At 48.7% G+C, this 72,089-nt stretch overlaps 1 protein-coding gene across 1 annotated transcript; it reads right to left on the reverse strand.

The window, feature by feature from the left end:
• Positions 1–18,919: 18,919 nt before the first annotated feature.
• Positions 18,920–50,059, reverse strand: LOC127331982 (zealexin A1 synthase-like). Its single transcript, XM_051358223.2, has 2 exons — positions 49,122–50,059; positions 18,920–19,705 (listed from the first exon to the last, which is right to left on the reverse strand). Exons 1-2 carry the CDS (start codon positions 50,016–50,018, stop codon positions 19,073–19,075), a joined length of 1,530 nt encoding a protein of 509 aa, XP_051214183.1. The 5' UTR covers positions 50,019–50,059; the 3' UTR covers positions 18,920–19,072.
• Between the last annotated feature and the right edge of the window lie 22,030 nt (positions 50,060–72,089).

Consider the following 72,089-nt stretch of genomic DNA (forward strand, 5'->3'; position numbering starts at 1 on the left):
CAAGATCTTCAGCGACATGTCGTTTGAGTCATCTGCGGACTCATATATAAGCGATGGCTCAAGCAGTGTCGACAGCTACAACTTCATCGACAAATCCACTACAGTGGGCAAGGTCTTCGCCAATCTTAATGATGGTGTCACCAAACCCAATATAGATCTGAATACTAAGTATCACCAGATTTATGTCATCGAAGGGCCAAGTCATGATCAGGAAGAAACATCTGAGGCTTTCGACGATTTGGGAAATCCATACGTCGATCCCTCTGATTTGCGACGAGGCCTTGGCAATAAATATATCGGGCCACATCCGCGAGACAGAGTTCGACTCCCGCAAGCAGCATGGGATAGAGCCGCAAGAGCTATGGATGGCTCAGAACCAATGGCCACCACAGCCACGCCTGAAGAATTACAAGCATATCAATATAGGCTCGCACGAGCGGCAAGGGAATTTGAAAAACAGACAGCTGAGTTAACCAGAAGAAAGGAGGCAGCCTCTGCATCAAGTAGGCGAAGGGCAGAACTGAGTCGACAATCTAGAACTTCGGGTGATAGCCACCGGGAGGCTCGAAACAGAGCAAGATCAAGGTTACAACACATACCTGAAGGAGAAAGAGAGCACTTGGTTCAAAACCTCGACATGTCTTTTATGTCGATAGACACGAGAGGGAATATCATCCCCAAGACACCAGAAGCTGGGTATATGGCGACACAAGCTTTCATTCTTGCATCCAAGCCACCCCCAGGAGATCCAAGGGAAGCACTGTACAACATGGCGATGGCAGGAGTTGGAGCCATGGGGACGGCGTTTGTGTCAACACCTCCCGAAGGAACAACAAGGCAAAATAGTCCACGACCTGCGGCAGCAACAGCAGCAGCTCCCGAAGGACCAAGTGGAGCAAGGGTCACGGTAGCACAAGCAAGGGTCGACAGAGCGCGACAAAGCAGAAGGGAACATCGGCAGTCCCCAGAGTTAAACGACGAGGATATGTGTGGCTTGCCGTGTTTCACGAGGAGAGTTTGAAAAACTCGAGTCCCTATAGGATTCAAGTTACCTGATAACTTCAAGAAATTCGACGGCCTTCAAGATCCAGAGGATTGGCTGGTGGATTATCTCGAGACAGTGAAGCTCACAGGAGGAACCAGAGCAACAGCTATGCAAAGCATCCAGGTACATTTGAGTGGAGCCGCACGATCGTGGATAAAGAAACTTCCTCCAGGATCTATCGACAGCTGGGAAAGCTTCGAGGACGTGTTCGTCAAGAACTTCCGGTCCACGTGCAAGAAACCTGCGTCATTAGAGGAGTTGAGAGCGTGCCGACAAAAGCCAGACGAGCCAATGAGAAAATATATCCAAAGGTGGAACATCATCAAAAACTCGGCAGAAAATATATCTGACGAGAGAGCGATAGATGCGTTTGTCGCAGGAATCAGGCGTGGAGATTTTGTCGAGGATTTAGGGAGGACCAATCCAAAGACAGTATCTGCTTTAATGGAAATAGCAAACAGATGGGCAGATGGAGAAGATGATGTTCACAAGAAACGGCATAGGTCGCCAGAGGAAGACCGCGGTCGAAACTATCAACCAAGGCGACGATTTCCTCGGCAGTACCTGAGCAATGACGCTCCAGGTCAAATTTCGGTAGGCTTCCGAGCAAACACCGGAGGAAACAACAGAGATGATTATCAGAGAAGCAATGAGCAACGAGGCGACAATAGAGATGACTCTCGAAACAATAGGCAAAATAGTGGGCCAAGGTTCCAGAGGCCTTTCGTGTCTCCCGAAGAAATGATGAACGGGCCGTGTCAGATGCATTTTTTCCTCGACAGCAACGGAAAAAGACAGTCAGGACATCTGCAGAAATATTGTCGCAATTTCCAGGCAATGTTAAGGTGGGCAGGGCATGCTAATGCTCAGGCAGCACAAAAAAATCCTCGAGAACCCAGGAGTGAGATTCACTTGCCACCTCCTCCCGCGATTACGGACGACAATCGACATCAGCTCAGAATAGCGGCAGCACCTCCACCACCGCCCTACGTTGATCCTAACTCTAACGGAGCGGTCTCGATGATTCAGAAGGGAAGGCCATCCAATAGAACTCAGAAAGTAATCTCGCGACAGGTGTTTATGGCAGAAAAAATGCCTCCACCAACAGTCGAGTACCTTAACTGGTCCGGGGAAGACATTGGCTTCACTATAGCGGACCATCCACAACAAGTTCCTCGACCAGGGCAGTCAGCACTCATACTACCAGCGGTTATCGCAGGATTTGACGTATCTCGCGTGTTTATAGATGGTGGTAGCAGTTTAAACCTTATGTACGCAGATACATTAAGGAAGATGAACATATCCCTAGCAAACCTGAAGCCAACAGACACAAGATTCCACGGTATCACACCAGAGAAGCCAAGTTATCCGCTGGGGAAGATCAATCTCGACGTTCAGTTTGGGACCCGAGAAAATTACAGAATCGAGAAGCTGGAGTTCGAAGTCGTAGATTTTCCGTCACAGTACCACGCTCTGTTGGGTCGACCAGCATATGCTAGATTTATGGCGGTACCACATTACACGTACCTGTTGTGGAGGATGCCTGGACCTAAAGGACCAATCACAGTCAAAGGAAGCTTCGCCCTAGCCGATAAATGTGATAAGGATTTTCATCGAATATCAGAAACTTTCGGGATGCAAGCTGAGTATTTGGCGTCAAGGCTCATGACTGACTATGACGTACTGCCAGACGTTGGAAGGCCAAATAAAGAATCAACTTTCAATACTGAGGAAAATTCTAAGGAGGTGCAGATTCACCCGACAGACCCGAAAAAGACGACATCCATCGCAAACGACATGGACCTCGCATAGGAAAGCGCGCTCGTCGAGTTCCTCCGTGAGAACTGGAAAATCTTCGCATGGTGTCCAGCTGACATGCCAGGAGTACCCAGGGAACTTGCCGAGCACCACCTAAACTTGGATCCACTAGCGAGACCAATCAAACAACCCTTGCGATGTTTTTCGGAACCAAACCGCAAGGCCATGCTGTCAGAAATTGATCGACTAAGAGAAGCTGGTTTTATCAAGGAGCTGCATACAGAGGCCACATGGGTAGCTAATCTAGTGTTGGTGCCGAAGAAAAACACTAAGGTCCTTCGCATGTGCGTCGACTTTACGTGTCTCAATAAACATTGTCCAAAGGATCACTTTCCCCCCCGAGGATCGACCAAATTATCGACTCCACGGCAGGATGTGAACGTCTTTCCTTTTTGGACGCATATTCTGGTTATAACCAGATCAGGTTAAAAGAAGAAGATGAAGTAAAAACAGTGTTCATCACACCTTACTGCGTGTTTTGCTACAGAACAATGCCCTTTGGTCTGAAAAACGCGGGAGCAACATATCAGAGGATGATGCAGAAGTGTTTGGCGACACAGATTGGGAAAAATGTGCAAGTATACATCGACGATATCGTCATAACATCAAAAAAGGGGGCGACGCTGATCGAGGATCTCAAGGAAACCTTTGACAACCTCGACAAATTCTGCCTCAAGCTGAACCCGACGAAGTGCTCCTTCGGCGTCCCAGCAGGAGAACTTCTCGGGTTCCTAGTTTCAGCAAGAGGGATTGAAGCAAATCCCGACAAAATACAAGCTATCGTAACAATGAGGAAGCCAACAAAGTTGAAAGAAATACAGCAGTTAACTGGGCGAGTCGTAGCTTTAAGCAGATTCGTCGCCAGGCTGGGAGAAAAAGCATTACCGTTCTACGCCTTAATAAAGCAAGGAGAGAAATTCCAGTGGAATGAAGAAGCCGACAGAGCTTTCGAGGATTTGAAACGTACAATCTTGACACCACCAATCTTGGTGGCACCGAAGGAAAAGGAACCTCTCCTGCTGTACATTGCAGCCACACCCCAGGTGGTTAGCACGGTGTTAGTCGTTGAAAGAGAAGAGGAAGGAAAACTCTATGGAGTGCAAAGGCCGGTATATTTCATCAGTGAAGTTTTATCGCCTTCTAAACAACGGTACCCGCAGTACCAGAAGCTAGCATATGGGGTAATTACAACGGCAAGAAAGTTGCGCCACTATTTTTCGGCACACCCGATAATAGTAGTCAATGAAGCACCTCTTTCAAATATACTGAACAACCCAGAAGGTACAGGGCGTGTCTCCCTTTGGGGAATAGAACTTTCCCCTCGGGACATCACGTATGAAAAAAGAAAGGCAATCAAGTCGCAAGTTTTGCCAGATTTCATTGTAGAGTGGATGGAGCTGCAAAACACGGGACCTCCAGATTTGTCGAGAACTTGGACTATGAACTTTGATGGATCCAAGAGAGTAGAAGGAGCTGGCGCAGGAGTGATACTTATATCACCTGAAGGCGACAAGTTAAAGTACGTCCTACGGATGACGTTCCCAAACGCATCCAACAATGAAGCGGAATACGAAGCCCTCATACACGGGATGAAGATGGCGAAAGCTTGCGGCGCAACTCGACTAAAAATCTTTGGCGACTCACAATTGGTAGCTCACCAAGTTATGAACCAATGTGATGCAGTCAATGATAGCATGTTAGCATACAAAGAGGTGTCCAATGAGCTTGAGAAGCTGTTTGATGGATGCGAGGTAAATCATATCAGTAGGTTGAGCAATGATGAAGCCGACGTTCTCGCAAACATCGGGTCGCAGTGCCTCCCAATCCCGCCAGGTGTATTTTGGGAAGAAATAGCGGAGAGATCCACAAAGCCGAAGAAGGCGCAGAAAAAAGCATAAGAAGAAAAAACTTCGGCGCCCCTCAAAGAGGCCGTGGAGGACGAAGAAGACCAGAAGCTTGTGATGATGATAGAAGTCCCTTGGATGCAAGCCTACATATCGTATATCCTCAGGAAAGAAATACCCGACGATCCAGTTGTGGCAAGGCGAATTATTCGACGGTCCAAAGCTTTCACAGTGATTAAAGGGGAGTTATACAAGCGAAGTATTTCAGGCGTCCTGCAAAGGTGTGTCACACCCAAAGAAGGAAGGATAATCCTAAAAGATGTGCATGAAGGAATATGTGGTCACCATGCGAGCAGTCGAGCTATTGCAGCCAAGGTTTTTCGGGCAGGATTTTACTGGTTGACAGCAATCGAGGATGCGAAAGAGATAGTAAGAACCTGCGACGCGTGCCAGAGATTCGCCTCAAAACCTCACTCTCCGGCGGCAGAGCTGATGCCAATACCATTGTCGTGGCCTTTTACCCAATGGGGACTCGATATGGTGGGCAAGTTGCACAAAGCTTCGCCAGGAGGATATGAGTACCTGTTGGTTGCTGTCGACAAATTCACAAAGTGGGTAGAAGCGAAGCCAATAAATTCACCAGATGCAGCATCAGCAATAAAGTTTGTGAAAGGCCTCGTTTTTCGGTTCGGAGTGCCTCATAGCATCATCACAGACAACGGTACAAACTTTACGTCCAAGGAATTCAAGGAGTACTGCGCAGAAGTAGGCATTAAATTGCACTTTGCGTCAGTTGGACACCCGCAAACCAATGGCCAAGTCGAGAAAGCCAATGGCATCATCTGCAACGGTATCAAAAAGCGCTTGCTAGGACCGCTTGAAAAGGCTCGGCATACCTGGCCAGAAGAACTGCCAAGTGTTTTATGGAGCATCCGAACAACACCAAATACGGCGACACAAGAAACTCCTTTCTTCCTCGTCCACGGAGCTGAGGCAGTACTACCAATTGAGATAGAACATGATTCTCCAAGAGTAACAGAGTATGACGAGGAAACATCACGAAAAGCTCGGGAGGATGATATGGACGCACTCGATGAAGCTCGAGATGAAGTACTTTCACGAGTCACCAAATACCAGCAGGACCTCAAAAACTACCACAGTCGACGGTTAAGGCCAAGATCTTTTCAGGTCGGAGATTTGGTCTTACGGTTGAATCAAAAAAGTACTGAAAAGCTCGAATCGCCATGGCTAGGCCCTTACATCGTCACAGAAGTAATCGAAGGAGGTGCATACAGGATCAAGGACAAGAAGACAGGGGTTCCCGAGAAAAACCCCTGGAACGTGGCGCAGCTCAGGCGGTTCTATGCCTAGAGTCGAAATATAGTTCTCCTCTGTAAAATACAATGTACTGAAACGCCCGCGAGTTTTCAGACGCACTCTTTTCCTTTTCGGGGCACCGAGTGGGGCCGGAAAGGTTTTTAATGAGGCGGGCTCGCGGTGCTGCAATATAATAAAGATAGTGGAGATATACTTCTTATTCTTCGATACGCTCGGGGGCTCAACGCCTTCAAGTTACAAAATATATACAATATAGATAAACTAGACTTACCGAAATATTTCGCCTTGGTACAATAATACCTCGCCAAATAGAACATCGGAAGCTAACAACTATAAATATAGCATACTCGTCAAAATCTTATTGCTTTGGTCTGAAAACCTCGCAACAAAAATACAGAACTTCGACACCAAGACGCTCGGGGGCTCGTAACCCATCGATGGAAAAATATATCTTCTTGCAACAGGAAGAAGAATCTTCGAGATAGCAAAACAGTATAAACTCTAGCCAGAGGCTCGGGGGCTCTAACAATATAAGCTGCTTTACAATATAGACAAATTCTTCGGAACCAAAGAGATCGACAAGATATAGACATAATTTCTCGCAATATAGTACAGTTCAGTTCAGGCCTAATATACTATCTATGGATAAACCTCTGGTTTTTTTGTGCTCAGCATAGGTTCCCTTGATGAAGAATTCTGAATCCATCCGAAGAAGTTCATCCATCATCGCCTCAGCCACAGGAGTAACCATCTCATTGATTGAGTCAATGTTATTTTTCCGCCGCGATTTCTTGGCCAAGCAATCAGCAACAATCTTCGTCAGGTCCAATTTGGGATGGCAAATGTGTATCATAATCATGGCAAACCTTGCGCCAGCAGTCAATTGAGCTCGCACAAAGTTATGAATACGAGGAGCATCTCTATATTTCTCCATCAGTCCAAGAAGAGTTTCGGGAGCCTCATCTCGAGGAAATAAAGTCTTGTAAACAAGGGTTAAGGTTCTCGTGCAGAAATTGAGAAATTCGTGCACCTGACAAGCGCGATCTTCGAACCTGACAATTTGCTGGGTTCGCTCAGGAGTGGCCCAGAAAAGACAGCCATGGTTAAGAGAAAGATTGACGAGGAGATTCGTCCTGACATTCACTCTTTCGTCTTCAGCAGCAGCGTCGAGAACCGAGCCTATTAAGCGACAAAGCAAGAAATCTAAGGGGAGGCACAGTAACAAAAAGAAAGAAGCAGTGTAAGGTTGGAAAAACATACCTAGCATATCCGCGCTAGCTTCAATCATTAGCTCGAGCATGCTATTTTCTCGAGTAGTGGCTTTCTCAGCTTCCGACACAGCAGCATCCTTGGCAGCTATGGCTTCTTTGGCTTGTTGAAGAGCGATTTTCTCTCTCTCGGATGCTTTTCGAGATTGTTCCATCATCGCCAGAGATTGTTCCAAAGCTAATATGGCGACAATAGCTAAAGAAACAGAAAAAAAAAGAAGAGGCATTCAACTAGACCTCCGGCCTTGATGAGCTAGGAGTTGCAGATGGCTTGATCCCGAGATAGGCCAAGATTTTCTTCGTGTTGGGCTTGGCTGCCTTGATCAAAGATCGCCATTTGTTTGCTCTATCTGGTCTGTGTCGCCTACTTTCGCCCAGTCGATAGTTTGTTGGCTATCAGCGACCAAGGCAACAGTGCTTTCGACAGCAATCTTCATGTTCTCCTGGCGCATCTTCAGTTCAAGATCTTCTGGTGGATTGAAGTCCTTGGCAAGAGCAAGAAAAGTCTTGGGCTCCTCTTTCTTCGGGAAGAAGTAAGGAAACAGCCTTGATAATCCTGTGTCAGCATGCTCCATGCCTTCGCGAACTTCGGTTCCATGAAACTCCAGGAAAGATAGTGCGTCAAGGAGAGGATCATTGTCGGGATCTTCAAGTTCAAATTCTTGGTTTGTTTTACCTGCCGCAGAAAATATATGTTGGTCGACAGCAGGCAAGGAAAAGCAAGTCTAAGAAAGATAGAAGGGATCGACAAAATTACCGAGGAAGCGCCGATTCTGCGTGTTCAAGCGCTTGGTGATCGCCTGTTCACGAGTAGCCTGGGCGGCCTTGTGCTCATTCAAAGCAGTTTCGGCGTCATCAAGTCTTTTTTGCAGATCTTCGACACCAGCAGCTTTTGCCTTGGCCTTCTCAGCCTCTGCTTTAGCTTGGCTAGCGTCAAGTTCAGCTTCCTTGCGAGCCGCTTCACTTTGCTCCAGTTTCTGAGCAAGAGTGTCGACAAGCTTGTTAGCTTCTGCAAGTTTCTCTGCCAAAATAGTAAAGAATCGTCCAAATTGCGACAAAACAGGAGCAAGAAGTTGTGAACAAAGGTCATCAAAAAAGTTATTACCTTCAGTTTTGCTGGCATATTCACGGTACCCAATGAATTGGGCACCGATACGAACAAGCTCTTTGATCATAGGCTGTCAAAGAAGGACAAAGAAAGAAAATGTCGGTATGGGAAAAATATGAAGGTATAAAGAAGCAAATAGAGGAAATATAGATAGTGACAGGAAAATTAAGAACTTACATCATCTAAGAGAGGATTGGAGGAGCTACCCAACTGGAGGGTAGGCTCCACGATCATTTCCACCCTTGTCCTTTTTGGTGAATGAACAAGAGGGCTTGAAGGAGGAGTGGGAGCGCCAACGTTTTGTTGAGGAGGCGAGGATTCCTCTCCTTCAACAGGCGTCTCCGAAACAATTAAAGTATGTGACGTACTCGTTCGAGCAGCCACATCAAGAGTTGGTACTTCTTCCTCATCATCACTGCGATTAAAAGTCGACAGCATAAAAAGCAAGATAGACAAAAAACTTCGAGTACAAAAATAAAGGGAAATAAAGGAGACTTACGAGCTGATGAGGGATTCAAGATATGGATCATAAGTTGCCTTCTGACGTGAAGGACCAACTTCTTCGGCTTTGGAGGTGCCGGAATCTTCGGCATCATTCCTCTTCCTCTTGTTCCTTGGAGAAACAGCAGGAGGAGGAGATTGTGCCGATGCAGTGCCTTCGGAGGCAGCCTCCTTTTCAGAAGATCCCGCAGATTTTAGAGAATCCACGGGTTCATTCACAAAAGAGGGGGCATCTTGGTTGTCGTCGGTGACAACGGCCCTTTCCTCGACTTCTCCACCTTCAGGAAGGGGAGGAAGCGAGACAAGATTTGGATGGTTCTATACAAAAAACAGGGGAAGATGTCAAAAAAGGAGTTACAAAAAGATAGCAAGGCAATAACAAATCAATCGACAAAGGTTACCTTGGGAAGTGGATTGGTGGCGCTGTATGGTTTTACACGGCAAGAAGACGGGACATGATCTTTTTTGCTGAGAGACGAGATTTTTCGGACAAGCTTCTCTAAGTCCTTGACCTCTAAATCCGCCGACAACCGATCTACGTCCTTGTCGCCAGCATGCTTCCAGAGAGGGTATTTGCGAGCTTGAAGAGGCTGCACCCTAGTTCTAAGAAAATACGCTGTGATCTGAATACCTGACAGCTCCTTGCCGCGAGTATTTTGCAACTCATGGATGCGAGTCATCAGGGCCTCTGTCGATATCTTTTCTTCTTCGGTAGCTTCTGCGTCCCAGGAGCGGCGGCGAAGGATTTTTTCGGCGCCATCGAAAGGAGGGATGTTGTCTTCAGCACATCCATGGTTCTCCTCCTGAATGTACAACCACTTCTTGCGCCACCCTTGAACTGAGTCAGGGAGTTTGACGTCGAAGTAATTGACGGTGGGGCGAACGGAAATTACAACGCCGCCTATGTTATAGGCGACATTTGGAGAGCCATTGCGGCGACAGAACAAAATGCGCTTCCATAGTGCCCAGTTAGGCTGGACACCAAGGAAGGCTTCGCAGAGAGTGATGAAAATGGAGATGTGGAGGATAGAATTTGGCGTGAGGTGGTGAAGTTGCAGACCATAAACGAAAAGCAGTCCGCGGAGGAAAGGATGAATGGGGGCGGAGAAACCGCGGATGAGGTGGTCGACAAAACTTACCCGATACCCCATTGGAGGGGTTGGGTAGCTTTCTTCACTAGGGAAGCACAACGCCTTGGGCTTCTTGCTGATCCCTAGCTTCTTCAGGAGATTGATGTCCTAGGTGGAAATCTTGGACCTTTCCCACTCCGTGGCTCCCAGATCCACGGCAGCCATTGATGATTCCGGCGTGCTGTGCCTGATCAACCGACGTGGTGGCATCAACAATGGCGCGGGAATGCAGCTTGGAGAAGATGAGCTTAGGGAATTGTGGAGCGCAGGAGGAGATTTTGCAGAGGAGAGCAGGAGAACGGCGCGAGCGGAAGTGCTCGAGGAAGAAGAAGGAGATCTTATATAGAGGTGCGGCGAAGCGGCGGACCGTTGGATTGGAAAAGTGTGCGGCAGATGATAGCCACGTGGAAACAAGGGTAAAAAAGTATTTTAACATTGAGAAGTTACGGTACGTGCACCAGGAAAAGCGGAGGACGTGTGTCCCCCACCTGCACGACGTGTCGAGATAATGGTTACTTTGGGCCCGCAAGGCAGCAGGAGAAAACTTCTCGCGATTTTCGGACTTGAAATCGTGGCTATCGTCAGCAATAACGTCACCTTCGCAGGAAAAAATTCGCCTCAACAGTTTCATAAAAAAGGCGACATGGAAAAATATTGGTGAGCCTTTGATCAAATACAAGTTTTTGATCAAATGCTCGGGGGCTACTTTGAAAAAATGAAAAGATCAAGAAAGACAAAATAGAAATGGCAAGAGCCTATGATCAAATACAAATATTTGTTCATAGCCTCGGGGGCTACTCCCATCGGGAGCGCTGTTCGCGCACCCGAGAAAATTGTAAAACTTCGGGAGTGAAAGAAAATATAGAGGCATAAGACGTGGAGCCTACACCCAAGCACAAGTCCTTGGCTGTAGCCTCGGGGGCTACTCCCATCGGGAACGCTGTTCGCGTGCCCGATGAAATTATAAAAAAGAAAGAAAGAATGAAAAGAAAAAAGATAGAGGAGCAAAAGAGTATATTTCGAGTTATAAATAACTCTGCATATACTCCCATCGGGAGAACAATATAAGTCATCTTTGACTCAATAAAATGTGCCATTCCAACAGCCGAATAAGCACTCGACAATATATTCTCAGAACGCCAAAGTTGTGATCAATTTCTGAATGCCGTAAAACTTTGCGAAGGTAAGACCCCAGATCCGTTCTGTGAGGCGTGGCGCCGTCTCTGACGTCGGTTTGCTACTTTTATCCGTATCAACAGATACGAAGAAAAATCCTAACGGACGCGTTAGGTACCCGATAAATATGACTGGGACTCGACAGAATGGTAAGACCTTAAGCGGCACCTGTCGAAGTTTACACCAGTATCCCAAGATCATGTCCAGGGACGTGATCTTGAAGTAGGTTTTTGCGGATTGCCACTAGAGCAGTTAACTAGTACCTGATCCGTCAGATGAACTATCCCCAACTACCATTATCCCTGTACAATATAGAAATTTATGTGAAGAAATATAGAAAAGTTAAAGTTGTCGAATAAAAATAAACAGTGGAGATTTTCCCTGACTCTACGATCCAAGAAAAATCTCGGGGGCTACTGACATAGGCATCCCCAATGGGCCTGCCGAAGATAGTACCCGGGGTTTACTGAAGGCCCACTACCCGAAGAATAAGAAGATTCGGAAGCACAAGATGTTATTAAGGAAAGCTAGAGTTGTAATAGGAAGCAGTATTTGTAATCTTGCGGGATCAGTTAGAAACCTTCCCGAACTCTGTAACTTGTACAACACGAATCCCTCGGCTCCGCCTCCTATATAAGGGGGAGTCGAGGGACGAAGAAAGCATCGAATCATTGTCTCTCAAACCCTAGTTTTCATAATCGTCGAGTACTTTTCGGCTGAAACCTTCGAGATCTACTTGCCCTCTACTTCCAACTAAACCCTAGTCTACAACCCGTAGGCATTGACAAGTTAATATCTTGTCACTTACCCTACCCCTGAATGTTAATATTTGTTTAGACCAACAAAGTATGAGACATATGATATCTAGTTGATACCACTTGGTTCTTTCTTCCATTTTAGTGCTGATGATTAGAATGTTTGGTCACATGTACACTCGGGGGTGGAGCAAGTGAGCCTGATGTGATGGCACAAATATCAATCTCTTGTGCATCCTACCTGGCCTCGCTCACTCCATCCTTGAATGTTAATATTTGTTTCGACCAACAAAGTATGAGGCATATGCTATCTAGTTTATACCACTTGGCTCTTTCTTCCATTTTAGTGTCGATGATTAGAATGTTTGGTCACCTGTACACTCGCGGGTGGTGCAAGCAAGCCTGGTGTGATGACACAAACATCAATCTCTTGTGCATCGTACCTGGCCTCGCTTACACCATCCCTGAATGTTAATATTTGTTTCGACCAACAAAGTATGAGGCATTCCATTTAGTTCATACTACTTGTCTCTTATCTGAGTTGGCACTTCTTAATTGCATTGGCCGATGATTAGATTAGAATGTTTTGTCACTTGTACACTCCGAAGTGGGCCAGTGAACCTGGTGTGAAGGCACAAATATCAATCTCTTGTGCATCGTACTTGGCTTCGCTGACCCATCCCTGAATGTTAATCTTTGTTTCGACCAACAAAGTATGAGGCATATGCTATCTAGTTGATACTACTTGGCTCGTATTTGAGTTGAACTTATTCGTGCGAGCCAGGTGTGATGACACAAATATCAATCTCTTGTGCATCAGACTTGTCCTCACTAACACCATCGATAAATGTTAATATTTGTTTCGACCAACGAAGTATGAGGCATGCTATTTAGTTGATACTACTTGGCTTGTATTTGAGTTAAACTTATTCGTTTATTTTTGTCTTTCTTCCATTTTAGTGCCGATGATTAGAATGTTTGGTCACCGTACACTCTGGGGTGGCGTAAGTGAGCCTGGTAAGATAGCACAAATATCAATCTCTTGTGCATCCGACTTGGTCTCACTTACGCCATCCCTGAATGTTAATATTTGTTTTGACCAACAATGTATGAGGCATTTATTTATTATATCCTAGTTGGCTCTTATTTTTGTTGGCCTTCTTCGTTCATTTTGGTCTTCGTTCATTTTGGTCTTTCTTCCATTTTAGTCACTACACACTCGGCGGGCGGTGCAAGCAAGCCTAGCGGCAGAGAGGAGGGATCAGAGGAGGAACCGGATGAAGACCCCGATACAAATGAGCCTGGCGGGGAAAGAGGAAGGAGCAGAGGAGGAACCGAATGAAGACCACTTTGTATCTCGAGATGGTGAACTTTGTATGAATTAAGAGTTGTATGTGAAACATTTGACACTTGCCACTATATGTGTATGTCGATTGGACTCTATGTAATGTGATGATGATGTTTATATTATATTTGTGCAATGTACATGCTATTTATATTATGTCTCCATATTTCTGTATATAATCTATATAATATATGTATATTGTTGTATATAACCTGTATGTGCATAGCAGAAAGTACAAAATCGTGTATAATAAGAGCAAATTCTGTGGCGCACTAAACACTAATTTTGTGGCGCATGTGCTGGTGCGCCACAAAATTCTTATTTTTGTGGTGAAAATTCTGTGGCGCACCGCCCATGCGCCACAAAATAGGTATTTTGGCGAAAATTCTGGGGCGCTTTCTCGTACGCCGGGGAGTAAAAGACGGTGTTGGGGTTGAAGCCGCCATGCGGCAGCATATCCTGGTAGTGCGGCGACAAGTTTGGTGTCATGCACCCGGGAGTGGAGGAGGGACCGTCGTTGTAGAACCTGGATGTCGATGGAGATACCACTCCCAGAATGTACACCGGCACCGATGTACTCCATGGGCTCGCATTGGTGCCAGCGATACACCTGCGCGCGCCGCCAACGTCTTCGTCTCCAGCTGCGTCGCCCTCCGTCCCTTCCGCTCCGCCATCGACATCTTCCGGCGCAGAAAGTCTTGGTGCCACTAATCTTCGGTCCAGCCTTCTGGCTTCTTCTTCGGAGCCGGCTTCTTCCACGGTTTCACGAAGGGCGCCTTCGCCCCTTTCGTCCCATTGCCCGACAGCTTCTTGGCTGCTTTTTTGGCCAATTTTTTGGGGGCTGTCGGCGGCGCCATGGATGGGGAGAGGGTAGTGGCGGCGGGAGGGAGAATTGAATCGGCGGGATAGGAGGTAAAATGTGTTGGGATGGCAGAAATGTGCGGCGGGAGAGGCGCGATTTGCCGGGAGAGGGGAGACGAATTTTTCATGTTCCCCTGATGCGTCGGTCCCGCCACGCCTAGCCTCGCTTTTCGTTGTGTCCGGCGTGCCTGAAGCGTCCCTTGTGTAGCGGGGAGGGGCTCGGGGCGCCGGACACCGTATTGGGCCGCGTCGGACAAAAAGAGACTTTGGGGCACGCGACTGGAAACGTTTTTTGTCCGGTGCGCTCCAAATTCCTTTGGGGACGCTTTGGGGACGCGGCCGGAGATGCTCTTGCATGACCAAAACTAATTAACTTTTGTAGTAAATTAAGATTTCTCTAATCAAGATTAGATCCAACAATTTCTCCCTAATATTGAATGACGTCTCTTCATGCTTCTCTGATCTTGACTTCTTCCAGATCTGCGTCTTGTCTAGACCTTGCTCCACGACAAGTTAACTGGAATTTACGAAAAAACTCAGGCATGATCCGAACTATCCACCCACGTTAGCAAATGTGAACACACCGACCAACGTAACGCAATACATGCAGGCTATCTTGTGACTACTCCATCCACTTCAGCCTCATGTAGAGCCATGACCTCATTGAAGAAACTCCCGTTATCTGGTTTACCGCTCCCTTCACATTTAACATTGATCCTCTTGTCGAGACAGGTAGACGACTTGGTTGAGGCACGCTAACGGCTACCCGCCAACCTATTTTGGCGTTTTCGTCCATGGTGATACATCTTACCTGTGGACAGTCCCTCAACCTCCACACGCATCAACTACAACGGATCCTCACAGAGACAAGCACTTGGACACAAGACGACTCACACGGATGATGACGACAACCGCACGTGTAAATGTGCGCACACTTGACTCTTTGAGTCATCACACTTCTCTGAAGACCACCTTGACGAAACTCGCAGAAGACGATCTTGATGAGACTACTGGTACTGCACCTCGACACCACCTCTTCCATGAACGATCATCCGCCACCGACGCCTTGCCAACGACTTGACCTTGCCGTCTTCTCCGTGTCGCTCCGTTGAGAGATGATCGCCCACCACCTCGCCAACGATACCATCCTCGATCTCTATCTCTACCTGGTCACTCCGCCGATCGACGGTGGCTCGCCCCGATGCGCTAATAGCGTCACCTTCCCGGAGCAAGCATAATTTCAGTTTTTTCGGCTCGCTCTAATATCAATTGTTGGAATTCAACCACGGATTGATCACATCAAACTAGACGAACACATGGTAACATAAAGTTTATCACCAAGGGTGTGTGTAGCACTCGATAAACTTCTCTTCATTAATTTTCTGTTTTTCTCAACTCACAACTTCTTATTATAGAACCTCACGTGTACATATATACGTATGGCCAGCCTAGGCCAACCGACTAGAAAAACTAGACCTAATCGTACATGAACTTCTAGTACAACCCATACTAGTACACATTTTCCTACTTTTATAGTTCAGACCGGGCTAGACTCACCTAGCTAACTGTCGTACAGGATTAACTGTAAGGGCATCTCCAGCGGCGCGACGCATTTCGGACGTCCGAAATTTCCGTTTGCGTCGCGCGGTGGACGCGAGAGTGATCGTTTTTATCCGCGCGTCCGTTTGCATCTTGGAGTGGCTCCAGCGGTGCGACGCATTTCCGCGTTTGCATGAAATATGAAGTTTCGAAACAACAAAATAATATTGAACGAAGTCATAGTTATTACATTTAAATTTTAAAAAGTCTGCATGCAAATAAGATAGTACTCCTCTAGGCATGATCTGCATGGCCAGCCAATGTCCATTGATGCTCAATCAGATCCGTGCCAGCCAATGGACAGTTTTTCCACTACCAGTGCATGCAATCTATGCTACCAATCATTCCTGGAAAGCCTCTAGACTCGTTGATAGACAGGAGGCGCCTTGTATCCTCAAAAGTTGGCTCCCTACAGTAATACTCTCCGAACACGCCAAACACGGCTCGGCAAAACCTGTACATGGCCTCAAGACAGGTGCTCTCACCCATTCGAAGATACTCATCGAATATATCCGCAGGCATTCCATATGAGAGCATGCGAATAGCCGCGGAGCATTTTTGGTAGGAGGTGAAGCCTAACGCACCTGTTGCATCGCGCCTACAAGTAGGGGTCGTAGTTTCTGACGCCCCGTAGAATGACCAAGAACAGGTCCCTTGACATCATGTATCGGCGCTGGAAATATTTTTCCGGGTAGATCGGATTGGTGAGGTGGAAGTAGTCCTTGTGGAGGCGGGCCTGCCCTTCCACTCTGTTGCGCGGCAGGTTTTCGGAGCGCCCCTTCACAGAACCCCGGTGCTGCGGCCCCGGATTAGAGGTGAACTCATGGATCATGGAGGCCGCAGTAGTTGCCAATATCTGCGTCGACTCATCGGACTCCTCATCGGAAGAGGAGTCGACGACCTCCGCGCGGAACTTGTCCAACATCTGCCACATGTCCATCTACGTGGGTACAAACTGCGGATCAATGGCCGCGCACAATAGCGGCGAAAACACGAGTAGAAACCTACCGGCGCAATTGACCGAACAGGTCGTGGGCGGCGCGGAAGGGCGGCGCAACCGGGAGCGTTTCGCCCGAAAACAGCCGGCAGGTACACGGCGGAGCACGCTCCTGCTCTCCCGCGCGGCAAGAACGGAGCCGACGCCGACTACTGCGGCGCTACGGCGGTACGGCGGCGCTAGGGGTGGGGGTGGTGCCGTCGCACTAGGGCAGGAAAGAAGGGGGAACAAGAAGCAAATCGAAGCGGTCGATTTCGCTATCCCTGACATGCGGGACCGGGTAAGAAATGGAGGACGCTCGGGGCGACCTCCGAGCGTCCGCCGCGACGCAAACCTGGCGCATATTTGGGCCAGGTTTGCGTCGCGGCGGACGGCCCGGTCACTTTGCGTCGCCCCGCTGGAACAGGCCCCAGACGCATTTCCGGTCACGGCGGACGAAAACGGTCCGTCGCGCCGCTGGAGATGCCCTAATGCTACAACTCATGGTGCCTGTCCAAGCCAGACATGACCAAAACTAATTAACCTTTGCAGTAAACTAAGACTCCTCTAATCAAGATTAGATCAAGAGCCAACCCATACAAAGCAGTGAGGGAATCTCTCTATACAGTCGCAGCGTAACCTTTTCGTCCAATCAATTTAGCTTTTAGCTTTCATAAATGCATAATCAAAATTTCATTTCAGAGAATCTTTTGTAAATCTCAAAGACCGTGAGCGGATGGAAGGACACGATAGCTAATGTACCCATGTGTGCAAGTACAACTGCATTTCTCCACATGTTATTCTTTTTTACTGTTTCTTACATGTTTATATTCCCATGTGATTTATATTCATATATGATCCATATGCTTTTCCATTTTCAAATTTAACGAATAACTTTTTTATTTGCTCCATCTTTCCGTCATTCCGTGCAGGTGTTTATGGACCAAGAGCTATCAGCATTGGATGGCCACACTGTGCGACAAGGATGTGCAGTGGTGCGGCGAAGCTCACCTGCTCGTGTAGTATGTTATTTTTCCATATGTTCATCCCCATGGCCACTACAATCAGGTGTTATCCCAAGTGGTTTGAAAACCAAGGGATTCGTATTTCTAAGCGGGTCTCATGGCGGTGAAGAAATTCTTTTTCCGCCATGGTATTTTTTCAATCAAAAATAGAGCACGGGTACGGTTCTGGGAAGACATTTGGTTAGGTAATGCACCTTTATGTGAACAGTATCCTGCTTTGTATAGTATTGTTCGTTGTAAAAGTGATACCATTGCTACGATAATGGCTACCTCACCTACGAATGTGAGGTTGAGACGGATTTTGTTAAGGCAAAGGCTACTTGCATGGAATTCCCTAATAGATTGTCTGAGAGTTGTACAACTATCGCCTGAACCTGACGAAATTAGGTGGAATCTACATGTAGATAGCACCTTCTCGGTAGATTCCCTATATAATGTGATCCTTCATTCTGTCGTACCAGTTGATAATAATAAGAAAATTTTGGAAGATGAAAAAACCATTAAAAATCTAAATATTTGGATGGTATCTTCATCGGGAGTTATCCTCACCAAAGATATTCTTGTTAAGCGTAACTGGCATGGAAGTACTCGTTGTGTTTTCTGTCAACATGACGAAACTATCAAACACCTTTTCTTCCATTGTTAGTTTGCGAGATCTATATGGTCAATCATCGAAGTAGCGTCTAGCCTTTATCCTCCGATTAGTGTGGCCAATGTCTTTGGCAATTAGCTTCATGGTATCGATTCAAGGTTCAAATTGCTTCTTAGGGTGGGGGCGCTCGCAGGGATCTGGGCACTCTGGCTATGTATTTAACGATAAAAAATGCTCTATCTTGCAGGTTATCTACATATATACATGTATTCTCTATTTGTGCTTACCTCTTCATCGAGTGGAGAATCGCGATGTATTTACGGAGGTCTTTACACGGTTGGAGGCTGCGACGAGGGATAAATTTTCCCTACATGGGTGGCAGCAATCTACGGATTGAAGCCCCTCCTACATCTTAGGCGTTTTACACTTTAGACTCGTGACTTATAAACGGCTATGTGCATCCTGATTATGCAGAGACCGCATGTAATTGCTTTTTTAAGTAATAAAGCGTTCATTATCGAAAGAAAATGACCACTACAATCATGCCGTGTTGCAATGTAATAGATGTGGTCATGCACAACAATACAAGCAATAAAATAATATTTGGAGTTACCTTCTCTTATTCTAATGTGTAAAGGTACAAGCTACTGCCGGAGGTGTAGATATTTCAGCATACATTGCGATCTTCGGATCAATTTGATGAAATAGCTTTCAACCACCCATGTGGAACAGCTGTGAGCTGGAGGGGATACCTTCTGCTGAGCGCCATCCGAAATTTCTCGGACATGTCAAACAAAGCCAAGCTAGCCCCATCAGGAAGTTTCCAGTCAAAGTGATACAAGAAGTTTGCCAATGTGATCTCCACAACTGAAGAGCTGAATTGAATACCGGGGCATTGCCGACGCCCAGCCCCAAATGGAATGAATTCAAAGTAAGTCCCGTTGTAGTTCACATTCTTGTTCTCGAACCTTTCAGGCTTAAACTCTTCAGGATTTCTCCAATACTTTGAATCCCTTGAAATTGTGAAGATATTAATAGCTACATTTGTTCCTTGAAGGATATCATAACCCATAATTTTGCAGTCCTCCATTGTTGTACGGAGGAGAAGAGGAGCAGGTGGATGCAACCTAAGGACCTCCTTGATGACCATTCGCATGTAATGGGCTTCAGTAAGGTCACCATTTGTAATGACCAATTTGTCTTCACCTAGCAATGCCCGGACCTCTTGTTGTGCCTTAGCCATAGCTTCGGGATGCCTGATAAGCTCCGACATGGCCCACTCCAGAGCAGTTGTTGTGGTTCCCATGGCAGCACCAAACATATCCTGAAAACACCAATTATGGAATATATAATAATAATGATGTTGGTGATAGTTATAATTTAGTACATTTATATGCAATAATAGAAATATACATATATTCACTTGCTGCCATGTCACGACCAAACATACAAGTATACTAGCGAAGATGACTCCCGGGGCAAGTGGGTAGCGGGGGCGAGGGGGGGGGGGGGGTGTGGAAGCCGGTGAGCGCCAATGTCCTGGCATATCCACGGATTCCATCTAGTCCCGAAAAAAATTGTTGCACATGAATGTTTAAAGAAAATAGGGGGACAAAAGATGAGTCGACCATGGACACTCACCGATGATGAGGACCTCCACCGTGTCAATGGTTAGAATACAACAGAAGGAGGGTTACTGGAGTCTACAACGCGATCCATGGCATAGCAGTAATGAGAGGCATATAATGGAGCCTAAGACACGAGGCATGCAGTGGGGTGCGTGCTCCCCCGAGAGTTTGGTCAAGGCGGCGGAGATAGCTAGGCTAAGTGGGAGTAACATATGTAGTAACAATACACACTACCCAAGACGTTTTGGTGACTTGATACGATAATAAATGAAAAATAGAATGTGGTGGTAACTAGCTATATTACAATAATATTACATACCCCAAGACAAGATGCGTCTACAACATTATATTGTCACAATGCATGAAACCACATACTACCTCCGTTCTAAAGTTTTAGGCATTTAAAAAAAAGGTAAAACCAAGTAAAGTTTGACTAAACCTTTAGAAAAGAATTTCAACAAATATGATAATTGGAGATACCATATGAAAAAATATTTCATTACCTATCAGTCTGTTTTGTATTTTGCATGTTAATGTTTTTTGGTAATACTTGGTAAAATTTGAAATAGTTTGATTTTTTAATCTGCTTTTATCTTATTTTGAAATGTCATTTTTTTAACAAAAAGTATGGCACATACATCTCGATATGCTCGCAAAGTTGTTTAACGAAAATTCAAATTGTTTTGTGTTATATGTGAAAAAGACAAAATTGGGTACTAAAAGCAGATCTTCAGGAGATATTTCTATATCTTTTTACACAGGACATGGTGTGCGCACATCCATGGAATGTCGATATGTACGAGTGATTTTATTTAGATGTTTTTAATATTTTTTTCCGGTGGCAGGACATATGCACATGGGATTAAAAGTGCATTTCCGACTGATTAAACATTACTTTATACTTAGTATGGGCACCCTTTTCTATTGACAGAGTTTATAAGAAGCATTTACAAACAAAAAAATGCGTCACTTGTATCACTGTGCAATATATCTTGATTTAACTACAATTTCTAGACTTGGTACTTTGCTACTTAAATTTGTTAACCATTCTTATAATTGGAAGTATCAGTTGTTGACCCAATCTACATAGCACCCACCAGATTGAGTTCATTCATGATGCACCCCTTGTCGTTTAAAGTACTTCTTCCGTTCCAATGAATACAGTTTATTTTAAAGTCTAGCCAAGTAAAGCTTGATGCAAATTTTAGAAAAATCTATCAACACCTATAATATTCTATAGGTATCAAATAAAATTATATTTCACGATGCATCATGAAATATAATTTTATTTGACACCTATAGAATATTATAGGTGTTGATAGATACATATGTATCTAATTATATTCAGTTTATATTTTGCATGTTAATATTTTTCTGTAAAAGCTTGGTCATACTTTACATGTGGCTTGGCTTTTCAAAACTAACATAGGTCTTATTCACTGGAACAGACGTAGTACTAAATAGTATGATTTTCTACACTACACCTTAATTTGGTTTTGTTAAAATAAACTACTAAACAAATATCTAGCCTTTTATTTTTCTAAGAAGACAAACTGGTTTTTTTTTAGAACCAACAAGGACAATTCTTGTCATGGGAGCAGTGATGTGCCCCTGGTACAAAGCCGAGTATTATAGTCCGGTATTGGAGCAAGTTTTTAGTAAAAATATTTAACGGACCAAAGATTCGTCGCATGTACCATTAAATTGAGGCAATTTCCTAAAGGAAATCACACGGCTGCAGGAGTAACATTACAGAGCGCTGGTAGAACACATAAGCCACTCAACAACCCAACGGTTTGTGTTGTTCCTAATCTGACTCAGACTAAACTAGAAAGCAACCCAAAGATTAAAATAACACACCGACTTGCTCTCCTACTGCTCTGGTGTCCATCTCTGAGGACAAGGTACCGGTAAAGGCGATTCAAGATTTGATGAAGAGGATTTGTTCGCTTAATGGGCAGTGGAAGTGGGAGACGGTTGCACACGGGGATGATGCTTTTCTCATTGGCTTCCCCTCAGCGGCGGATCTTCAGCGTGTCGATGGTTTTCAGATGGGTGTGCCGGCTTATAAGGCAACAGCTTCGGTCACTATTTGGAAGCCTCAGGATATAGAATACAAATCTGAGCTCAAGCCTGTGTGGGTACATGTGGAGGGGGTGCCTTACACAGTGAGGCACTTCCGTGGTTTATGGGCGGTCGGGACTCTTCTTGGTGTTCCGCTTGATGTTGATCTTGTCACTATGCGGAGCCGTGGGGTGGTGCGCATTCTTGTTGCTATGGTCAACCCCAAGGCGTTAGAGGCACAGGTGGATGATATTGAACCGTTCCTTGTTGTGGCGTGCGCTGTCAAGCTGAAGCTTTTTACCTTTGTGTTCCGTCACGAGCCGGCTGAGTTCGTTGCGGATCCGGTCTTCTCTCAGTTTTTTCTGGAGGAGGAAGGGTGATGATATGGATGAGGAGGACCTGGGTAATGATAAGGATGATGACGCTGTTGGACCATCTGGGGCACTGGCGCCCGAAACTTCTAATATGGAGGTGGACACTTCTGCGCCCACTTCCTCAGCTAGTCATGGGAAGTCGGTATCGGTTTCTCATGTTTTATTCCCAGTCATTACACCATATAACGCAAGTCCTAGGACTCCGAGAGGCAGGGAGATTGTTGATAGGATCCGCAGAGTTTCACCGCAGCTAGTGGGGAGACCGGTGGTGTCTCAGTTTGCTTTGGACGTTGTCCCATCGGACTCGCAGGCGGACATGCAGGGGGCGTTGGAGATGTCTTCTTCCCCTCCTAGGCCTACAGAGGCTTTGCAGGTGCAGCTGGAGGAGAGGGGGCTGCTACGACGTCGCCGACCTCCTCCCTCTTTAGTTCGGCTATGCTGGAGGGGCCGGAAGGTGCCCTCTCGCCTCCCCTTGCAAGTGGGGTGGCGGTGGTTGAGGCGGTTGCTACTTCGCCTGTGCCCCCTCCCACGGCCGCGGATGCTGCGGCGTTCGGGATGGTGTAGATGGTGCATGGAGGAGGCGAGATGGCGGTGGAGTGTGGGGCTGCTACATCGCCCTTTTCTCACACCACCGCGGTTTCGACGCCGACTATGGGAGGGGCGGCCTTGGGTCCGACTGCTTCAGTGGCACGGACAGCCACGGCCCCCCACCTACTTCTACCTCGACACCTGCTTCACCGACGGTGTCACCGTTGCCGGTTCTTTTACCTTCCCCGCCATCTACGCCTACGAACGTTCAGCCACCGCCCACACCTGTACCGTCGACTGACTGCCATGCTGGGTATGTCACTCCGGTTAGGCGGAGTGGGAGGTTTGGTATGGATGTGGGTGGTGGGACGATGACGAAGGATGATACCATGCAGAAGGCGATGCGCCGTAAGGCGGCAAAAAATCTCGACTTCGATGGTATGATTTCTTTTCATAAATCTAAATCGTTTTTATCTTTTTCATCACCTATTATTTCTTCTAAGCTTAATGGTTTAGGAGTTAGTCTTGGTAGTTCAGAAAAGGAGATTTCTGTTTCAACTAGGGTCTTGAAGCATATGGAATTTGACCGTTTTACGGTTATTCCAAAAGCTTCAGCTAGGTTGGACTCCACTTACTTGGATGAGGATGAAGCGATTGCCACATCAGATGGTCAGCTTCTTTCTCATCTAGTTTGTGATGTGTCAGAGGTGGGTTTGGATGAGGACGACATGTACTCTTTATATGATTTAAAGGCATCTCGTCGTAAATCCAAATCTCCCTCTAACAAAATACCGCGGAAACGGAATTTTTTTTCTAAATATCCAATTGTTTCCCAATGAATGGCATGTTTGCGAATAGCAGAGGTCTTGGTGACTTGGCTAAACACTTACATTTTGCTGATTGCGTTAGGGATCATAGTTTGGATTTTTTGGCTATTTCTGAGATGGGGCGGCGGGATTTCTCGCAAAGTCTTCCTAACCGTATTTCCGGTGGTATAGACTTTACTTGGTTATCCTGTCCACCTCGTGGGCGTTCAGGTGGTATTTTACTCGTTGTCAAAACTGACTCTATGGAAGTGTTAGCACATTCGGTTGGGGAATATCATATCAAATTCCACATCCGTAATAGAGCTGACAATTTCATATGGAGTCTTGTAGCCGTGTATGGTGCTGGTCAGAAAGCTTATAAAGCCGTCTTTCTTCGTGAATTGGTGAATCTAGCAAAGGAAAACACTCATCCTATTCTCATAGGGGGGATTCTAATTTGCTGAGATTCCCATGCGAGAAGAGTAGGGGCAGTTTTGACAATCATTGGTCTTTCCTGTTCAACGCGATCATTGACAGCTTGGACTTGAGGGAGGTGTCAATGACTGGCAGACGATTTACTTGGGCTAATAGCCTTCCAGAACCAACATATGAAAAGCTAGATCGTGTAATAATGGATACCGACTGGGAATTGAAATTTCCAATGGTAACGGTACGCGCGCTAGAACGTATTGTTGGATTCTCGGATCATGCTCCCATCTTATTATCCACTGGTTTACCTAGACCTCCGATCAAACGCCGGTTCAAATTTGAACTCGGTTGGTTGAATCGAGAAGGTTTTCAAACCATGGTTAAAAAGGTATGGGATAGACCGGTTGTGGGTTTGTCTCCGATACAGAGGTGGAATACCAAAATGCATGCGGTACGAAAACACCTCAGGGGATGGGCAAGACATACAACTGGTATTCTTAAAAAAGAAAAGTAGCGAATTTCATCTATTATAGATGACCTCGAAGCCAAAGCAGAAGTTAGACCGCTTTCCGCACAAGAGATTGAGCAAAAAAGCCAATATAATGCGGAAATCGCAAAATTACTGCGGGAGGAGGAGCTGAAGGTACCAGCGATCTAAGGCCCAATTTATTCTGGAAGGAGATTTGAATACAAGGTACTTCCATTCTGTTGCCAATGGCATGCACATGAAGAAGCTTATTCGTACTCTAGTTCAGGATGAGGGTACGATTGAGGGTCATGAGCAGCTAAAGTCATTTATCACAAATTATTACAAAGGGCTTTTTAGTGCTCCAGAGGAAAGCAATTTTTCGTTAGATGAGACAAGAACGGAGGATATCCCCCAAGTCACTCTACCGGAGAATAATTTTCTTACTTCGCCTTACACTGAGGAGGAAGTAAGAAAAGTTGTCTTCCAAATGGAGCATAATAAAGCACCTGGCCCTGATGGGTTCCCAACTGAATTTTAATAATCATTCTAGGAGGTCATCAAGGTAGACTTGTTGGATCTTTTTGCGGATCTACATGTTGGGCAACTAGATTTTTTTAGGCTTAACTTTGGTGAGATTATCTTATTTCCCAAGGTTAATGAAGTAGAAAGGATTCAACAATTCCATCCTATTTGTCTTTTTAACATTTGCTTTAAAATATTCACTAAGGTTTCCACGATCCTATTAAATTCAGTGGCAGCTCACGTGATTAATTAGACCTTCTCAAACTGCTTTTATGCAAGGATGGAATATTCTGGATGGGGATGTAGTCCTCCACGAAACTGTTCATGAATTGCATAGAAACAAGTTGAATGGAGTCATTTTAAAAATTGACTTCGAAAAGGCCTATGATAAGGTTAAGTGGTCTTTTGTACATCAAACTCTCAGAATGAAATGCTTCTCTGACGAGTGGCGTGCGTTAATCAATAGTTTTATCTCGGGTGGAAGTGTTGCCATTAAAGTCAATGATGATGTGGGCAAATACTTCCAGACTAAGAAAGTTCTAAGATAGGGAGATCCATTATCGCCAGTGCTATTTAATATAGTGGTAGATATGCTTGCTGTCTTGATTGAACGTGCAAAGTCCGAGGGCCAAATTGAAGGGGTTATTCCTCATCTGGTTGATGGAGGGTTATTCATTCTTCATAGGGGGTGGGTCGCCAGTCCCAGTCGCCATAACTTGATCAGTCAGTCGGCGTGTGACAGTCGGCGCGGTGATGGATCAAGATGAGTCGCCGCCGGGCTTCCAAAGATAAAGTCGCGGGTGCGGTGGCAGTCTCAGTCGCCATAACTTGATCAGTCAGTCGGCGTGTGACAGTCGGCTCTAGCCAGTCGCCGTTTGCCAGTCGACGCGTAGTCACCATAGAGACACGTGGAGAGGCCAACGGCTAGATTTCACGTTGACCGAGGCGCACACCGTCTGCATGTTGTTGACCGTTGGGCTCGACGTGACCGCTAACGGCTAGTTTAACGGCTATTCAGCCGGTGACGGCGCAGATCTCGACCGTTGATTGCGGGGCGGCGATTCCGGGACAATTCAACGAACAGATCTCATCCTCAATCTGAGCGAGTGCGGGCGGTATAAAGGGTCGCCCCTAGGATTAGGGTTCAACACTCCTCCGCATTCATCCCCCATCTTCTCTTCATCTCATCTTCATTCCACACTCCACACGCATCCATGGCGGCGAAGGGGTGGGGCAAGTCGAAGGTCACGCGGGAGTCTCTCCTCCCGTACGTCGCCTCCGGAGTCATCCCGGAGTTCAACCGGGAGCGATGGCGGGTTCCGCCGGCGAACGAGACGGAGCCCCTCCCACGGCCTGGGGAGTTCGTGATCTTCATGAGCTTCCTCGATCGCGGGTTCGCTCTCCCCACCTCCGATTTCCTCCGGCAGTTGCTGGCCTTCTACAGCATCAAGGTTTCCGACCTCGGGCCACACAGCGTCCAGCAGATTTCTCTGTTCGTGGCGCTGTGCGAATGCTACTTGGGCTGTCCGCCCTACTTCCCGCTGTGGGTGTCCATCTTCCACGGGCGGGCGACTCGGGCCAGCAAGAACAGCGAAGCACTCATCCCGAACGGGGGGATCACCTTCCAGGTGAAGTCCGGGGAAAGATTCATCGACATGGCGCTCCCCAAGAAGGCGCGATCGGCTGGCGTCGTTTCTGGTTCTACGCCAAGGAGTACACTCCCCGGGCGAGGTATGCATTCCCCAATACAGTCCCGAGCCGAGCGTCCCGCGGCGCCTCAATGTCCGGTCGGCTGCCGCGCGAGCAGAGAAGGTGGTGAAGGATATGCGCCAAGCGATCCAGGCGCTAAAAGATGACGGCCCGACGGCGGTCGACATGTACAACTGTTGGCTTGGCCGGCGGCTGATCCCCTGCGGTGCCGACCTCACCCCCGGTGGGACGACCCGCGACAGAACGCCCGCACCCGGTCCACCGCGACCGAGAGGGACGAGGGCGAGTACCGGAACGCGCCCGCTAAGAACACCACCCCCACCTTTACTTCCTTCGACCACGGCTGGCAGCCCTACACCGAAGACACCCCAGCGCCTCGGGTAATGCTTCGCATGGCGACTTCGCACGGCTTAGCCGCGCTTCTTCCTTTCGACTTGTTCCTTTGATTCGATTGCAGCGTTGGCGGAAGATCGCGGACCACCTCCCTCCTCTCGCCGGAAAGGAACCACCGGAGATGACCGAAGGCGAGGAGGAAGAGGTCGACGAGGAGGAGGAGCGCACCGAGTCGGACTCGGAGGCGCGGGACTTCATCGGACTCCCGCGCGGGTCGAAGAGGGGTGTCGAGTCCTCGTCCCGGGCGCGGGCGAAGAGGAGGCGACCTCCCGTCCGGAGGACAAGGCGGAGCCCTCCAAGGAAGGGGCCGAGCCGCTATCGAAGCGGCTGCGCCCCACTCTCTGGAAGGGTCCATGAGGCTTCAGCGTCCCTTGAAGGACGCGATCGATGCGGGAGCTCGGGCCGGTCCGGGCGTAAAGCGATTCCCACGGTGAAGTAAGTATTTCTTGTCGAATTTATCCTTCCTGCGATCGGACTGAGTGTCGACTCACCTCGCCTCTCTGTAGGTCCAAGAAGAAGACCTTGGCGAAGCCGCCCGCGGCCGGGGTGGCGGCCACGAGGCGGCCGAGGCAAAGAAGAAAGCCGCGGAGAGGAAGGCGGCGCCGTCCGACCTTGGGGGTGCGGGGTCGGCTCCAGAAGAGCCCGCCGCCGGGAGTCAAGCGGAGAAGGAGAGCACTAGCCACGTCGAGCCCACCGCCAACGTTTTTCCTCTACCCAGCATGGCTCGCGGGGGCATGGCGAGTGCGGCGACGGGTCCGGACGTTGCTCCGCACGTGGTGGAGGAGGAGTCGACCGACATTGGATCGACCGAGGGGCGAAGGCACCCGAAGTTGAAGAGGACATCGTCGAGGAGGGCGGTCTGTCGGAGCCACCGAAAGAGCGCCGGTCCAAGGCCGCCAGGGACCGCGCCCGCCCGGCGACACCGACACGCGGACGGGCGAGGTTCCGTCGACTGAGGCGGTGATGCGAGCGGACGGGGCGACCGAGTCGCGTCATCCGCCGCCGTCTTCATTGACCTTCACTGAGCTCCACACGGCGCTTGGCGAGGCGCATGTGGTAAGTGTCGCTGAACACGTGGCCTAGTCACCCCCAGTCCCCGAGGGTCGACTTGGTCTGAAAGGGCGAGTCGAGTCTCTATTTGCTTTTTGTTTGTTGACCTTGGCATTTTTGTTTGGTTTCCGTAGGCGGAGATTAAGCGGCTGACCGCGCTTGTGGAGGAGGCGGCGCAGAAGAACCGGAAGCTGATTGCCCTGGGCAGTAAGTCATGCCCACTCGCCGTCCTCATTCAGTGTCACTGGCCCGGGCGTTCGTTCTCACCGTTTCCTTTTCTTGTAGCAGAGGCGCAGGCAAAGGCTCTTGCCGAGGCTCGGGAAGGGTTCGTCAAGGAGTCCTTCTACCGTGAAGCCGAGTTCCGGGCGCAGCAGGCCGAAGAGGCCCGGAAAAGGGCGAAGCGGAGGTGGCGGAATTGACGAAGGTCTGGAGCGAAGGGCCGGGAGCTGGAGGACGTCATCACCGAATACAAGGTGAAGCTGGAGGCCGCGGCGATGCGCGGGACTCGCACGTGGGGCTGCCGCGTCTGCGGGAGGAGGTGGCGGCCTTGAAGCAGCAGCACGCCAAAGAACTTGCTGCGGAGAAGGAGGCGTCCGAGGGCATCGTCTGGCGGTGCAGGCCGAGAAGACCAACTTCGAGGCTTTCGTCAGGGAGATGTCGCGGCAGATTCTTGGTAAGTTCTTGTTGTCGCACTTCTTGTTTTATTTGCCGGGGGTTTGAGTATCTGAACACGGCGAGTCGGCCTCGGGGGTCAGTCCCCGAGCGTGGCGAGTTGGCCTCGGGGGCCAGTCCCTGAGCGTGGCGAGTCGGTCTCGGGGACCAGTCCCCGAGCGTGGCGAGTCGGCCTCGGGGGCCAGTCCCCGAGCGTGGCGAGTCGGCCTCGGGGGCCAGTCCCCGAGCGTGGCGAGTCGGCGTTGAAGGGGAAGTTCTCATTTTTCCCTTTTCCTTGTGTTGTTGACTGCAGGTACGTGCGACTTCGTGGAGACGGCGACTCCACGGGAATGCCTGTCGACCGCGACCGCGCGTATCATCGCCTGCGCGGGGGAGATACTTGCCGCGCTCCAGTACCTGAGCCCGCGGGAGGTGATTCCGCGGGACACGCCATCCGTCTTCAAGGCCGTGTCCAACATTCCGGCTGTTGTTGACTGGCTTCGTCGCTCTTCCTGCCGCGTTGGCATTACCATGGCTACGAGCATGGTCTTGGCGCATTATTACGAAGGGTTCGACGTGGAGGAGGTCACCGCTGGCTTCCCCTCGGAGGCGGGGAGTTCGATGTTGCCGAAGTGCTGCGGCTGATGGATGCGGTGCGCCCCTTCGCCGACCGAGTGCGGCGACCGCGGACTTGGAGACTCATATCCCCAGCCAAGCGGCTCCTGGTGACGCGGAGAAGGAGCCGGGCCCGGTGGACTACCCCGCGGAGCGCCTCTTCCATGCTGCTGCCGCCGGCTCGCTGTCTACATATCCGGTCGTGGTGTACACGCCGAAATTTCGTCACGGCGATGACGGCGTCGAGCCTGTCGTAGAGGGGGCTCCGGGTCGTCCTCGTAGTTTCTGAGTACCTGTGTAAGAAGTAGCTAGATTTCGCGAGCGGGTGTTAGTTGTAAATAGAATGATGACTTTTGCTTAAATGTGATTCGGTGGTTGCTTTTGCATTATTTGAGACGGCGATGCATTGGAGTTGGTTCCGACTATCCATGGCCTTCGTGTCGGGCCGCCTTGCGACCCCAATGAAGGCTATCGACTTGACTGTTTTCCTTTTCGAGCTGGGCGTCCCCGATCGCGATGCGTAGTCATTATAGTACGAATAGCACCCTCATGGGTGGAGTAGTGGTGTGTTGTATTTTTCGCTGTTCGGATGTAGCGCGCCACTCGTCGTGGCTCGGTGAGCCGGTCGCTAGGCGACTCCAAAGGGGATCATTGCGGGCGTATTTTCCTTGGCGAGCCGCGGGTCCGTTTTGCGGGGTCCCTAGTCGAAGTACTTAGCCGCGCAATTCGCCAACCTAAGGTAGAGGAGGGCATTGGTGTGCTTTATAACGTAGCACAAGGCGGTCGCCGAGGCCCGTGGGGCTGGCCGAGCGTGCGGCCCTGCTGTGGGTTCCAGTCGCCGTTTTCACCCGATGGCGTGAGAGATGGTGGGTGACCGGGCCTGGTGTTGCGCCTCGGTCACGCCGCCATCCCGTGTTAGCCCGGCTACTTGGCCGATCGTGGACTTCTCTCTTCCAGCAGCGGCGACCGGAGGTCTCTCAGTTCCTAGTCGCTTGTCGCGGCGACTAAGCCGGTATGTCCCGGGATGAGAGATGACGATATTTGGCGGGTGAAGGGGAGGTAGTCGGAGCTTGAGATCAAAAAATGGTCGGCGATTTTTATTACCCTCTGAATTTTCGGATTACATTTTTCCCTTAGGTATAGAACCGCCGGAGGAGGTTGATGTTCCAGGGGCGCTCCACCTCTTTAGTGAGCGGCTCGCCTTTGTCGTCCTTGCGGACGTCGATGAGGTAGTAGGAGTCGTTGCCGAGTACGCGGCTGACGGCGAATGGTCCTTCCCAGGGCGGGGACAGCTTGTGCATCCCTTTCTTGTCCTGGATTAGCCGGAGTACCAGATCGCCGACTTGGAAGGAGAAGCGACTCCGAACGCGGCGATCGTGGTAGCGACGGAGGTCCTGCTGGTAAATGGCGGTTACGGAGAGTGCGAGGTCTCTCGGCCTCGTCGAGGAGATCGATGTCATCTTGGCGAGCTCGCTCGTTGTCTTCTTCGGCGTAATTGGCGACCCGAGGTGAGTCGTAGGCGATGTCCGTGGGCATGACGGCTTCGGCGCCATATACCAGGAAGAAAGGCGTGAAGCCGGTTGACCTGTTAGGCGTTGTGCGGATGCCCCATAGTGCGAAGAGAGCTCCTCGCCCAGCAGCCGGCTGCGCGCTCTAGGGGCACGACCGGGCGTGGTTTGAGTCCGTGCGGGATGCTCTGGTTTGCCCTTTCGCTTGGCCGTTCGACTCGGGGTGGGCGACTGAGGCGAGATCGAGTCGGATGCCCTTTTCTTCGCAAAAGTCAGCCATCTCCCCTTTGGCGAAGTTGGTGCCGTTGTCGGTTATGATACTGTGAGGGTAGCCGTACCGATAGATGAGCTCGCGTAGGAACTTTGTGGCCGTCTTCCGTCGCACTTCTTTATGGGCTTTGCTTCTACCCATTTGGTGAACTTGTCCACCGCTACCGGGAGGTGAGTATATCCGCCGGGGGCCGTTTTTGAATTTTCCCACCTTGTCCATGCCCCATACGGCGAAGGGCCAGGTGAGGGGATGGTCTTCAATGCCGATCCGGGCAGGTGCGACGGGCTTGCCTGCTTGTGGCACCCGGCGCATGAACGGACAAGGGCGATTGCGTCTTCGTGGGCTGTTGGCCAGTAGAAGCCGTGACGACAGGCCTTGGCGACGATTGACCGCGCGCTGCGTGGTGGCGCGATCCCTGCGTGGATGTCGCGAGAATGTTGCGCCCTTCCGCCGTGGTGACGCATCGTTGGAACACTCCCGAGACAACTGCGCTTGTATAGCTCATTGTTGATGATGGTGAAGGACTCTGCATCTGCGCACGATGGCGCGTGCTTTGGTTTCATCCATCGGCGGTGCCTGGCTCTCGAGGTAGCTTATGTATGGCTCGGTCCAATCGGTCTGTCGACGGCGAGTGCGACTAAGGCGGAGTCGGGAGCAGGTGGCTCGGCAATGTCCAGCTCGCGCGGTGCGCGCGCACCGAGGGGTGGCTGAGGATGTCCAGGACGACGCCCGGAGGAGGTTGAAGTCGCTTGGACCCGATTCTGGCTAGCGCGTCGGCTTCTTCGTTCTTGCGCTGTCAACCCACTCGACGACGTGACCGGCGAAGCTAGCGCCCGGCTTGGTCGACGGCGCGTTTGTATGCGATCATGTTGGCGTACGTGGCGTCGCAGGTGCCGGAAGTTTGGCTGGCGACTAGGTCGGAATCGCCGAGGCAGCGCAGCCGTGTTGCGCCCATCTCTTTTGCGACTCGCATGCCGTGCAGAGCGCCTCGTACTCGGCCATGTTGTTGGTGCATGGCTCGAATCTGAGTTGCAGGACGTACTTCACCGTGTCGCCCTTTGGTGATGTGAGGACGACTCCCGCGCCTGCTCCTTCGAGGTTTTAGAACCGTCGAAGTGCAACGTCCAATGTTTGAGGTCCGCGGGGAGCTTGGCTGCTGGGCCTCTTCCCGATCGGCGAGGAAGTCGGCGAGTGCTTGAGATTTGATGGCGTGGCGTGACTCGTAGGTGATGTTGTGGACGCCGAGCTCGATCGCCCACTTGGCGATCCGGCCCGTTGCGTCGCGGTTGCGGATGATGTCGGCGAGTGGTGTTGAGGCGACTACCTTGATGGGGTGCTCGTGGAAGTAAGGGCCAGCCGCCGCTGGGCCCCGAGGACGGCGTACACCAGCTTCTCGGTAGTGTGGATACCGTTGCTTGGATTCGATTAAGGCTTCGCTGATGTAGTAGACCGGCGTTGTACCAGTTGCTCCCTTCCTTCCTCCTTCCGTTCGACGACCATGACTGCACTTATAGCGCGGTTCGACGCGGCGACGTATAGGAGCATGGTTTCTTTTGGCAGCGGGGCCGCGAGGATAGGGGCATTCGAGAGGGCGTGCTGGAGTTCCTCTAGGGCCCGCTGCGCCTCGTCTGTCCACCGGAATGATTCCGACTTCTTGAGCAAGCGGTATAGTGGCATGGCCTTGTCTCCGAGCCGGGGTATGAAGCGGCGAGGGCGGCGACTCGACCGGCGAGTTTTTGCGCGTCGACTAGGCATGCTGGCTGCTTGGAGCGCATGACCGCCAGTGTCTTCTCCGGGTTAGGTTCGATGCCTCGCTTGGAGACGACGTAGCCTAGCAGCTGTCCTGATGGAACCCCGAAGGTGCACTTCAAAGGGTTGAGCTTGATCTTGTACCGCCGTAAGTTGGCGAATGTTTCGGCGAGGTCGCCGACGAGGTCGGTCCGTCGAGTCGATTTGACCACCACATCGTCGATGTAGACATGCACGTTGCGGCCGATCTGGCTTTCTAAGCAGCTGTTCATGCACCGCCGGTACGTTGCTCCGGCGTTCTTGAGGCCGAAGGTCATGGACGTGTAGCAGATGGCGCCTAGGGGTGTGATGAATGCGATCTTCTCTTGGTCTTCCTTGGCCATCTTTATTTGATTGTACCCGGAGTATGCATCAAGGAAGCATAGCGACTCGGACCGGCGACCGCGTCGATAATCTGGTCGATTCGCGGTAGGACGAATGGGTCCTTGGGGCACGCGCTGTTGAGGCTTGTGTAATCGATACACATTCGCCACGTCTTGTTCTTCTTTAGCACTAGGACTGGGTTTGCCAGCCATTTCGGGTGCTTGATTTCTATGATGAAGCCGGCAGCGAGCAGCCGGTTTACTTCTTCGGCGATTGCGCGTCGCCGTTCTTCTCCCACAGGGCGCATTGCCTGCCTAACGGGTCGCGCGGTGGGATCGACGTGTAATTTGTGCTCAGCAAGTTCTCTCGGGACACCTGGCATGTCAGATGGTTTCCATGCAAAGATATCTCGATTCTCACGGAGGAACTTGATGAGCGCGCTTTCCTATTGGGCGGACAGGCCCGTCCCAATGGTAACTTGCCTACTTGGATCGTTTTCTACAAGATCTACTTGGCGGGTGCCTGCTGCGGCCTTGAAGGTTGCTGCGGACGAGTCGAGCTCGGTTGGCTTCTCCAGGATGGCGGGGTCGTTGCGGTCGACTGGGTACTTGGCGAGCTCGGCGGAGTTGTCTTGTTCGTCGGCGATGACGGCGTCGGCGAGCTTGGCGCTGTCGTCCTCACATTCCAATGCCATCTCCGGGTCGCCATGGACGGTGATGACGCCTCGAGGCCCTGGCATCTTCATCATGTTGTACGCGTAGTGTGGGGTCGCCATGAAGCGGGCGAACGCTTGTCGGCCGAGTACGCAATGGTAAGAGCTTTTGAAGTTCACCACCTCGAACGTTATCCGCTCGGTACGGTAGTTCACGGGCGTGCCGAAGGTGACTGGCAGCGTCACCTTGCCGATCGGGAAGGCCTTCCGCCCGGGGACGATGCCGTGGAACGTGACCTTGGTGTTCTCAAGGCGTGAGTCCGGCAGGCCAAGCCGCTGGAAGGTGTCGTAGTACATGATGTTGATGGAGCTTCCCCCGTCCATCAGGGTTTTGGTAGCCAGTAGTCGGCGACCTTGGGCCTGACGACTAGCGCCACTCGCCCGGGGTACTCGATGCGGGGGGCGTGATCTTCGCGGCTCCAGGTAATGCTTTGCTCGGACCAGTTGAGCCACCGGGGTACGTCGGAAAGTATGACTGCGTGTACCGCCACTGCCCTTGCGAGGACCTTCCTGTCCCGCCTGTCGCCGACCCCGGTGAAGGTGTGGAGCGAGCCGGCGCTGCGACCGAAGCCCTCTCCCTTGTGCTGGTCTTGGTCCTTGGCGCGCTCCTTGTGCTGGTTGCCGCCGTCGTTTTCCTTGGCGCGGCGAGCTCTTTCTATCCGCCGAGGAGTAGCAATTTCCCGTCGTGTGGTTGGCGGGCTTGCCCTCCTTGCTGTGATAGATGCATGGTGCGTCTAGGAGGCTGCGGGCGTCGAAGCGCTTGGGCTGAGGCCGATCCTCCCGAGGTGGACGAGTGTCGCGCCGAAACGATTTTGGCTCGCTGCTCGTAATCGGTGGTAGCAACTAGCTCGTTGTGTCCTCCCTCTCGCGGCGCTTGCCGTTGTTGGACCGGCCGGCGAAACGGTAGTCGCCACGCCGAGGCTCCGTGTGCGCAGGGCGGCGATTGCGTCGTTGACCGTACTCGTCGTCCGAGTCGACTGTAGGGTCTTCATCGGCGTAGCGGGTGGCGATGTCGAAGAGCTCGGAGATTGAGATATTGTCCCTGCTGACGCGACGGAGCTTGGCGCTTAGTGGTTCGTACCGGCAGCAGCGTCGGAAGCGATAGATTGCCGTGTCCGTGCGATGCCGCCGGAGGTCGTCCACATGTCCTGCCGGCGCTGCACCCACCGGCGGGTCGACTCGCGCGGGCCTTGGACGCAGCGATCTGGGTCTTCTATGGTTGTGGCACGGGTGTATGCGCTGGCGAAGTGCTGGATGAACGCGGCGCGGGCTTCTTCCAGGAGTCAATGCTGTTGACGGTGAGGGTGTTGAACCAATGGCGATTGACGCCGTCCATCATGAGGGGCAGGTATCGCGCTGCGAGTAACTCGGAGTGGCCCTGGATCCCCATTGCCATGGCGTACGAGTCGATCCAGACAGTGGGGTCAATGCTTGTATCGTACTTCTCGATGTCGCGGGGTCCTTTGAACCCCACGGTGCGGCTCGCCTCTAATCATCGGCCCGAAGCAAGCGGGGCCGATTCGGGTGAACGCGCTCCGGCGCGGGGCTTCAGCGGCGTGGCGGTCGTTCAACCGATTGCGCGCCCGCCATTCTTGGTCGTTGACGATGTGGGTTCGGGCGTCGGCGGCGGCCCGTTAGCGGCGACCCTCACCCGCGCGGGGCGCGGCTCGACTCGGTTGTTCGACGAGTGGGCCTCGCGCTGTGCTGGCGGCGGGCCGTTCTTGGCGTTGACGATAGCGCGGTTTGCCGCGTCTGACGACGCCGCGCGACTGGCGGATGTGCGCGAATAGAGTCGCCCTGCGAGTCGGCTGCGGCGTGCTGCTGCTCCAATGCCTTGGCTACCAAAGCCTTGGCGTGCTGGACGAGGATCGCGCCGTCTCCCGTTTCGGGATTCTTGCGAGGACGGCCTGCGCAGCTGCCACGTTGTCGGCTGGAGACGAGTGCGGTGGTAGGCCGTTGGCGTCGACCTCTGCCCGAGGAACTTCGGGTGGTGGTGGTGGGGGTGGCGGTGGTGCTCCGCGCGCTGTTCTATCTGCAGCAGCCCGACTTCCTTCCGGGATGTCGGGGTTTTGGACTCGGGCGACCCGGATTTCTCCGTCTCGGGTCGTCGAAGTTAAGGCGTGCGCTGGGAAAGTCCCTCGCGCGGGCGCGCTCCAAGCGCCGGCGGTTTCTCTGCTGACTAAATTTGGACACAGCCCTTACAACAACTTGCTCGAGGCGGAATTTCTGCCTTTCGGCGAGCTCCTTTTCCTCTGCTCCTCGAGGGCCGCCCGGTGCGCCTCGATCTCGGTCGCGGTGGCGGTTGCGGGGAGGAGTGGTGAAGGCGTCGATCTCTCCTTCACCCCCTGCCATGAAGACTGCGGTTGGGTAGCGGTAACGCGGGGCCTCGACAGAGTCCGAGTCGTAATCGCTGCCGAAGAGGGAGAGGATGGAGTCGTCCTCGAAGCCACCTTCGAAGTCGCTCGGGTGGGAGACCAGGGAGATAGAGTCCTTGGTCGATCTTTGTGGCGATGGAGCGGGCAGTCGGGGACGCAGCGGTGGATCCCGCAACCGACGTTGTAGCGATGATGTCGGTGAAGTCGGCGTCGATCGCAGCGATGATGGATTTGATGGCCGGGATGGTGTCGGCGGAATCGGCGGCCGGAGCGGTGTCGGCGGAGTCGGTGGCGGCCGTGGCAACGGTGGAGTTAGCGGTCGGTGCCACGACCGCCGACTCGGCATCGTCTCCCAGGGCCGCCTCAGCCTCCGCGTATACCTCGCCGGTGACCGGGCGAGGAGCGGTGAGGAGCTGCCCGGGCGCGAAGGGGTCGTGTGAGCGACGGGGCGAGGCTCGAGAGGGATCGCCGACGCCGGCGAGCCCAACGAAGAGGTTGATGGAGCCGATCGGCACCATCCAGGCGTGTGTGAGAGGTGACGAGGCGGGCCGGTAGGTGCTTGGCTGGATGTGGAAGAAATTGCCGGTGGCGATCATCCTGCCGGAAGCAACCGGCCGCCGAACTGGCGAGTAGGGCCTCGCCGTAGCTCGAAGGCTTGATGTCCCATGCCCCACGGTGGGCGCCACTGTCGTGGATGTAGCCACGGCAGATGCTACAGGGGGTAGCACTTCATTGATGCGAGGGGAAGGGAACATTGCCATCTACGGGTCGAGGTGCAAGAGACGCAAGGGTTTTACCCAGGTTCAGCCCCTCCGGAGAGTAAAAGGCCTACGTCCTGCTAGATCTCTATTGCTCAGTGGAGAATTACAATGGGGGGGCTCCGTCGGCGGCTACGCCGAGAGCTTACAGGGGGAGATTGGATCTCGAGTAAGGTGTCCTCTAGGGCCTAAGCTCGGGGGTTTATATAAGCACCCCCGGCCTAGGGTTACATGGAGATAACTCCGAATCATATCAGTTGCTACTAACCCGGGATCCGCTATCCCTCTCGCAAGTAATCTTCTTGCCCAGCCGTGTGGACCTCCTCCTTGGGATCACGGCCCAGTCGCCTTAGGGCCCAGTCGCTTAGGCGACTGGCGATCCACCCAAGCCTCTATCTTCATGGCGACTGGGACTGGCGACCCACCCCCTATGGGCATATCCCCATCAATGACATAGACAAGGCTCGGAACCTAAAATTAATTATTTCTGCGTTCGAGCTTTTGTCTGGTCTGAAAATAAATTTCCATAAAAGTGAATTGTTTTGTTTTGGCGAGGCCCAAGACCATGTTGTAGAGTATGCTGAACTTTTTGGCTGTGGCCAAGGCCAATTTCCAATCTGGTACTTGGGAATTCGGATTCACTATCGGAGACTTACCAACGCTGAGTAGAAATTGGTTGAGGAATGGCTTCAGATTAGATTAAGCAGTTGGAAAGGTAAATTATTGTCCTTGGGAGGAAGATTAGTTCTCATAAATGCAGTACTCAGTAATATGGTACTATAGATGATATCTTTCTTCCAACTTCTCAGAGGATTCTTAAAACGGTTGGATCATTTCCGATCAAGATTCTTCTGGCAAGGGGATAATGAGAAACGTAAATATCGGCTGGCTAAATGGAGTGTGCTGTGTCGGCCCAAAGATCATGGAGGACTTGGTATTCAAGACCTTCAGGTCAAGAATATGGCACTTCTTGGTAAATGGTTGCATAAACTACTTACCGAAGAGGGCATATGGCAAACACTACTCAAGAGGAAGTATATTGGCTCAAAGGAATTATCTCAGGTTATTTGGAAACCAGGAGATTCGCACTTTTGGGCTGGTCATATGGAAACAAAGAAGTATTTCTTTCCATGTGGATCTTTCTCTATTAAGGATGGATAGGAAATTCGTTTCTGGGAAGATAAATTGTTGGGTAACACCACACTCCGAAAACAATATCCGGCATTGTACAGTATAGTGCGCCACAAAAGCGATACTATCGCTAAGGTGTTGGAAAATTTCCCACCAAATGTGGATTTTAGAAGAAGTCTTATCGGTCCCAGACAAACCTCTTGACAGGAATTATTACAGCATCTTGAGTTAGTTCAATTGATGCAGGGACTGGATGTATTTCGTTGGAATCTTACTGGGAATGGTTCATTCTCAGTGGCTTCCATGTACAATGCTTTAATTCAGCCTGAACTTCCGGTCGATAATAATTCCAAAATTTGGAAGATGAAGATACCACTGAGAACAAAAATCTTTGTCTGGTATCTCCGTCGGGGTAATTCTTACTAAAGATAATCTTGTCAAACGCAACTGGCATGGAAGTAAAAAAGTGTGTATTCTGTCATCAAGACGAGACAATTAAACACTTATTTTTCCAATGTAAGTTAGCTAGGTCTATATGGTCAGACGTCCAAATAGGGTCTACCTTATACCCACCAACTAGTGTTGTCAATTTATTTGGCAACTGTCTCAATGGTGTGGATGTTAGGTTTAAACGTCTTATTAGGACGGGAGTGATTGCAATCATTTGGTCGCTGTGGCTATGTAGAAATGACAAGATTTTCAATAATATTTCTTCTTCCTTTTTGCAGGTCATATACCGGTGCACAACTTTGCTTTGTTCATGGATACCGTTGCAGCGCGTGGAGCACCGGGACCTATTTACGGAGGTGTCTTCATGGTTGGAGGATACAGCGAGGGATATTTTCTCCCAACATGGGTGGCAGCGTGACCTTCGGCTGGATCCTCCTAGCTAGACTTTGTCCTGCTTTCGAACTCAGTTTTTTCTTTGAACACCACCTTGTGGTTTTGTGAGCGGCTGTGTGCATTTTAGTTATGCAGAGGTCGGATCTATTGCGCAAGTAATAAAGTTCCCATTTTCAAAAACTAGGCCAGTAATGTTAGTCATCAAATGATGCTAAGATAGTTGATGATCATGATTCAAAGAAGAAATTCCACACAGGCGTGCGTACGGTAGTGGTGAGTTGCAGTACACGTCGGACAAGTGGTGACGTATCACTCTTATTTTTTTATACGTAGAATCGATTTAATAACGACAATGTTAAAGTTTTGTAAAATATGTGTTTATGTTAAAATTGGACATATATTACGTGATGGCATGGTGTTCTATCAAACACTTGTAATCCAGACCTAGTTCAAAAAATATATAGAGAGCATAGGAATTTGGTAGGTTAGACATAGGATTGAAATGAGATGGTACGGGTGGCATGGTAGGGAGACCAGACTGACGTGGCCTGGTGATCGAGATGTGTATGATCTATTGGACGGGTTTGTTGTCGATAATTTATGTCCATTTATTAGATGAGACGTGGGATATTAGGTTGCATAGTGGAGAGTAACTTAGTCTAGTAACATATGTCATGTTACTAGTCTAAGTTACTACTACCTCCATTTCAAGGCTTAAGGATTATATTTTTTTCAGAAAGTCAAACTATGTTAAATTTGACTAAGTTTTTATAAAAAATCATTAACATGTTAAATACAAAATTAATATTATTAGATAGATAATGAAATATATTTTCATGTGCTATCTACAAAATATTATATTTATTGATAGATTATTCTAAAATTTTGGTCAAACTTTATTTGCTTTGACTTTTCCAAAAAAATATAAGCCTTAAGCCTTGGATGGAGGTAGTATCTCCACAGTGGGTAGTAACTTAGATGTGGTTTCATGCAGTGTGTCATTAGTTATGTTGTAGACTCATATTACTTTGGGATGTGTGATGTTATGGTAATATAGATAGTTACCACCTCATTTATTATTATTATCATGCCATGTCACCAAAATGCATTGAGACGTGTGATATTACCACCTATGTTACCCCATTATGAGCAATCTTAGTCATGCTGCGGAGATGTAGGCTTTGGCGTTTGAAGTACCTTAACAAATACTCCATCCGGTCTTTTTTAATTGACTCTAATTTAGTACAACTTTATACTAAATTCAAGTCAATTAAAAGAGACAGGAGGGAATACTTGCTTTGACTTTTTCAGAAAAAAATATAAGCCTTAATTCTTGGGACGGAGGTAGTACAGTCAAATGAAGTAAAGTTTGACCAATATTTTAGAATAATCTATGAACAAATATGATATTTCGTAGATCCATATGAAAAAATATATTTCATTATCTATCTAATGATATTGATTTTGTAATTTTCATATTAAGAATTTTTGATAAAAACTTGATCAAACTTGAGATAATTGAATTTTTTTTTTAGTATAAACCTTAAGCTCTGGACGTGCGATGCCTCACAGGCAGAAGCTCCTTTATGGCCACTTGGAGGCTGCCTATAAGAGCATCTCCAGCCGTTTGGGCTCTCCACGCCCAAATCCGGCGATATTGTCGTCCGGATTGGAGGAAAATTTGGTCTGGGGAGGCCCATTTTCCCAGCCGCGAGCCCAGGATGGATGTAAACGGACTTCGGCGAATTCAGACAAAATTAGCGAGTTTGTTCAAACATAAACGAAATTTAATGATATTTAACATATAGAGGCGAGTTCGTACATAAGTAGGCCGAATTCGAACATATATTTGAATTCGGCGATTGGCAAACTAAAACTTTAAACTAAAGAACGGCCTACTACATGCCGAAATGGCGGTAGAAGGACGTGTAGTCGCCGCCGTCGTCGTCGTCGTCGCTCGAGCCGGCGTTGTCCTGGGGCGGCCGAGCCTCGTACCAGCGGCTCGTGCCCTGGCCAGCGTCGCCGGCGCGTGGCGGCGACGGACGGTAGATGTCGTCGTCGTTGCTGTCCTCGAGCTTGACCACCTCCCTGAGCGCGGCGTTCCTAGCGGCGGATGGTGTGGCGGCGCGGGCGGCGAGTTGACGCGCGGCAGCCAGATCCAGCAGCCGTCGTTGCTGCTCCGCCTCCTAGCGCTCCCAGTCCCGCCTGGACCACTCCAGTGCGGCGTCCTCGGGGAGGCTATTGTCAGCGGGCACCAGGTCCTTCAGCGACCTGGCGATCGCCTCCGCCACCGCGGCGTCCTCCACGCGCTTCGCCTCCTCCTCGGCGAGCTGGTCTGCGGCGTCCTCCTTCTTCGACGCCTTCCTCTTCCGCCCGCTTTGCGGAGAGGAAGGATGGTCGTGGATGACGAGGGCGCCGCTGCTGCGCCGTCTGCTCGACGGTGGCGATGCCGGTTCCTTCTTGACGGTCGAAGGAGACGCCCATTCCTGCTTGACGATGGCCGGCGTCGACCCGCCGGACCTGGATGCCGACCGCGAGCCAGACGAGGAGGAGGATGGCGCCATCCTCCTCGGCATCCAGGAACTACCGTGCCGGCGCGACACGGTAGCCACCACCGGCGGCGGCATCCCCAGGACGGGGGAGTTTCCGTCCTCGATGTGCGCGAGCACATTCTCGAGGGTGCGGCCAGGCGCGCTCAACCATCGTTTGCGGCCGGCGGCGTTGTTCCTTCCCGAAGGAGGAGGAGGGCCGTCGTAGGCCGCTAGTTCGCGTTCATACCTGCGCCGGAAGAACGCGATCCACGATTCGTGGTTGTCGGGGAAGAAACGCGGATCCGCGCGCTGCTCGTCACTGAGAGTGACGAGCACCTCGTCGATCGCCGCTTCGAGTAAGGCCCCACCCGTTGGCGGCGGCGGGATCGGCACGCCGCCTGCGCTCAGCCTCCATCCCCTTGGTGCGCGGAAGTCCGGCGGCGCCGGGTAGCCCGCCGCGTGGAGGAGCCGTCCCTCCCATTGGTGGAGAGAGCGGCGGCCGAAGCCGTTGTTGGCCGCACCGTCGTTCGCCATTGCTCGTTCGAGTTCGGGGAAGATTTGGTGAAAGGCGAGCGAGGTGAATGCGGGGCATACGCGGTAGTTCGGCGATAAATAGAGGTAGGCGCGCGTGATACCGAGGCGACGGCATTAACTTGCCGCGTGGAAGCTACGCGGCCGGCGAATGCTGACCGGCGGCAGGCTTTTACAGCGCGCGGAAGACGATGCGATGAGGACGACGACCGGTGTCTCTCGCCGACAAGTTGGGGCCACCAGACGCGCGGTAAGTTTCCTCGACGTTTCACGCGCTTTTGTTTCGTCCGGAGTCCCCGAGAGCTCCCCGGGGGGCCGGGGATGGCGTGGGATCGCCAGATGAATTTAGGCCCAAATCCGGACGAAATCGAGGAACCGGGGGCGCGACTGGGCCGAATTTCTTCGTCCGGATGGAAAAAACGTCGTTCGGGGGCCTCGTCGGGGAGACGAGTGGAGATGCTCTAACGCACACGCATGGGGTCGGGGAGCAACCCACCACGAGCCATTTTTCTACTGGTCCCGCACTTTCCGGAGTTTTGTTGTTAGTTGTGTGCATTACTTTTTACATACAAAATAATAAGGCAGTGCAAAAAAATGCACGAAAATAGCGAAAATGAACCGTACACGAGAAATGCAATCCCATGCCTAAATAGAAGGCAGTGCCATGCCTACCGACGCAGTTCATTGCGTGCTCTACCCACCAACGCATTGGATTGCCTACTTGGAGGCAGGGCTATACTTAGCGATGCAGTGCACAACTTGTTCGAAAGCAGTGCCCTTTCTACCAACCATAGTTGCCAGAAGTCCGGGTCGACTGGGTCGAGAAATGGGGTCGAGGATAGCCATTCGAGTGAATGAGGTTCGATGAGGGGTATACATCTTCGGTACGCTTATTCGGAACATGGATCGCTATCCACTTAATTCTGGCGATGGCCCCGTTTCGATCCTATGATTTTTTCTTAATTTTTCCTGGAGTGAAAAATCCCGCTAGAATTACAAGTTTTCTTTTACCTGGAGTGTCCAAATAAAATTTGGGTCTTTCAGCGTAAGCCCACCCAGCCTACATGGCCAGTACTACGTCGGTTCACTCCAGAAATCGAATAACCATCTCTTCTTCTTCTTCCTGACATCACCACCAACACCAAATCCCTCATCTGTCCTAGTCCAGCGACTCTGGCCTCCACCCTCCAGCGCTTAGGTCCAGCGGTGTAGCAGAGGCACGACATCCCCTAGTGACTTATCAGGCAACGGCCGCGACATGAGACTGAGACGATCTAGTCGACCGCTGTAGTACGCGGGACGGAGGTAGCGTACTGCGGTGGGGATTCCTCGTATGTAGGGACTGTTTGGATGACGCCCACACGAGGCCTACTAAAATGGGGCGTGCCAAGTATTTGGCGTAGGTTTATGCCGCCGTCGGTTCGCCCCAGAGTTGACTGTAGAAATGACCGCGATGACCAAAAACTTGGCATGGATCTGAAAACTTGGCGTCAGTCCAAATGGACGCCCAAGCCCTCGGACAACTCCAAAATATTGGCTAGGTAGTGTTAGGGCATCTCCAGCGGCGCGACGCAAACGGACGCTGAGCGACCGTTTGTGTCCGCCGTGACCGAAAATGCGTCGTGCACCACCTTCAGCGGCGCGACGCAAAGTGACCGGGCCGTCCGCAGAGACGCAAACCTGGCCCAAATATGCGCCAGGTTTGCGTCTCGGCGGACGCTGCGCGGACGCGCAAAGTGTCCGCTCGGTCCTCGCACGGGCCCGCCTGGCAGCGGCACAACTGCTTCGTCTTCGGGCATTACTTCCTGGCGGCGCGCTGCAGCCTTCGCAGGGCCGCGTTAATGGCGTGTCTCGGCTTCCGCGAGCGTGCGCAGCTACTAGACGTTGCACTGGCAGGCCATTGAAGGCGATATGGCGTCGGAGCCTTTTAAATGGACGCTGCCGACGTCCATTTCGACGACCAAACCATTGCCAAATCCCACAGTATCCACCCCACCGACGCCATGGGAAAGAAATGCTGGCCGTTCCGCAAGACGAAGAACGACCAGGAGGCAAGCGGCTCGCGTTCCGGCAAGAAGGCAAGGGTCGGCCGGTACGTGCGCGTTGAGCTCGCACGGCAGCTATGGGAGGAAAACCGGCATGTGCCATGGCCGAACGCGAACTTGCCGGGAGGGGGCTGGTACCTGAACTCGCGGCGCGTGCCGGTCCCCCCGTGCCGCGCGAGGGCCGAGAGCGGCGGGACGAGGTGCGCCGCCGCCGAGCGATCTTGCCGCCGGATCTGCGGGAGGATGAGGCGTACGCGCTGAACTCCTACAACTGGATTTCATTCGGGACGTGGGAGTTCGACGCGCGCCGCCGCGCTGGCTACCTCGGCGACGTGGACTTCTTCGATCGAGAGATCGCCGCAGAAGAAGAAGAGAACGACCAGGAGGACGCGGACGACGAGGAGGACGTCGACATGGTCGACTACGACCACGACGACGGCGGGCCGGCGTGGGATCCGGAGACCCAGCCGCCGGACCTTTCCGAGGATGAGGCCATTGCCATGGCACTGGCCAACAGCGCGCAGGACGAGCTCAACGAGCTCGCTTTGTGGGAGGGGCTCGCAATCCAGCTGCGGGAGTCAGCGCTCGCGCAGGGGAGGCCGGCGACTCCTCCGGCTACGCCGGCGCGTTCCAACGACCGCGCTCCGCCTGCTGCTCCGGCGTGGGATCCCTGGCCACAGCCTCCTGCCCATGCGGCGGTACCTCCTCCACCGCCGGCGTACGAGCTTCCATGACCGACGCCGGAGTTCATTAACCTCGTCAGCGACGACGACCAGTAGGCAGCAGCAACTTTTAGCACGCCTTATGGCTTTTTTATGTTTTTTTAACGTAAATTATGCACTACTACAGAAAACCTTACCGCTGGCGCACAGAAATTGCTACCGCCGGCGCCTCGCTTTTCGCCGGCGATCATCTCGCCGGTGGTAAAGTGCTACCGCCGGCATATTCGTAAGGGCCGGCGTTAAGGTGGAATTACCTCCGGCGGTTTCAATTGTAAACGCCAGCGGTATTTTTTTTAGGATTAAAAAAAATTAACGCGGGCCGCCGACCCGGTCACCGCGCTCCGCCTGGTCGCCAACCTCTGTTCCACCACCTTCCCGTCGTCGATAACCACGATGGTGTGCGCGTTCCGCACCGTCGCCAGCCGGTGCGCCACCACGATGGTGGTGCGGCCGGACCCGGCGTGGTCCAGCGCCTCCTGCACGTGCTGCTACGACTCGGCGTCCAGCGCGCTCGTCGCCTCGTCCAGCAGCATCATGGGCGCCTGCTTCACTAGCGCCCGCGCGATGGCGATTCGCTGCCGCTGCCCGCCGGAGAGCTGCACCCCGCGCTCGCCCACGCACGTCTTGTGGCGATTCGCACCCGCTTGGCCCGACCAGCGCCAGCGTCCTGCCGGCGCGGGCGCGGAGGCTCAGGTCCAGATGCGCGGGGCTCTGGCAAATCCGACCGCGAGGGTACGTCAAGGTCAAGGTCCTCCTCGAGCTGCTCCACCTTCATCGGCCGCGGCAGCCGCCGCCGCTGATTCCCGCGAGGAGGCGCCCGGGGCTGGCGCGGAAGCGGAGTTGGGCGTCCTCCCGCGGCGCGCCATGGAGAAGGGGCCCCGCAGCTCGTGGTGGAGGTGGGCGCGTCCTCCCCGGCGGAGGGGGAATCGGGGGCGAGGCGAGCTGGGAGATGTGGCGAGGCGAGCCGGGGGAGGCGGTGAAGCTAGGGTAGGCGGCGGTGCTGGTTGCAGGTGGTGGCTGCCGGTGACCTCAATCTCTTTTGCCCCGATCTAGATGTGAGAAAGAGAGAGCAGTTAAGGCATGGGTCGTGGTCTTCTGTGGCTGATGAGAAAAATCAACGAAGGTGGGTGCGGCCGTGCGGGACTGCGGTTAAGATATGGGTCATGGTCTCCTTTATCCCCGGCGAAAACGAATCGTAGATGGCGGCGGTAATTTTGGCCAAAATAATCCACACGACCCCACTTTACCCCCGGCGCATGTGAATTGATTTCGCCGACGGTAATTAGATTACCCCTGGCATCTCCTAGACCAAACCGCCGGCGGTAAGGTGAGGCGATCCTGGAAGGCTTTACCGTCGGCATCTTTAAATCGAACTTGCCGGCGGTAAGTAGTGCGGCTATAAGCCTTTCTCTAGTAGTGATGGTTGCATGAATGAAAAATAAAATTTATGCGTCGCGCTGCTGGAGCCACCCCCGATGCAAACGGACGCCCGGACGATTTCGACCATTTCGGCCGACGCAAACGGACACGACGCGTCCGTTTCGACGTCTGAAATACGTCGCCCCGCTGGAGATTCCCTTACGCAATCCAAACAGATCCGTAATCTCGTGATTTTTCCTTGCAATCTTGGCCTCTTGGGTACTCATTACGAGTCAGCAGAGATCGAACGGGGTCATGACCTGGCCATCGAACCACGACGACCCGCTGCTGTTCCCGACCCTCGTTCTGGGTCGATCGATCCTAGGTCACGAAATGTGGCGTGGACCCCGTTTTCTGCTTACTATGCTACCAACACTGATAAACTGTCTCTCACTAATGACACACCTCTTAGAGCTGAGGATAATTAATACTCAGTACAGCCTGTTGACACGGGTAATCATATTTCCTCAAAAGCTGACTCAGTAGACATGTAATGGCGCGCGGGGGAGAAATTAAGAAGGTTGCACCACGTGTCACCAGAAATGGGACGCGCATCGCCCTCATAGAGAAATTAAGAAGGTTGCACCATGGGAGTACTCCATCTATTCCAGTTCATAGGGCTTGTGCGTATTCCTAGATCGTAAGTTTGATCATGATAATACAAGTTATATATTACAAAATATACATCATTAGAAAGTTTAGATGTTCTACTTTCTAATGATATTATTTTTGTGGTGTAAAATTATTATTATATTGGCTAAATTGACAATCTAAGAATACGCGCAAGAGCCATATGAACTGGGATGGAGGGTGGGCATTCGGTTTTAACCGAAATTTCGGTTCGGTTTTTGCGGTTTTTGAACAAATTCGGTTTTCAAAAATGGTAACCGAAATTGGCATGAAAATTTAGAAAACCGAAGATTCGGTTAACCGACAAATTCGGTTCGGTTTTCGGTTAAAACCGAATGAACCTACTCACTTGAACAAATAGTAGGCATCACCGAAGAAAGCAAATAGTAATTGACATATCAACACAAAAAGCATCAACTGCGCAAGAAATCGACAAATGAGCACCAATCGTGGAGCGATGCTATTTGGTAGGCTGCGGCACTCGTGGTACAGGTGCATCACTCGTGAGCGATTAAAAGGGTAGCTAAGACTTCGAGCGACGTGTTCTATTATGTAGGCTTCATGCTATATTCAGAAAAAGCTAGTACATCAAAGACCAAAGTCATGCATTGAATGGACAATTTTTGGAACATCAAACGCAGTTGGGCTTCTATGGAATGATCGGTCTATGCACAAATTGATGGTAGGTTACTCAATTCGGTCTATTCGGTCTTGTTCGGTTGGTGGGGCTAAAAACCGAATTCTACCAAATTTAATTCGGTTAGTATAAATGGAAACCGAAAAAATAGCGGTTAATGAAAAAACCCGAGATTTCGGTTAGTTCGGTTTTGGCTTCGGTTCGGTTTTCGGTTTCACGGTTTTTATGCCCACCCTGAGATGGAGGTAGTAGCAAATTTGAATATCATATGTCATGCTGGCTTTAATTTCTGCAATGGTCTAATCACCTATACAGTGCCAAGAGATAAATATAATAAATGAACTGTTATGATTTTGGTTCTGCGAAAGAAGGCTAGTAATCTGGCTATCTGAGTACAACACCAAAAGTTAGTGCCAACACCGACATGGATTAACTTTGTCGCTGTAACTAACAATGTAGGTACACGTGTCAGAGGCAATTAGAATAACATGAGCATGTCGTAGAGTGTTCATATTTTAGTGTTGTCAGGAAATAAATAATAAACTTATGCATGCCACACGCACATAAAAAAACAAAGTGAAGATAATGCAAACGCGTACTGCTATGCGCTGTTTGCATTGGGCTCAAATACACCTTCAATTATAATGTTGTACTGTATATTTCTTTTTGAACATGGCATTTTTTCTGTTGGCTGCATATGCTCCCTTTATTTAAATTACATTTTAAACAACCTCGAAAAAGAATACATTTTCAATATATTATCAGAATATTTCAAATAAAATCGTAGCGCATACATATATATTCATATCTTACATGCTCACGAAGTCGTTTGAAGAATTTGTTTTTACATGGCATGTGCAAAAAAAATCAAATTTAAGATTTTTTTGTCTTTTTACACAGGCAATGAAAACGTCAGTTTTTTAAGAAACCTTAAGCCATCACATAAAATGTGGAGATGTACGGGCCAAAAAAAAATCCTAATGTTTTTAGCATTCGAAATATGTTTCCTGGGTAAAGAAAGCATATGCACGTACTTGAGATTAAAAGTGCATTTCTGATTTTTTGCAGGTGATTAAAATAGTACTTCTGGCTAAGGTCTAACGGAGTTAATTATACATTTAGTGAAAATATTTCGACTAACCTCATTCGTCCTTCGAATTACGAAAACAAGCAACATTTAGTGTCAAAAGGCCAAAAAGAAAGAGCACACACGCAAATACACTATTATAGAGTATAAATCTAGCAGCGCAAAGATTAACACGAAAGAAGTACTCACAAACAAGATGGCGCCGATAGTCTCTGTGGTAATCGCTAAAGGCAGCGAATCCTCCTCCTGCAGCCTGATGAGCACGTCCAGCAGGTCCTCCCCGCCGGTGCTGAAGTCGCCATCGCGCGCAGCTCGCGCGGCCTTGCGCCCCTCAACAATGTCGGAGATGATACGCTGGATACGGACGCAGCTCGCTCCCATGTGGCGCTCGCCGTTGCTGATCCACCGCACCAGCCGGGATGACGGGAAGAGGTCGACAAGGCCAGAGGAGCCGCCCAGGAGTGTCATCATTTGGTCGAACTCGCGGAGGTACTCCTCCTGCTGCGCGAATTTGTGGCCAAAAACTGCCAGCGACACAAGGTCGTGGGTCAGCGCCGCTACCTTCTCGCTGACGTTGATGGTGGCGCCGGCCGAGGCAGCGATGGAGCCGATGAGTCTGCCGACCTCCTCGGCCCTGATGCCATCCATGCGCTTCACCTGCTTGGAACTGAGGAGCTCCACGATGCAGAGCTTGCGCATCTGACGCCAACGCTCTCCGTAAGGGGCGAAGGCCATGCCCTTTCCACCATTAGAGGCGATGTCAAGCATCACGCTCCTCGGGCGGCTGGCGAACACGAGGTCGTTGGTCTTGAGTACCACCTCCGCTACCTCAGCGCTAGAGACCACCACCGTGTGAATCTCGCCTAGCTTGAGATGCATCAGCGGCCCGTGCCGACGAGACAGATCTGCCATCCTGCGGTGCGGGAGGGCGCTCACGAGGTGATGGAGACTGCCGATGATTGGGAGAGTCCATGGGCCAGGAGGAAGCTTTTTTGCTAGCTTGCTCTTGTGGGTGGAGAGCTTGATAAAACGAAGTGCCAGAAGTGTGGATAGGACTATGAGACACAAGCTCAAGCACCCTTCCATGGCAGCAGCCAGCAGGCAGCTTCACAAACAAACCCGTATGATCTGATATTAATGAGCGTGCACCTGATCAGGGGACCCTATACCTAGATATATGTCGAGGGATGAACCCCGGTAGAAGGGTATGGCCTAATGGTCGAGTTAACTCTACAATACCGGCTTACTAAGGTAAGTCAGATAATCTGGTTTGCAAGTAAAGTTGACCAGATTAAGGGTTGGCCGGATTATGGAAATCCGGCATAGGATGATGACCCACACCGCCGCCACCACACCCCACCCTACACCGCGCCCTCCACCCCCGCTGCCGTCGGAGGAAGCCGCCCAGCGGCGGACGGTGGCAGCGGGAGGCCACCTCCTCCCAAAATCCAAACCCCCAACCCCAAGAAACACCTCAAATCGGGCTCCCTGGCGCTCCAGGCACAGCGCCTGTGGCCGTCGCGCCAGGTGTCGACGGCCGCCGGGATCTTCGCGTGCGCGCAACGGCTGCTCTCCGCCTGGGGCCAACTGCTGCGTGCTGCGCGCCTCCTCGCCTTGGCCCTTGCGCCAATCGACGCCGCCCCCGTCGAGATCCGCCGTGGCCGCCACTCCCCCCCCCCCCCAAGCCCGCACGCAAAAGGCGCCACCGCTCTCTCCTCCACCTTGATCCCGTGGGTGCGCGGTCCGACACGCCCTGCCGTCGCGCCAGGCCTCGACGCCCCGTCGGGATCAATTGCTGGCCCCCTGCTGCTCCCTGGCGTTGTCAAGCCGTCCCGACGTTCTCCACCTCGGCTCCCGGCGTCGTCATGCCGGCTGCTGCGTCGTCTGGCTGCCTTCCGAGTCTCTGCCTTGGGTGTCCGGCCGTTGATCCCGGCCCCCGGTGTGTGGCTCGCCGTCGTGCGCGGCCAGCGCTGCGCCCCTGCGACGGGCCTCTGGGTGGCTGCCCCTCTACTTGCCGCTGCCCTTCCGTCCGGGGTGGGGGCTCCCTGCAGTTTGACCACTCCCCTTCTCCGGTGGCCCGTGTCCACCCCTTGCCATGGTTCCTGCTGGGCGGGGGAGGTCAGCCTATCTTGATGTCTGGTTGTACGTGCACATCCGAGTGAAAGCTCGTGGACGATGACGCCGCTGGCGCCATACCCCTCCTTGGAGGCGTCCTTTTGGCTCTGTGCACCTCGCCGCATTCGGGACTGTGCTTACCTCTCGTCTTCCCGCTGGCCGCCCGCTCGTATATTTACGGGCCTAGGCCGTTGTCATGGTGGCCCCGTCCGAGCCGCCTGGACGTCCTAGGGTTGCCTCGGCATGTGCCCCCTCGACCACGGGGGTGACACACCGGTGTCGTCGCCCCAGTCTCGGCTATCCGACGCCTTTCGACTGTGTTGGTCTTGGCGGCGACCGCCTTCGGCATCGCCGGCGGCACGCTGATGACCCACAAGTATAGGGGATCGCAACAGTCTTCGAGGGAAGTAAAACCCAATTTATTGATTCGACACCAGGGGAGCCAAAGAATATTTGTAAGCCTTAACAGCGGAGATGTCAATTCAGCTGCACCTGAAAACAGACTTGCTCGCAAGAATTTATCAGTAGCAACAAGTTGTATAGCAGTAGCAGTGGTGAAATATCAGCAGCAGTGTAACAAAGACAGCAGTAGTGATTATAGTAAACAACAGGATTAAAATACTGTAGGCACAGGGATGGATGAACGGGCGCTGCATGGATGAGAGAAATCATGTAACAATCAACGTAGGGCATTTGCAGATAGTAATAAAACAGTATCCAAGTACTAAACAACCATAGGCATGTGTTCCGTATATAGTCGTACGTGCTCGCAATGAGAAACTTGCACAACATATTTTGTCCTACCAGCTGGTGGCAGCCGGGCCTTTAGGGAATCTACTGGTAATTAAGGTACTCCTTTTAATAGAGCACCGGAGCAAAGCATTAACACTCCGTGAACACATGTGATCCTCATATCACCGCCTTCCCCTCCGGTTGTCCCAATTTTTATCACTTTGGGGCCTCGGGTTCCAGTCAGCAATATGTGTATACAACTTGCAGGTAAGATCATAAAGCAATGACTATCATCATGAATTGATAACATGTTCAGATCTGAGATCATGGCACTCGGGCCCTAGTGACAAGCATTAAGCATAACAAGTTACAACAATATCATAAAAGTACCAATTATGGATACTAGGCACTATGCCCTAACAATCTTATGCTACTACATGACCAATCTCATCCAATCCCTACCATCACCTTCAGCCTACAGCGGGGGAATTACTCACACATGGATGGGGGAAACATGGTTGGTTGATGGAAAGGCGTCGGTGGTGATGATGGCGGTGATCTCCTCCAATTCCCCGTCCCGGCAGAGTGCCAGAACGGAATTTCTGGTCCCGAGACGGAGTTTCGCGATGGCGGCGGTGTTCTGGATGTCTTCTGGCGATTTCGTCTAAACCACCGTGCGTTTTTAGGTGGAAGCCCTTAAGTAGTCCAGAGGGGAGCATCGGGGGCTGCCCGAGGCGTCGCCACCATAGGGCGGCGCTGCCCAGGGGCCCACCGCGCCGCCTTGTGGGGTGGGCGCCTCGTGGCCCCCCTCCTTCTGGTCTTCTGGCTCCGTCAATATTCTGTGAAAATAGGCCCATTGCAATTAATCCCGGGGATTTTCCTGAAAGTTGAGTTTCTGCACAAAAACAAGACACCAGGGCAATTCTGCTGAAAACATCGTTAGTCCGTGTTAGTCGTATCCAAAATACACAAATTAGGGGCAAAACAATAGCAAAAGTGTTTGGGAAAGTAGATACATTCTGGACGTATCAACTCCCCCCAAGCTTATCTTATTGCTTGTCCTCAAGCAATTCAGTTAACAACTGAGTGCGATAAAAGAACTTTCACGAACACATTTTCATATGATGTAAATATTCTCATGATATGGACAAGTACATAGGCAATTCATAATAAGATACATGCAAATAATGTCATCTAATAGCTATGTCAATCATGAAAAAGGTACCAACAAATTAATAATAAGCATCATGAATCATGTCCATCAGCAGGATCGCAATATTCATAAAAGGATATGATAAAGTGGTATCTCGCTTGCCCATGTTTGTACAGCAAAACATAAATTCCCGGGCACCTTTGAAGTTCATGGAAAGAGTAGAAGTAGAGATTATCAAAGATAAAACATCAAAGTTATACCACAGTTAATAACATTTTGGGACAAGCATATTATACTAAGAATGACAGTTGTGCTCTCAAGAAGGTGCTCAAAGAAAGGATGGTGACTAAATGTAAAAGTAAAAGATTGGCCCTTCACAGAGGGAAGCAGGGATTAACATGCGCTAGAGCTTTTCATTTTTAAAAACGGGAGTAAAATTATTTTGAGAGGTGTTTGTTGTTGTCAACGAATGGTAGTGGGCACTCCAACTACCTCGTCAACCAGACTTTCAAGAGCGGCTCCCATGAAGGACGTTATCTCTACCAGCAAGGTAAATCATCCCTCTTCTCTTTTGTTTACACACGTACTTTAGTTTTATTATGGATGACACTCCCCCCAACCTTTGCTTACACAAGCCATGGCTAACCGAATCCTCGGGTGCCTTCCAACATTCACATACCATGGAGGAGTGTCTATTTGCAAATTAAGTTGCTTACTGATAAATCAGGGCAAAACATGTGAAGAGAATTATTGATGAAAGTTAATTAATTGGGGCTGGGAACCCCGTTGCCAGCTCTTTTTGCAAAATTATTGGATAAGCGGATGTGCCACTAGTCCATTGATGAAAGTCTGTCAGGAGTAAATGACACGGTTGAAAGATAAAACACCACATACTTCCTCATGAGCTATAAAACATCGACACAAATTGAGAAGTATTTTGAAGGTTTAGAGGTAGCACATGAGAATTTACTTGGAATGGTTTGAAATGCCATGTATAGGTATTTATGGTGGACACTTTGGAATAACTTGGTTTTCAGGGGTTTGGAGGCACGAGCAGCATTCCCGCTCAGTACAAGTGAAGGCTAGCGATAGACTGGGAAGCGACAATCAAAAGAGCAATAACCGTCATAATCATGCTTACGACAAAATAAATTAACGGAGGCATAAAAGTGATACAAGAACTCGGAGGCAAAGTAAATCATCGAGACTTAATTGACTTTTGTTCAGTCATATGCATGCGTGAGCATGTACCAAGTCGATTCAAGTGAATTATTCAAAGGAGGATACCACAATGTCATACCTATTTATGAATAAAACAATGCAAGCAAATATTTATGACATGCTACTCATATTAATAGATTGGAGCTAAACATGAGGGATCATGAACTACTAGACTTTCTTAAATGACATATACCTCACATGAACCAACTAAGCATGCTCACATGGATGAGTATATGTACAAAAATGAAAACAAATAGAGTTCATACCAGCCTCTCACCACAGTCGAGTTGTCGTAGATCGTCATTATTGCCTCTCACTTGTGCAGCTTGAATAATATGGAATGAAAACCAAGCTCCAGCCACCGGAGACCGCTGAACTCCTTAATAAACTTTACAAAACCAAAGAAGAACAACAAATATTTTTGGTGTTTTCGAATTGGAAACAAGAACAAAAGGAAACAGACAAACAAAGAAAAATCTTTTTGGATTTTCTCATAGCAAACCAATGATAGCAAATAAAGCAAAATAGAAACAAGAAACCAAAATAAACAAATGGTAAAGAGAAACAACAGAAATATTTTTGGTCTTTTTGTGTTTTAGGAAAGAAACAAAGCAAAAACAAAAGAATGAAAACTAAAAGAGTCACACAAACACAAAGTAGCAGAAATTCGTCATACTTGACAGAAGTACAGTAATCAATTTTTACGAAAATCTTCTGCTGCTCAACTCGAAAAGTGCTCAACTAATAAAAGTTAGATAATAACCTGGGAAACATGCAAAAAATTGGCTTCATAAAATAACGTACTGGCTGTTTTTGGGAATTTTTTTGGTATCAGTCCAGAATCTGTTTTCAAACAGCACTTCCCCAAATATCATCTCCCTCTTATTAGAGACCACCTTAAGAAGCTAATCAAGTATGTACAAGTATCCGGCAATTGTAATATGCAATGAATGAGTGATGCCGGCATACCTCCCCCCAAGCTTAGGCTTTTGGACTAAGTGGAGATCAATCCCATGGTGCCCATGAAGTGGCACCTCCGTAGTATGATGAAGAAGGATCCTGTTCTTGGTACGTGCTGGAAGACGCACCAGGATACGTGACGGTGTACCCGTAGGAGGGCTCGGCGTCCTCGGAGTCATGCTGCTGGTGGAAACCATGTATCCTCAGCTGCTCATCCACCTCCTCCTTAGAGCGCGACCACGGTCTCCTGTGAACACTGAACAAATCGGTCTGCGGCAAAGGGATTTCCCTCTCATCCCCGTCAATAAACAACATTTTATAGACAATATTTTCTAAACTATAGTCAGTTGTGACAAATTGGTGACTCTTCATAGCAGCAATATCAAGCCTTATAGGAGTTAATTTCTCATCACTAGGATCAAGAGGAAGTTATAGATATGCAATAATACGCGAGGCAACAATTCCTCCAAAAATAGGCCCCTTATTGGATAAACGACGAGCAATGAGAGCACCAAGATGATAAGGTGTACTTCCAGTAAGTGCAGCAACTAGATAAGCAAGATGATAATTAGAAATGTTGCTAGTGTTCTCCCTACCAAGAATGCTAGTAGCAAGATAGTAAGTGAAATATCTAATGGCAGGGAGTTGAATGTTTCTTATCTTGCCGCGCTGAATGGTGCAGCTATCATCATTGGTAACTTCTCGATAGAGCTCCATCAAAGCTTTGGGGCTTTTCTCGATCTTCTTCGCTGTACCTACAGGAGTAATATCCAATGCAGCACAAAAATCCTTCAACTTCATAGTAATAGGCCTGTCATAAATCCTAAATGTAACTGATGGTGAGAAGTGTGCGTTGTTGAACTTAAAACTTTCAACAAAGATTTTAGTTAGCATGTAGTATTGACTCCTCTCATCTTCCATATAGGTAGATAAGCCCACATTATTGATGAGGAACAAGAAGTCATCAAGCAGCCCTGCATTACGCAAAAAGTCATAGCATGGAAAGGATGAAGCATTAGGAACTCCATTATCCTCTTCAACTTTGAAGCTCGGTGCGATGACATCCTCATTATAGTATCATCTAATTCGAGTGGCTCCCCTTGAGGGCCTCCCCGTGCTTGTCGTCTCTCTTTCGAACACTTCTCCAAAGGTATGGTTATGCATCTTCTTTTTCTGAAATTTTTCAATAAACATTATAAAAGTTGATTTTGAGACATATAATTGAGGGAACCTACTATAGGAACTTGGTAGAGTACTAAACATGCATCAAAACTAATTTTTACAACTTAGAACAAGCATGCAAGCTCACTTAACATGTTACCTACATCAGCAAAATATTCAAGATATACTCAACCAAACAAAATTCTATTTGGATAATCGGAGGAGTCACATACCGGAGAGCAAATGTGCCAAATTTCAGACAGAAATCTGGGCTGAGCAAAGAGATCGAGAAATCCTGAGCTCTTGGGCAAAAACGCGAGTGAGAGAAAGTTGGTACGAGTTTTTTCGGGAGAGAGAGTAGAATGGGAGGAAGAGATGACTTAGTGGGGCAAGGAGGGGCCCACACCATAGGGTGGCGCGCCCCCCTCCTTGGCCGCGCCGGCACATGGGGGCAGCCCTGGGGTGCCCCACTGGTCAGCCCCAGGCACTCCCAGGTTGCTCTTCGAAAAATAAGACCAACGGTATAATTTTTGTAAATTTTTGAAAACTTTGAAGAATGCACATTTCTGGGTGTTAAAATTATTATTACAGGGCAGAAAAAGATTTTCAAACCTCTAAACAACTAAAGAACCTTGCAAAACAAGTAGTGCTACAGCAAGTAAAACAAGTGGAGGAAGAAAGAAATGTTGTTTAGCTCCTCTATGCATATAAAATGTACTTGTTAACAAGGTTGATCAAGTCTTGCCACCAAATAAATTTTACATGACATAAGATGAAGTAAACCTCAAATCAATCATGTTACCTTGTATTGAATTGATATGGATCCAATCATAATATTTTGATATCCTTCTTTAGGCTCATATATAGGACAATCAATAACTGCCACTTTGATAGTTCTCACATTAGAAATTGTATTGACTCCACATACTTTATCAATCCTCTTGGGAAAATAAACAGTATGATCCTTGTCATCAACATTGAAAGTAACTTTTCCTTTATTGCAATCAATAACAGCCCCTGCGGTGTTAAGAAAAGGTCTTCCAAGAATAATAGACATATTATCATCTTCAGGCATTTCCAACACAACAAAATCAGTTAATATTAAGCAATTATTAGTAACTTGAACAGGAACATCCTCACATATACCAACAGGAATAGCAGTAGATTTATCAGCCATTTGCAAAGATATATCAGTTGGTATCAGCTTATCTAAATAAAGTCTCTTGTAAAGAGAGAAAGGCATAACACTAACACCTGCTCCCAAATCACATAGAGCAGTTCTAACATAATTATTCTTGATGGAACAAGGAATAGTCGGTATACCTAGGTCGCCCAGCTTCTTTGGAACTTTGTCATTGAAAGAGTAATTAGCATGCATAGTGGAAATCTCCTCATTAGGAATTTTCCTTTTGTTAGAGACAATATCTTTCATATACTTTGAATAAGGAGGCAATTTAATAGCATCAGTCAAAGGGATTTGCAGGAACAAAGGTTTCATCCAATCACAAAATTTATTGTAGTGTTCTTCTTCCTTTGATTTTAGTTTCTTAGCAGGAAAAGGCATTTGCTTTTGAACCTAAGGTTCTCTTTCATTACCATGTTTGTTAGCAATAAAATCTTCTTTAGTATACTTTTTATTTTTAGCATGCTTTTCAGGTTCATCTTCAACCTCTTCTTTATCAGAAGCATCATTCTTATCATTATCTTTATCATGTTCATTACCACTTTCAGTTTCGGTATCAGAAATAGAAATACTATTAGGATCATTAACAGGCTCAGAGGATTCTACAACAGTTTTATGTTTCTTCTTCTTTTTCTTAGAAGGAGCACTAGTTTCAGTTCGTTGAGAATCTTGTTCAACTCTTTTGGGATGCCCTTCAGGATATAGATGATCCTGAGTAGAAACACCGCCTCTAGTTGTTACTTCATAAGCATTCTTTTGAACTATTTTTTAATAAGCCATTTTGCACTTTAGTGAGTTGATCAATTTGAGTTTGAACCATATGAAAATGTTTAACAAGCATCTTAACATCATTGGAGGTTCTCTCCACAATATCATGCAATTTACTAATAGCGTGAGAATTTTTCATTAAATGATTCTCTACTCTCATATTAAAAATATCTTGCTTAACAACATAATTATCAAACTCATCTAAACATTGATCAGGTGGTTTTGAGTACGAAATATCTTCCCTACTAAAGCGTTGAAGAGAATGTACCTCAATCATTGATGAAGGGGGAGTTATCTTACTTCAGATTTAATACCTTTCTCCTTAAGAGATTTCTTGGCTTCCCTCATATCTTCATCATTTAATTTAATCATACCCCTCTTCTTCAATATTGGCGTTGGGGTTGGTTCAGGTGTAGTCCAATCATCATGATTTCGGCCTATTCTAGCCAATAATTCTTCAGCTTCGTCCGGAGTTCTTTTCCTGAAAACACAACCAGCACAACTATCCAAATACGCCCTAGACTCAATGGTTAGTCCACTATAAAATATATCAAGTAAATCATGCTTTTCCAGATCATGTCCAGGTCGAGCTCTGATAAGAGAACAAAACCTTGCCCAAGCTTCAGGCAATTTCTCTCCATCTTCCTGATCAAAACTATAAATTTTCTGCAAAGCAATATGTTGAGCACTAGCAGGAAAGTATTTTCGAAAGAAAACATCAAGCAAACCACTGGGACTATCAATAGAATCAGGAGGCAAACTATTATACCAAGTTTTAGCATCATCCTTTAATGATAAAGGAAAAATTTTAGCAACAAAATAAGTACGCTTCTTAATATGATCAGAAAACAAGCTACTCAAAGTAGAAAGCTCAATCATGTGCTCTACAGCACTTTCTTTTTCAGGACCACAAAAAGGTGTTTTCTCAACAATAGATATATGAGATAAATCAAGAGAAAAATCATAATCCTTATCCTTAATGTTTATAGGAGATGTGGCAAATTTAGGATCGGGAGACAGTTTATATCTAACAGCACGTTGTGCAAGAAGCTTTTTAATATTACTTGCATCAGTAGTAGCATTGCATTTAACAATAAAATCATCATCAAGTTCCACATAATCTTCATCAAGATCATCACTAGAGTATTCAACAGACTCAAGTGAATTAACAGGTGTAACAGTATTTTCATTAGGAATTTCAGTATTTTCAATTTTCTAGACCTAGCAATTGTAGCATCTAGAAAAGATCCTAACAAACCACTATCATCAAGCACAGCAGAAGCATCATTAAAATTATAAGAGGAATTTTCAGATTCAGCAGAAGTACCAGCATGTGAAGCTTGTGGTGGTGAAACAAGTTAACTTATCACATATGGTGAATCAAGAGCAGCAGAGGTACTCAGAGTTGTACCTTTTCTTGTAGTGGATGGTAATATGGCGACTTTAGTATCGCGAGGTTTACCCATGATGGAGAATTTGCAGCGAACAATATCAATCCAAGTGAACTTGCAAATAAAGCTATGCTCCCCGGCAACGGCGCCAGAAAATAGTCTTGATGACCCACGAGTATAGGGGATCGCAACAGTCTTCGAGAGAAGTAAAACCCAATTTATTGATTCGACACAAGGGGAGCCAAAGAATATTTGTAAGCCTTAACAGCGGTGTTGTCAATTCAGCTGCACCTGGAAACAGACTTGCTCGCAAAAGTTTATCAGTAGCAACAGTTGCATAGCAGTAGCAGTAATGAAATATCAGCAGCAGTGTAACAAAGACAGCAGTAGTGATTATAGTAAACAACAGGATTAAAAAACTGTAGGCACAGGGATGGATGAACGGGTGCTGCATGGATGAGAGAAATCATGTAACAATCAACGTAGGGAATTTGCAGATAGTAATAAAACAGTATCCAAGTACTAAACAACCATAGACATGTGTTCCGTATATAGTCGTACGTGCTCGCAATGAGAAACTTGCACAACATCTTCTGTCCTACCAGCCGGTGGCAGCCGGGCCTCTAGGGAATCTACTGGTAATTAAGGTACTCCTTTAATAGAGCACCGGAGCAAAGCATTAACACTCCGTGAACACATGTGATCCTCATATCACCGCCTTCCCCTCCGGTTGTCCCAATTTCTGTCACTTTGGGGCCTCGGGTTCCGGTCAGCAATATGTGTATACAACTTGCAGGTAAGATCATAAAGCAATGACTATCATCATGAATTGATAACATGTTCAGATCTGAGATCATGGCACTCGGGCCCTAGTGACAAGCATTAAGCATAACAAGTTGCAACAATATCATAAAGGGATTTCTATTTTTGTGCCCCTGGCTCCTTAGTTGTGCTCAGTTTTCCCCAGCCCCTTAGTTTTTCCTCAGTTTTCCCCAAGACCTTGTCTGAAACCCGCAGAAGGAGCTTGAACGGAAGGAATCCCGTTTAGTTGACGTTGGTTGGTGCTGACAAGTGGGGCCGCTGTTGGTGCCCCACAGTGGACATGTCTTCACTTATCCAGATCATCGTGGGACCCACAACTTGTCCACGTTAAGTGCGCCGGACCCACAGCTTACCCAGGTGACCGTTGCAAAATGGGAGCCCGAGCCAGCCCCGCGCCCGTGCCCGTGCCCGTGCCATTGCTTCCCCTTTCTTTCCCCGCGCCCCATTGTTCTTCTTCTCCGCCAGCAGCAGCCCTTCTCCGGCAGGCGGGTGATGTCTAGTTTCTCTTCGACCTCCCGTTCTTCATGGCCGCAGTATGGACCCGTGCCTTTGACAAGATGCCCTGACTGCCCACGCCAGGAGCCTCTGAAGCGGTCGATCTGTAAGACTGACGAGAACGGCAAACGTGGACGTGAGTTCCTTGCATGCGAGAGCTTGCCATATAGAGAGGGGGATAAGGTTAGATCTCGCTCCAATTTCTCTGTTTTCTCTCAATTTTCTTGCTATTCCCTCGAATTTGGGATTTAGGGTTCCCGTTGTTGTTTTCAGATCCTGAAGAAATGCAGGCATTTCGAGTGGATCGATGTGTACGTTCAGAGGCTTCAATTGCAGGAATCAATTGGCGCTATTGGGAAGCGCAATTTGGGAGGGGGGGACTTGCTGTAGAGAATGCGCCGGAGAGAGGAGCCGTTCCGATTATGCCTAATGCTCCCAATGTAGGACTGGTGGAAGTGAAGGGAGAACTGAAGAAAATGAACAAGCAGTTAAGGCAGCTGATCGAGTTGAAGAAGCAAGCTAATCTGATAGCTGGTTGTTTTTTCTGTTGTATAATTGCGATCGGATTCTTATCATTGCTCACCAGGCGCTAGAAGTTGTTACAAGGGATACCTTGTTACAAATTCATTATTCAGTTACATGTACTTGTAGTTGTTTTCATGGTTAGTGTGTGCATTCACCGAAATTACCAACTATATTGGAATGCTTTATGTATGCCTCATGTTTATACAAGGGATTCTTATCATATGTAGTTGATAATTGTTAGAGGGGTGACAATAATGCATTCACCGAAATCCGCAAATATGTATGCCTCATGTTTATACCGAAATTATACCACTTTTGGGCCGTTTCAAATTACCGAAACTATATGCCAAAACTATATCCCCTAAAAGAAAAAGGAAAGCGAAAGATGGTTGATAATTGTTAGAGGGGTGAAAATAATGCATTCACCGAAATCCGCAAATATGTATGCCTCATGTTTATACCGAAATTATACCACTTTTGGGCCGTTTCAAATTACTGAAACTATATGCCAAAACTATATCCCCTAAAAGAAAAAGGAAAGCGAAAGATAGTTGATAATTGTTAGGGGGGTGACAATAATGCATTCACCGAAATCCGCAAATATGTATGCCTCATGTTTATACCAAAATTATACCACTTTTGGGCCGTTTCAAATTACTAAAACTATATGCCAAAACTATATCCCCTAAAAGAAAAGGGAAAGCGAAAGATAGTTGATAATTGTTAGAGGGGTGACAATAATGCATCCACCGACAGAGAGAGAGAGGGGTGGCCACGAAGAGAGAGAGAGGGGTGGCCACGAAGAGACGGGGAGGGGTATACTGCCCGTTAGATTAGTTGATCAACGGTTCGTGGAGTCGATCCGTGTGACAACGGCTCAACCAATCATGATAAGTTTGGGCTTCTGGGAGCATTTGTGACAGAACTTGAGGGTAAAACTGAGTAGTACTAACAATCCAAGGGCACATAAATAGTAAATAGACTAAGGGATTCAAACAAAAAGAATTACAAAATGAAAAATGCATGTTTTGTACAATATAATTCATATTGGGCTACATCAAATTATTTGAATTCAAATATACATGAGTGTGACAATTATGGCATCATTTAGACAAACTATGTTTTTGGGGAAGATGTTTTGCAAAGGGGTTTGAGTGGAAAACCATGCATCTTCATAGCTACACTAGTGATTGTGAGAAGTGGCAATTTGTGGTAAAACTTGATTTATATATGTTTGTTAAGGTTTTCTTGGTGGCAGGTTGCGTAGGAAGACTCCATGAGTAGGTGCCACTATGTTTTTATTTTTTTGAATTTTTTTGCGCATGAAATGCCTCAATTAGATATGTTAATCTCATTTGTTGACTCTCTGTTGACTAGCTACTTGAAGGTAAAACTGAGTATATTGCACTTGCCAGTCTAAGTACTCGAGGGGAAAACTAAGTACAGATAAAATTTCTGTATAAGGCCCGAGGTTATAACTGAGTACACCAAACGTCCCAGGGTTAGACTCGTGTCGCGGTGCACGCTGCAGCCGTGCATAGCGGACGCGTGTTGCGGTACACGCCACCTTCGTCTTTATAGAGCCCTTTTCCTCTCCCTCGACGCACGTTCTCACTGCAACCGCCTCTCCTGTCCCATCATCTTCTCCACAACCGAAGAAAAAACCCCGAAGAAAACCGCCGGCGATGGAGAAGAATGAGATGCCCATTGTCGGCGCATCAGCCGCCGGCGCATCGGCCGCTGCCCCCGTCCAGGCCCCTGTCGCTGCTTCCAACGTAGCAATCGGCGCATCAGCCGCCGGCGCATCGGCCGCCGCCACCGTCCAGGCCCCCGTCGCTTGGGACCCGTAAGAACCAGTGCCGTACGTCGCGCCGGAGAACCCCTACGACACTAGCATCGTCGACGACGAGCCGGAGGTAACCCTTTGCTCCCTTGTTCTTATCCCATTTCAATCCTTTTGTGTTAGATCTAGCGTTATTATGGTTCGTCTGTTCCTAGTTCAATCCATTTGTGTTAGATCTAGCGTTATTAGGGTGCGTCTGTTCCTAGTTCAATCCTTTTGTGTTAGATCTTGCGTTATTAGTGCTTGTGATTTGCTTTTGTTTAAGATTTGTGCCGATGATGATGAATATTTGGGCACAAATTGATTCAGGGTTTGGCCAGTAAACAATTGGTGTGTTCAAATTTGTTGTGCATGATCTTTGGTTTACTGACTCAAATCCTGGATATAAGTGTGTCCAATGTAACTGAGGCTACCTCTTTTTTTCGAGCCCATATTATCATGCATGATCTTTGTTCACTCTCTGTTCCATCATCGTTGCAACTGACTCCATGTTTTTTGCACTATCTTTGGTGCTACGTGACAGGTGCAGAGCAGCGACGTCGACAGCGACAACGAGTCCTTCCACACCAAGACTCGTCACGTCCTCAGGAGGCTGCAGTCCGGCCATTACGATGGCCCCTTTGCTCGAGGCATTTACAAGTGCCCCTTCTGCAACAGGAAGCTCCGCGCCACCGACTTCAACTGCCTGGAGAACCATGCTGAATCCATTGGCAGATGCGGCGCTAGAGTTGGAACGACGGTGAACGTGCATGCGTTCATGGCCAAACACAAAGCACTTGGGATTCACCTGCGCAACCTCCAGGCGAGTCACAGGCGCAACCTGGAGGCGTTGAACATGCCTACTGCACTCTCGTATGTGACTGCTCTATCACGTAGAGCAGCTTAAATTCATGTAAAATGTAGCTTATGTTGTAGGGTTCTATCGGTACTACTGTTGGATCTGTCGTGAATATATCTATGCTATGTTGGCTGCTCTATGCAAGCTTATCCTATATTTTCTCTGGATTTGTGCCCTAGATTTTCTACCTGATTGGGACGAAGGCATAAAGAAATGAATGGCGTTAAAAAACAGAAGGAGAAGTGATACGCGTACAGCACGCGTCCGTTGGGAACCCCAAGAGGAAGGTGTGATGCGTACAGCGGCAAGTTTTCCCTCAGTATGAAACCAAGGTTTATCGAACCAGTAGGAGCCAAGAAGCACGTTGAAGGTTGATGGCGGCGAGATGTAGTGCGGCGCAACACCAGGGATTCCGGTGCCAACGTGGAACCTGCACAACACAAACCAAGTACTTTGCCCCAACGAAACAGCGAGGTTGTCAATCTCACCGGCTTGCTGTAACAAAGGATTAGATGTATAGTGTGGATGATGATTGTTTGTAGAAAACAGTAGAACAGTATTGTAGTAGATTGTATTTCAGTATAGAGAATTGGACCAGGGTCCACAGTTCACTAGAGGTGTCTCTCCCATAAGATAAACAACATGTTGGGTGAACAAATTACAGTTGGGCAATTGACAAATAAAGAGGGCATGACCATGCACATACATATTATGATGAGTATAGTGAGATTTAATTGGGCATTACGACAAAGTACATAAACCGCTATCCAGCATGCATCTATGCCTAAAAAGTCCACCTTCAGGTTATCATCCGAACCCCCTCCAGTATTAAGTTGCTAACAACAGACAATTGCATTAAGTATTGCGCGTAATGTAATCAGTAACTACATCCTCGAACATAGCACCAATGTTTTATCCCTAGTGGCAACAGCACATCCATAATCTTAGAGATTTCTGTCACTTCCCCAGATTCACGGAGACATGAACCCACTATCGAGCATAAATACTCCCTCTTGGAGTTACAAGCATCTACTTGGCCAGAGCATCTACTAGTAACGGAGAGCATGCAAGATCATAAACAACACATAGATATAAATTGATAATCAATATAACAAGTATTCTCTATTCATCGGATCCCAACAAACGCAACATATAGAATTACAGATAGATGATCTTGATCATGTTCAGCAGCTCAGAAGACCCGACAATTAAGCACAATGGGGAGAAGACAACCATCTAGCTACTGCTATGGACCCATAGTCCAGGGGTAGACTACTCACTCATCACTCCGGAGGCGACCATGGCGGCGTAGAGTCCTCCGGGAGATGATTCCCCTCTCCGGCAGGGTGCCGGAGGCGATCTCCTGAATCCCCCGAGATGGGATTGGCGGCGGCGGCGTCTCGGGAAGGTTTTGTATCGTGGCTCTCAGATGCCGGGGGTTTCGCGACGAAGGCTATTTGTAGGCGGAAGGGCAGGTCAGGGGGCCACACGAGGGCCCCACACTACAGGTCGGCGCGGCCAAGACCTGGGCCGTGCCGCCCTAGGGTGTGGCCACCTCGTGGCCCCACTTCGTCTCCTCTTCGGTCTTCTGGAAGCTTCGTGGCAAAATAGGACCCTGGGCGTTGATTTCGTCCAATTCCGAGAATATTTCCTTACTAGGATTTCTGAAACCAAAAACAGCAAAACAAAGAATCGGCACTTCGGCATCTTGTTAATAGGTTAGTTCCAGAAAATGCACGAATATGACATAAAGTGTGCATAAAACATGTAGATATCATCAATAATGTGGCATGGAACATAAGAAATTATCGATACGTCGGAGACGTATCAAGAAGCTGCTCTAGATTTGCTACCAATTTGGGCTATCAAATAGGAATGAGATCGAGCGAAAGAGAGGAAAAAAGTACATTGAAAACTGCTAATCTGGGCGAAAGAGACAGAAACCACTCATGCCCACGTCCTGTAACCCACACGGCTCCACACGCTACGGCCCCACACGCTACGGCCACACAAACATGGTCTCGTCCTGTCCCACGCGGTTCCTTCCTACTAGCCCCACACGACGCGACCCCACAAACAACACGACCCCACTCGTCAGCACGGAACGGCCAACTTAACGGATTCCTGCCGTCGGAGCTGCTTCTGCGGGTTTCAAACAAGGACTTGGGGAAAACTGAGGAAAAACTAAGGAGCTGGGGAAAACTGAGCACAACTAAGGAACCGAGGGCACGAAAATAGAAATCCCTATCATAAAAGTACCAATTACAGATACTAGGCAATATGCCCTAACAATCATATGCTATTACATGAACAATCTCATCCAATCCCTACCATCACCTTCAGCCTACAGCGGGGGAATTACTCACACATGGATGGGGGAAACATGGCTGGTTGATGGAGAGGCGTCGGTGGTGATGATGGTGATGATCTCCTCCAATTCCCCGTCCCAGCGGAGTGCCAGAACGGAGTTTCTAGTCCCGAGACGGAGTTTCGCGATGGCGGCGGTGTTCTGGATGTCTTCTGGCGATTTCGTCTAAACCCCCGTGCGTTTTTAGGTCGAAACCCTTAAGTAGTCCAGAGGGGAGCCTCGGGGGCTGCCCGAGGCGTCGCCACCATAGGGAGGCGCGGCCCAGGTGCCCACCGCGCCGCCTTGTGGGGTGGGCGCCTCGTGGCCCCCCTCCTTCTGTTCTTCTGGCTCCGTCAATATTCTGTGAAAATAGGCCCATTGCAATTAATCCCGGGGATTTTCCTGAAAGTTGAGTTTCTGCACAAAAACAAGACACCAGGGCAATTCTACTGAAAACATCGTTAGTCCGTGTTAGTGGTATCCAAAATACACAAATTAGGGGCAAAACAATAGCAAAAGTGTTCGGGAAAGTAGAAACGTTTTGGACGTATCACACACCGGTGTCGCCGCACGGACTCGGCTATCCGACGCCCTTCGTCCGTGCCGGGATGGTTCTTCGTGTGCTTCTGATGGGTTCCACGAATTCCACTGCCTGCTCCCTTGGTCTGCTTGCGGTGTGGTTTCTCTCCGGAGTTGCTCGCTAGCGGTCGGCGTGAGGTCCTCAAGGTGACGTCGGGTTTTGGCTTTGTCTGGCTTGCGCTTGTGGCGTGACTCGTCTTTGCATCGCCCTTCGACCACGGGGTCGGCACACTGGTGTCGTCGCCCCAGTCTCGGCTATTCGACGCCCTTCAACTGAGCTTGGTCTCGGTTCTGCAGGTCTTCGTCGCCGTCCTTCGCTCACCATGCCAAGTCACAATGATTGTCCTTTGTGGAGCTGACCTCCCGGGGGGTTCGGTTGGCTTCGGTTGCTAACCTCCCCTCCCCTTTATGTCCCCTTTTCTAGTTTGTTTTTTTCTGTATTTTATTGTTTCTTATCTCCTGTACCCCCGTGTATCTCCCCATATCTGTTGTAAGAACATGGGCCTGCCAGGCTACTTTCGTGGAATATAACAAGCGGTGGGAATTTCCCCCCGTCAACTGATACGTCTCCGACGTATCGATAATTTCTTATGTTCCATGCCACATTATTGATGATATCTACATGTTTTATGCATACTTTATGTCATATTTATGCGTTTTCCGGAACTAACCTATTGACGAGATGCCGAAGGGCCAGTTCCTGTTTTCTGCTGTTTTTGGTTTCAGAAATCCTAGTAAGGAAATATTCTCGGAATCAGACGAAATCAACGCCCAACATCTTAGAATCTCCGGAAGCATCCAGAACACCCGAGAGATACCAGAGGGGGGCCACATGGCCCCAGATGACAGGCCGGTGCGGCCCAGGCCCTGGCCGCGCCGCCTTATGGTGTCGTCGCCTCGTTGACCTCCTGACGCCGCCTCTTCGCCTATAAGAAGCCCCTCGACCTAAAACCTCGATAAAAAAAAGCCACGGTACGAGAAACCATCCAGAGCCGCCGCCATCGCGAAGCCAAGATCTGGGGGACAGGAGTCTCTGTTCCGGCACGCTGCCGGGACGGGGAAGTGCCCCCGGAAGGCTTCTCCATCGACACCACCGCCATCTTCATCAACGCTGCTGTCTCCCATGAGGAGGGAGTAGTTCTCCATCGAGGCTCGGGGCTGTACCGGTAGCTATGTGGTTCATCTCTCTCCTATGTACTTCAATACAATAATCTCATGAGCTGCCTTACATGATTGAGATTCATATGATGATGCTTGTAATCTAGATGTCGTTATGCTAGTCAAGTGAATTTTACTTATGTGATCTCCGGAGACTCCTTGTCCCACGTGTGTAAAGGTGACAGTGTGTGCACCGTGTGGGTCTCTTAGGCTATATTTCACAGAATACTTATTCACTGTTATGAATGGCATAGTGAAGTGCTTATTTATATCTCTTTATGATTGCAATGTGTTTTGTATCACAATTCATCTATGTGCTACTCTAGTGATGTTATTAAAGTAGTTTATTCCTCCTGCACGGTGTAATGGTGACAGTGTGTGCATCCGTGTTAGTACTTGGCGTAGGCTATGATTGTGATCTCTTGTAGATTATGAAGTTAACTATTGCTATGATAGTATTGATGTGATCTATTCCTCCTACATAGTGTGAAGGTGACAGTGTGCATGCTATGTTAGTACTTGGTTTAGTGGTGTTGATCTTTCATGCACTCTAAGGTTATTTAAATATGAACATTGAATATTGTGGAGCTTGTTAACTCCGGCATTGAGGGTTCGTGTAATCCTACGCAATTAGTGGTGTTCATCATCCAACAAGAGAGTGTAGAGTATGCATTTATCTATTCTGTTATGTGATCAAAGTTGAGAGTGTCCACTAGTGAAAGTCTAATCCCTAGGCCTTGTTCCTAAATACTGATATCGCTGCTTGTTTACTGTTTTACTGCGTTACTACTGCTGCGTTACTACTGCTTGTTTACTGTCCTGGGCAAAGCACTTTTCTGGTGCCGTTGCTACTACTTATTTATACCACCTGTATTTCACTATCTCTTCTCCGAACTAGTGCACCTATTAGGTGTGTTGGGGACACAAGAGACTTCTTGCTTTGTGGTTGCAGGGTTGCATGAGAGGGATATCTTTGACCTCTTCCTCCCTGAGTTCGATAAACCTTGGGTGATCCACTTAAGGGAAACTTGCTGCTGTTCTACAAACCTCTGCTCTTGGAGGCCCAACACTGTCTACAAGAATAGAAGCACCCGTAGATATCAAGCACTTTTTCTGGCGCCGTTGCCGGGGAACTGAAGAAAGTTACGCCACAGAGATCTCTAACTCCCACGTCAACTTAGCGCCAGCAGCACTTTTTCTGGCGCCGTTGCCGGGGAGATCAAGACACGCTGCAAGGGGAGTCTCCACATCCCAATCTCTTTACTTTGTTTTTGTCTTGCTTAGTTTTATTTACTACTTTGTTTGCTGCACTAAATCAAAATACAAAAAAATTAGTTGCTAGTTTTACTTTATTTGCTATCTTGTTTGCTATATCGAAAACCCAAAAAAAATTTAGTTACTTGTATTTACTTCACTTATTGCATTATGTTTCCTTTTAATTTTACCGTAAAAAACATGCCGGTAGGACGCGGGTCTATAGTTGGGAGAAATAATATAGAAGAATTTTTCAACCATGTTAGTACCATTGAAGATTTTGAAGATAGACACTTGGTAGATCTTGCTCCTACGTATGAAATTGCTGCTGCTCATTTAGTTCGCATGTTGGAAACTAAATTTGTTAATCTCAATCCTATAATCCAACACATGTTTCTTACACTCGGTGATATGGAAGAAGGGGAAAAGAAAGATTTTGTTTTAGAAACCCTTCTTAGAGAATTTGGTGGTCTAGCAAGAGAGGCTAGAAAGGTCTTTGCTAAATATAATATGCTTGGTTCTTGCACCAATTTTGTTAGTCTCCTTGAAAAGATGGACATAGAGAGAATAAGGTACACTAATAATATTAATGATGGTGGGGAGATCAAAGCACCAATACCATGTAAGCTCCTAGCGATGAATGATGCACTAGAAAATAGCTATGCTTAGCTTGTTCCTGAAAATTTGTTTGATGAGAGTAGCAAGCCCAAGACTAATGAAAAGGGAGACGCTAAAACTTATGTATCTAATATACTATGCTTGGTCGAGAAAAATCCACACCCCGCTGAAGATGCATCACCTCTTGATAATACTTGATATACACTTTCTGCGCCTAGCTGAAAGGCGTTAAAGAAAAACGCTTATGGGAGACAACCCATGTTTTTACTACAGTACTTGGTTTTTATTTTGTGTCTTGGAAGTTGTTTACTACTGTAGCAATCTCTCCTTATCTTAGTTTAGTATTTTGTTGTGCCAAGTAAAGTCGTTGATAGTAAAGTTCATACTAGATTTGGATTACTGCGCAGAAACAGATTTCTTTGCTGTCACGAATCTGGGCAAAATTCTCTGTAGGTAACTCAGAAAATTATGCCAATTTACGTGAGTGATCCTCAGATATGTATGCAACTTTCATTCAATTTGAGCATTTTCATTTGAGCAAGTCTGGTGCCTCAATAAAATTCGTCAATACAAACTGTTCTGTTTTGACAGATTCTGCCTTTTATTTCGCATTGCCTGTTTTGTTATGTTCGATGGATATTTCGATTCCATTGACTTTCAGTAGCTTTGTGCAATGTCCAGAAGTATTAAGAATAGTTATGTCACCTCTGAACATGTATATTTTGATTGTGCACTAACCCTCTAATGAGTTGTTCTAAGTTTGGTGTGGAGGAAGTTTTCAAGGATCAAGAGAGGGAGATGATACAACACGATCAAGGAGAGTGAAAGCTCTAAGCTTGGGGATGCCCTGGTGGTTCACCCCTGCATATATCAAGAAGACTCAAGCGTCTAAGCTTGGGGATGCCCAAGGCATCCCCTTCTTCATCGACAACATTATCAGGTTCCTCCCCTGAAACTATATTTTTATTCCATCACATCTTATGTGCTTTGCTTGGAGCGTCGGTTTGTTTTTGTTTTTGTTTTGTTTGAATAAAATGGATCCTAGCATTCACTTTGTGGGAGAGAGACAAGCTCCGCTGTAGCATATGGACAAGTATGTCCTTAGGCTCTACTCATAGTATTCATGGCGAAGTTTCTTCTTCGTTAAATTGTTATATGGTTGGAATTGGAAAATGATACATGTAGTAATTGCTATAATGTCTTGGGTAATGTGATACTTGGAAATTGTTGTGCTCATGTTTAAGCTCTTGCATCATGTACTTTGCACCCATTAATGAAGAAATACATAGAGCATGCTAAAATTTGGTTTGCATATTTGGTCTCTCTAAGGTCTAGATAATTTCTAGTATTGAGTTTGAACAACAAGGAAGACGGTGTAGAGTCTTATAATGTTTTCAATATGTCTTTTATGTGAGTTTTGCTGCACCGCTTCATCCTTGTGTTTGTTTCAAATAGCCTTGCTAGCCTAAACCTTGTATCGAGAGGAATTACTTCTCATGCATCCAAAATACTTGAGCCAACCACTATGCCATTTGTGTCCACCATACCTACCTACTACATGGTATTTCTCCGCCATTCCAAAGTAAATTGCTTGAGTGCTACCTTTAAATTTCCATTCTTCACCTTTACAATATATAGCTCATGGGACAAATAGCTTAAAAACTATTGTGGTATTGAATATGTACTTATGCACTTTATCTCTTATTAAGTTGCTTGTTGTGCGATAACCATGTTCACTGGGGACGCCATCAACTACTCTTTGTTGAATTTCATGTGAGTTGCTATGCATGTTCGTCTTGTCTGAAGTAAGAGCGATCTACCACCTTATGGTTAGAGCATGCATATTGTTAGAGAAGAACATTGGGCCGCTAACTAAAGCCATGATCCATGGTGGAAGTTTCAGTTTTGGACAATATCCTCAATCTCATATGAGAAAATTAATTGTTGCTACATGCTTATGCATAAAAGAGGAGTCAATTATCTGTTGTCTATGT

This window comes from Lolium perenne, chromosome 2 (assembly GCF_019359855.2).
Source record: "Lolium perenne isolate Kyuss_39 chromosome 2, Kyuss_2.0, whole genome shotgun sequence".
Lineage (NCBI taxonomy): Eukaryota > Viridiplantae > Streptophyta > Magnoliopsida > Poales > Poaceae > Lolium > Lolium perenne.

Bases quoted from the DNA above. Each gene is read 5' to 3' on its own strand.
- LOC127331982 (XM_051358223.2), bottom strand. From the start codon at position 50,018: ATGGAAGGGTGCTTGAGCTTGTGTCTCATAGTCCTATCCACACTTCTG. The intron at 19,706-49,121 runs GTGAGTACTTCT...TGGTGTTTTCAG, and splicing joins CTATCGGCGCCATCTTGTTT to GATATGTTTGGTGCTGCCAT.